This window comes from Glycine soja, chromosome 18 (assembly GCF_004193775.1).
Source record: "Glycine soja cultivar W05 chromosome 18, ASM419377v2, whole genome shotgun sequence".
NCBI lineage: Eukaryota > Viridiplantae > Streptophyta > Magnoliopsida > Fabales > Fabaceae > Glycine > Glycine soja.
The window spans coordinates 49,499,808-49,571,896 of NC_041019.1; the positions used below are offsets into that span (position 1 = coordinate 49,499,808).

General features: G+C 30.8%; 7 protein-coding genes across 7 annotated transcripts in view; 3 read left to right on the top strand and 4 right to left on the bottom strand.

Moving 5' to 3' along the window:
- LOC114396700 (stress response protein nst1-like) overlaps positions 1-808 on the bottom strand; it is a 6,563-nt gene extending 5,755 nt beyond the window's left edge. The window contains exons 1-2 of the mRNA XM_028358809.1: positions 581-808; positions 1-353 (exon numbers count right to left, since the gene is read on the bottom strand). The exon at positions 1-353 is cut by the window's left edge and continues 1,275 nt beyond it. Coding sequence (XP_028214610.1) covers positions 1-201 — 201 coding nt within the window. The 5' untranslated portion in view covers positions 202-353; positions 581-808. The remainder of the gene's footprint in view (positions 354-580) is intronic.
- A 3,820-nt stretch (positions 809-4,628) lies between these two features.
- Positions 4,629-6,501, top strand: LOC114397370 (protein MAIN-LIKE 2-like). The gene is made up of 5 exons (XM_028359425.1): positions 4,629-4,778; positions 4,898-4,978; positions 5,425-5,556; positions 5,648-6,244; positions 6,334-6,501. The coding sequence occupies exons 1-5, from the start codon at positions 4,629-4,631 to the stop codon at positions 6,499-6,501; spliced, it is 1,128 nt and encodes a 375-aa protein (XP_028215226.1).
- Positions 6,502-24,095: 17,594 nt separating this feature from the next.
- On the top strand, positions 24,096-26,781 carry LOC114395708 (adenine/guanine permease AZG1-like). Its single transcript, XM_028357546.1, has 2 exons — positions 24,096-25,407; positions 25,720-26,781. Exons 1-2 carry the CDS (start codon positions 24,213-24,215, stop codon positions 26,277-26,279), a joined length of 1,755 nt encoding a protein of 584 aa, XP_028213347.1. The 5' UTR covers positions 24,096-24,212; the 3' UTR covers positions 26,280-26,781.
- Positions 26,782-28,717: 1,936 nt separating this feature from the next.
- Positions 28,718-29,523, bottom strand: LOC114395553. The gene has a single exon (XM_028357361.1). The coding sequence runs from the start codon at positions 29,191-29,193 to the stop codon at positions 28,792-28,794; it is 402 nt and encodes a 133-aa protein (XP_028213162.1). The 5' UTR covers positions 29,194-29,523; the 3' UTR covers positions 28,718-28,791.
- Positions 29,524-31,422: 1,899 nt separating this feature from the next.
- On the top strand, positions 31,423-37,533 carry LOC114394473. Its single transcript, XM_028356056.1, has 10 exons — positions 31,423-31,585; positions 32,348-32,566; positions 33,089-33,469; positions 33,578-33,718; positions 33,801-33,904; positions 33,986-34,210; positions 34,767-35,258; positions 35,859-36,286; positions 36,876-36,969; positions 37,100-37,533. The coding sequence occupies exons 2-10, from the start codon at positions 32,396-32,398 to the stop codon at positions 37,209-37,211; spliced, it is 2,148 nt and encodes a 715-aa protein (XP_028211857.1). The 5' UTR covers positions 31,423-31,585; positions 32,348-32,395; the 3' UTR covers positions 37,212-37,533.
- Positions 37,534-49,981: 12,448 nt separating this feature from the next.
- On the bottom strand, positions 49,982-51,806 carry LOC114396804 (CBL-interacting serine/threonine-protein kinase 14-like). The gene has a single exon (XM_028358974.1). The coding sequence runs from the start codon at positions 51,579-51,581 to the stop codon at positions 50,250-50,252; it is 1,332 nt and encodes a 443-aa protein (XP_028214775.1). The 5' UTR covers positions 51,582-51,806; the 3' UTR covers positions 49,982-50,249.
- A 16,834-nt stretch (positions 51,807-68,640) lies between these two features.
- The window catches only part of LOC114396336 (serine/threonine-protein kinase AtPK2/AtPK19-like), a 3,907-nt gene continuing 458 nt past the window's right edge, over positions 68,641-72,089 (bottom strand). Inside the window, exons 2-7 of the mRNA XM_028358250.1 lie at positions 71,023-71,965; positions 70,621-70,703; positions 70,411-70,531; positions 70,151-70,324; positions 69,698-69,805; positions 68,641-69,258 (exon numbers count right to left, since the gene is read on the bottom strand). Coding sequence (XP_028214051.1) covers positions 68,959-69,258; positions 69,698-69,805; positions 70,151-70,324; positions 70,411-70,531; positions 70,621-70,703; positions 71,023-71,676 — 1,440 coding nt within the window. The 5' untranslated portion in view covers positions 71,677-71,965 and the 3' untranslated portion in view covers positions 68,641-68,958. The remainder of the gene's footprint in view (positions 69,259-69,697; positions 69,806-70,150; positions 70,325-70,410; positions 70,532-70,620; positions 70,704-71,022; positions 71,966-72,089) is intronic.

The following is a 72,089-nucleotide window of genomic DNA, read 5'->3' on the forward strand; positions in this document are numbered from 1 at the left end:
CCAAGGCATCAAAATCTCATACCAAAAGAGAGTAACCAACAAGACAAAGACACAAGCAAGACGAGGCGAAGTAATCTCGAATCGAAAAGCGGGCGGCAGAAGCTGAGAGAGCGCCCAGAGACCAATTAACGGAATAACCAACCAAGGCAGCATTGTAGCAACCCGGCGAGACCACTTCTGAATCACACACAGTATACACATTATCCTCTAACCCTAACCCTCTTTCCAGTCCCAAATATATCCTATCTTTTTTCCCTCCCAGAAAACCCTAATCCTGTACCTTACCCCCCCTCCTCCAAATATATATCCACCAGAGTCAGACGCAGAAACTTCAGAACCCTAAAATCTCAAACCTAAAAAAACAAGCAAAAAAATATATATATTCAGAATCATTTTGAAATTGACATTGACATTGAAATAGAAATTGAAATTACCCTATTTGTAGCAACCAAGGTCACACAATATAGTTCAAAAAAATACAATTCGAAATTGAAGCGACAGAAAAAAAAAGAGAGAGAACGATTGGGAGCTTCGTCCAGGGCGATTGCGGCATCAATCGAAAGGGAAATGGAGGACTCACAGATTCGGCGTCAATGGCTAAAACGAGAAGAAGAAAAATCGGCGAAAATGGGAGCGAAATGCGATTGGCGCACAAGCACCTGAAAGTGTTCGGAGCTGGAGTCGACTCGTCCGATTCGGGTCGGAGCCTCCGTCGCGGGTTGTTCGGTCTGTTTAAGAGAGAGAAACAATGCGCGAGAAGAGAGAAAAACAAGATAAGAAGAAAAGAAGAGAGAGACAGAGAGAGAGAGCGGAATGAAGAAGGAAAAAAACAAAATCGGAATAAGTAATGTCACTGAACCGTGGTGATGTGGGATAGACGTTGAACCGGACCGGGTCTGACCATGGTATTTTTTTTGTGTGAATTTTTTTCTATCCATAATATTAGTACGAAATGTATGTGAAAAGTAAATGTTACTATTCATCAACATCGCAAGAGGATAAGATAGTATTTTTCTTTCAATTTAATTTATTTATGTATTAATATTTGAATTCTAATAGTGTATTTGGATGGAGCAATTAAGTAGCCAGATTTATTTTTTTAAAGACTTTAAAAGGATTCATGATTAAATAGTTTGTTTGAATAAAATATTTGAAAGGAGATTTAATTTTTGGTATTTTTATTAATCATTTTGATTGACTAAAACAGTGAGATTTCAAATTTTCTTAAAAAATATAGAATTTGAAATTCTTTTTTCGGAGATGCTCACTCTAACTCATGTTCTTGCTCGCAACTCTTTCTCGTTCAACACTCACAACTACGGGTGACCAAATTTTTTATGACCAACATCGACATAAGTTGTTGTTTTTCACTGACGTTGGCCAAGGTTTTTTCGGTCAAAATTTTTTTGTATGATGTCAACCAAAGCTATTTTTTGTCGATATCGACTAAGATTTTTTTTAGATAATGTTGGCTAGAATTATTTTCTTACTGATATCAGTCATAGGAGTTTTTTGTTGACGTCGGCCAAAGATTTTTTTAGTCGTTGTCATCCAAGTTTTTTAAGTTGATGTTGACCATTGATTTTTTTTGCCGACGTTGGCTAGATTTTTTCTACTGACATCAGTCATGACTAACTTTTAAGTAAACGTCTGCCAGGATTTTTCAGCTGAGTCAACTAGGATTTTTCAACCAACATCAGCCAAAGATATTTTTTAGTCAATATCTGCTAGGGTTATTTTTCAGCCGATGTTAGCTAGGGTGTTTTGGTTAATGTCAACTAGATTTTCATAGCCGACATCAGTTAGGATTTTTTTTACTAACATCGACTAAGGTTTTTTGGCTGACATCAGTTAGAGCTATTTCTTAACCACATTAGCTAGGTTTTTGGGTTGATGTTGGCTAGGTTTTTTTCTGCTAACACCACCTAGGTATTTTTGACCGACATCGGGCATGACTATTTTTAATTGACATCGACTAGGTTCTTACAGTCGACATCCACTAGAGTTTTTTCGGTCGACATCGGTTAGAGTTATTTTTTAGCCAACATCAACCAAGGCTATTTTATAGTCGATGTTGGGTAGAGTTTTTTGTCCGATATTGGTCAGGGTTATTTTTTAGCCAACTTCGACTAGGAATTTTTCGGTCGGCATCGGATAGGTTTTATTGGTTGGCATCAACCAAGCTATTTTTTAGTCGATATTGGGTAAAAAAATTTGTCAATGCCTACTAGGATTTTTTAGGTCGATGTTGGCTAAAAATAACCTTTGTCAATGTCGTTCGAAAAGACCCTAACCGGTGTCGGCCAAACATACCCTAGTCGACATTGGTAAAAGAACCTAGCCAACATCGACTAAAAAATAGACTCAACCAACGTTAGCCAAGAAATAGTCTTGGTTGACGTCAGCTAACAAATATTTCCGACATACTTTGACAAAAAAATCATATTCGATGTCGACCGAAAAATAGTCTTAATTGATGTCAGTTTAAAAACATCATTAGTTATAGTCAGACAAAACAACCCTAATTAAAATTATCAATATTTTGTATTTTTAAATTGTTAAAAATTAAAAAATATTTTTTAATTAATATTTCAAAATTAGATTGTGTTTGTTTTCTATAAAGTTTAATATTGAAATTGCATCTATTTAAAATATAAAATTAAAATTTTGCATATGCAGGAAATTAAATTGCCATATCCAAACGAATTCAAAATTGAAGAAATTTGAATTGATTTATCCAAACAAAGCATTTCAAAAAATAAAGAAAATTAAAATCAAAACAATTCAAATTCTAGTCATTTTAAATTCCCTGCAGTTTTGAAATTCCTGATCCAAACACTAGGTAAGTTACTTGTTTAAGGATTTGTTTAATTTTCTTACATTTACTTTTTTTTCTTTCATGTACAATTTTGTTATCAATCAATGGATTAATAAGAGTGGAGCTATTCCAATTTGATCGGGAGTTTTTAGTTTAAATTATATATATATATATATATATATATATATATATATATATATATATATATATATATATATATATATATTATCATATTAATTAAACAGAAGAAAATTTTGTAATTCATATTAGTGTTTTTCAATTCAAATAGAATTAATTCTAATGAAATACACGTGATCTTATAAAAATATTTTTTTTAGACTAACATGAAATATTTCTGCCAATGAAAATTCAATTTTTGTGTTAGGAAAGACTAACTCATTTTGCTAGACTTAACCATTGTTTGTTATTAGGTTGTTGCTAGGTGCACCCAGCAGTTTATGTGAAAATACGTAAATACTCCTGTGCTTTTTTAAAAAAAATTGTGCACCCAACGCCTATTCCTCTTCTTTTCCGCGTTCCTATTCTTCTCTTCTGCAAGCTCAGTTCGTCTTCCTCTTTTGCGTTTCTCTCGTCTTCTCTTGCGCTTTGCTGCTTCCGCGACCACTGGTGTTGTTGCTTCCGGCGAAGTGGTGGTGTTGTTGTTCACCATTGTTGACAGCGTCGTGGTGGTACTTTCGTTCTTTTTCTTCTTCGTTGGTGCTTCTCCGTCGAGGTAAGCGTTTCGTGCCTTTTGCTTTCGTGCTTCCATTGTTGTCTGTTTAGTGTAGTTGGTAGTTTGTAGGCATTATCCGCATCTTAGATGATGGTAGGCTTCCATTGTTGTTGGTTTCGTGCTTCCATTGCTTCGTCTTCTTCGTTGTGTATAGATGATCCACAACCGTAAAAAACATGATCTGCATTTGAGTTATGCGACGCACGAAACATGAGGATCAAGTTGATCTGCGCATGCTTTCACGAATCAACTCGATCCGCATGTATCCCGCGGATCAACTTGATCTACGTGAATTTTTTTAGTTTTTAATAATTGAAATTATAATGTTTAACAAATTTTTTTGGTTTGTATTAATGTATGAGATTTATATTTTGTTTAAGATGGGTTTGTTTAACTAAAGCATGAGGTATGATGCGGTAACATGGGTTTGTTTAAGATATTTTGTTTGGTGTGAATTTATATTTTGAAGGTTTCAATGGTTTATTACTTTATTTATGTCTTGTATGGTAGTGAATATGTAATTGAAAATAGGAACACAAACTAATAGTTGTAGCTTTACCTTGAACACAAACTATTAAGTTTTGCTCAAGTTTAGTGACTCATTAGAATCCCAAAAGGATGCTTAAAAAATTTGAACCCTATAATCCCTTTTAATGACTTTCTAGAGCATTCCTACATCCCTTGTTTGAACTTAAAAAAGTGTACATGTACATGGATTACTTTATTTTTCCTTCAAAACAACCTATAATCAAAATCCTAACTGAGAAATTAAAAACAAAAAAAAAAACACTCAAATACGTTTGTGGTAGAGATTTATAGATCATGGTTAAGACTAGAGGATTAGGTTGTGCGTTAGGTAGGGTTGTTGCCATAGGTCTGGGGAGAAGAAGGGATGGTGATGATTCTGACGGTGCTCCCCAGCATTGAAGGCCGACCGCATCGGCACACAGGCGACGGGTACCTGTCATTGTTGATGATCATGTGCCTACAATACCTACGGACTCACCTGCTGTACCTGCGGACTCGGCTACAGTACCAGAGGACTCGCCTACAGTACCAGAGGATACCAATGCGCCTATGGTAGATGCTGACGCACAGGACACCGGTCCAAAGACTGACGCACATGATATTGGTGCACAGGATGCTGCAAATGAGCCTGAGGGATTTCCTGGTGGACCTAGGGACCCATCAGTGATTACAAAGTATGCTGACCATGTTGCGGCCATCGTATGATCTGGACAGGTATTTATAATATTCAAGTCTGTTAAGTATTTTTTTAATTGAGTTTTTGGTTACTTATTGACGTTATTTGAACAAATTGTGTGTTCCTTTGTACTTTGATTCAGGAACGTCCTAAGTTGAAGTTATCCTCCCATGGGAAGAAGGTGCATAAATTGGGCAGGCCTGTTCCTGCAATTGAGGACATGGTTGTGGGGCAGGATTAAGTCCTTTGATCGCGTGTTCGATAGACATCGGCGATCGGGGACTTATATCCTCCTTTGTCGAGAGGTGGCACTGGGAGACTTCTAGTTTCCATCTTCTTGTAGGGGAGGTTTTGATCACGCTGGACGATGTTGTGTCTCTTCTCCATCTGCCGATCGTTGGCTCATTCCATGACTTCTAGTCTCTACGCACCGACGAGGCGGTGCTGTTGTTGGTTGAGTTACTGATGGTCTGAGTAGAGGTGGCCATGGCCGAGATAGGCCAATGTGATGGACCATACATACTCCTGCAGTGGTTGTGAGACGTATACCAGCGCAGATGTCAGACGCAGCACTAGAGAGCTACTGCTCGCGCTTATGTTTTGCATCTTTTGGGTTGCACTCTTTTTGCTAATAAGAGTACAACCCATGTTCATGTTGTACACTTATAGGCCCTGCGTGACCTCACTCTTACTAGGCGGTATGCATGGGGAGCTGCTGGCCTCGTCCATATGTACGATCAGCTTAATGATGCCAATCTCAGCACCAGTCGACAGCTTGCTAGTTACATCACCTTGTTACAAGTAATTAACATGTATTTCATAATTTAATTACAACAATGTTTTAATGAGTGTATATTTAATTAACATGTATGATTTCGTGTAAACCCTGTAGTGTTGGATATACGAGCACTTTCCGTCAGTTGCAGAGTGCAATGTTGATCCGGACTATGACGAGGTGTCACCACATGCGTGTCGATGGATTGTGACAAAGAAGACAGTGAAGAATGTATCTACAGTGATGTACAGGCAACGCCTGGATCGTCTGAGGATCCCAGATGTCTATTGGATGCCATATGCGGAGCACCGACCTGTGCAGGACTTTCATCCGATTTCGTGCTTCTCGGGACAGCTCCGTTGGGGGCCTGTTGTTGTCAGATACAGACTAGAGAGGGTTATGCGCCAGTTCGGCTATGTCCAGTGCATTCCTGGACACCTTGTCCATTCATGGGTGTCATATGATGACATGGACGATACATGGACGCACTACTCAGACCATCTGGCGGCAGCAGATGATCTATGTGTTGTGCCAGGTCAGTATGCGCCTGACTACATAGACTGGTTCTTTGCCATATCGCATTCATTCATGACTGTGCCACAAAATGATCCTCCTCGAGATGCATATGAGACGCAGCCCAGTCATATCCCTCATGAGGCAGCATCGACATCGACACATGCGGATCCTGACGCGAATGAGCCTAAACATGCAGTGGTAAGTGTTACTATTTGGTTAGATGTATGTCATTTACTTCAATTATTTTAATACTAATTTGTATAATTCGTTTGTTTTCTGTTTAACAGGAGGCTTGCCATGCAATCACAGAGGTGTTGGAGCAGCATCTAAATGCGCCAAGCACATCGACACATGAAGAGGTCATCCAAAAATGCCTCAGGATTGCTAGGGGTGTCACAGAAGATCGTAATATGTATGTGAGGTCTCGACTTATGCGGTGCACGGATCAACAATAGTTTATTCACACTTTAGATATCATTAGTTTTTGATGATGTATTTGACTTAACATTTTGTATATTTTAAGTTATTTTGATTAATAATATTAGTTTATAATATTAGTGTTATTTTGTCAATTATGTTTAAATTACTTGATTCGAAATTTATACCAAATTCATTTGAAATTCATCGACATATTATGAATGGAAGTAAGTAAATTAGAAATGTTAAACTAATATTATAAATGTCATTTAAAATTAAGTTTCAATAAAGTTAAACTTTTTAAAAAAATTCAGTCTCCTGCGGATCAAGTTGATCCGTGGAAAACTTGCGGATCAACTTGATCCGTGTAAGACTAGCGGATCAACTTGATCTGCGTTTGGTCTGCGAGTCTTACACGGATTAACTTGATCCGCATGAGACTTTCGCGGGTCAAGTTGATCCACGGGTCTTTTACGGATCAACTTGATTCGCACAATGAAACATTGGAGGGGCATTTCTGGCATTAAGTGGTGCACCAGCAATAACGCTGGGTGCACCTAGCAACACCTTAGTTATTAGTATGGTTTTAGAATCAAGGACAAAGTCAGACCATGATGACAGAGGCCATCGATTATTATAAAAATTAAATTCATCCAATAGATGTTACAACAAATTGCATACATTCTTTTTTTATAATTATATATATCCCAAAATAAATTCTGGTAGACCTATAATGCATCCTGGTCTAATTTGCTTCTCTAAAATTTAATGCAAAGTGCATTTTTAAATTATTTATTTTTTAGAGAATTTGAAATCTCATTGTTTTAATCAATCAAAATGATTTATAAAAATATCAAAAATTAAATCTCTTTTCAAATATTCTATCCAAACAAGTTATTTTATCATGAATCCTTTTAAATTTCTTAAAAAAAATGAATTCTCCAACTGAATTACTCCATCCAAATATACTGTAAAAGATATGGAAAGTAATGTTAAGGAGAATATAGATCGGTGTGTCTTAAAACTTTAATTAACAATATCTGATATGTGTTTATAAGATGTGTTCAACCACTCAGAATGATTCGTCTTTAGCTTTCAAACAAATTATAAGAAAAAAATTTAATGAATACTTTAAATCCCTATAAAATATCTAGAAAGAGAATAAAAAATATAGATTTAATAAAATTTATAATATGATACGAAAAAAGAAATAACATGTTGGTGGAATGTTTAAAATATTAGAATAATTATATATCATTAGTCAAATTATAATCAAAACATATAAAGGAAATATTAATAAAAGCATTTGATTACAAATGCAATTATTTATAGTATTTAATATAACAATAACAAATTATAAAAGGAAAAATATTTAAAAAGAAAATAAATTATACTAAAAAATTTATCTAAAAATTGCAATTATCTTTATAACAAAATTATAAAAAGGGAAATAGAATGATTATCTAAAAATATATAATCATTATATCCATAACTAGATCTCCAAACTAAAATATTTTACGCACATATATATTATTTTTTTTAAAAAAAAAACTATTAGGAGCCAAGGCCTCACCAATGATCCATGTAGTTCTTAACTCGTCTATGATAACGATAAATGTTCACTATGAAGTTATTGAGGTGGAAAAAAAATATTCAATACTTTTTTTATCCTTTTTCTGTCTCCTTGTTGTACTATTTTTTTTGGTTTTGCAAAGAAAATTCTCTTTTTTTCTGTCTAAAATAAAATATAAAATACTTATTTTATATTTATTTTTTAAAATGAGTTAAATCCAATTTTGTATTCAGAGCCTCCGTGCAAATATTACTCAAGATATATTTGGAATAGCTTGCAACCACGTTGAATGAAAAAATTACGCGTTCCAAAGCAAAGTTTTTAAAATAACTATGTTGTGACTTTTATTTAAAAGTCTTGACATTAGATTCAATTGTTTTCCAAAACACACACTCAGTCGTGTGAGCCTAGAGAATCCCAATGGTACAGATTTAACTGTCCAAGAATCACACGAATGCCCAATGGGCTCGAGAAAATATTCCATAAGGCCTCTTTCCATTTTCAGCTCCTCATTTGCTAAGTACACCTCTTTCTCTTCTCTTTATATTTTTCATTGCCAATTATGCCATTTTAACGTTATTTTTACACCCCTCATGTTAAACCTTAGTTTACACAATATCTTTATTACTTGCTTTGGTCCTTATTATGAGGTACTTTAGACATAATCACACAAACCAATAAAAAGAGTTACTGCAGTTGATTTTTTTTAAATGTTACTAATGTGTCAATTTTATCCTTATTAATAATCATTAACTTGTTATGAATGATGTAAAAATATTAAAGTTTAAGAGTATTATACACTACTATCAATGAAAAATACAAATACTTAGATTATTTAATAAGGACAACTAGTGGAAAAAAATTACATGTTGCATAGAAATTGTAAAATCCCTTATAAAAGGATCATCAATTCCTTTTAAATAGTGTCTTATAATAAAGACTAAAGGAAGTATTATTTAAATCCTAGTTTAGAACCCAGCATCTTCACCCCTAATCATTATTCTTTTAATCTTGTTTACATAATATCGTGTTTGTGCAAGCACCATTAACAAAATGATAGCAGCGTCAACAATGTTGCCAAACCCAAGACTTTTCCCCTTGTTTGTTGCCACTTGTGTATCCTAATGCAAATGGAAACAACAACTTTGGCTTCTGTTCCCAGGATCCTTAAACAACGTCGATATCAAGAGAAATGTGGTGATATGCAACATAGGGGAAAGGGGAAGAGGTATGTTAGGGTTAGACAAAGGGAAAGGGTATTTTTGTCCATTTCGCATGTTTTAAGTTTCCTATATAGAATGCATGAAGCAAAAAATGGATGTAGGAAGCAATTGTTCAGTTTGTAATGATGATTTGGGCATTTATATGCTAATTAGGCCTAGACCTTAAACTAAGTCCAAAATAGTATCAATTGAAAAATAAATTAAAAATAGACTTAAATATATTTTTAGTTATTATAATTTAGTATTTTTTTTATTTTTAATCTTTATAAATTATGTTTGTTTTCATCCCTATAGTATTTTAAATAATATTTTTTATATTCAAAGTATTATCCAAATTACTATAATCACGAAAATAAAATAAAATTAATTTATAAGGATTAAAAACAAAAAGCACTAAAATGTAAGGAGTAAAAATGTGTTTTAACTTTGAAAATATAATGGTATTTTAGTAAGTTTCACATGGTAAACTTCATAATTTATTTATTTATTGTCAAAAAAATTATGTTAATTTTTTAAATTATTAAAAATTTGAACTACACTAATTGGCACTATTGTTTTTAACTTTTTATTATTCCAAAAGATGGTTTTCAACATCCATGTTTTCTCCCTGTATATTTATTAAAGATAAATGGGAGGAAATTTCTCTTTTCGACGTTTCAAAGGTCAATTTTGACTTTGAGATCGAAAACATTTGTTTTGATAAACAATTATGAAATTATTTCATTAGATTTTTGTTTCATATATTTTTAATTTTGAATTTTTGTCTAAGCTATTTTTAGCATCTGTTATATAATTATTGAACAATAAATCATGTGAAAAATGTCATGCTTTTAAAATTATTTGTCCAAATATAGAAAACATACAAATAAAAATATTTTTTTCAAACTCCATAACTCAATAATGTTTGGTTACAATTGGAAATAAATTATAACTGTGGGCGAACTTTACTTAAGAGTTTTAAATCTTAAAGTTGTCATTTTAAAAAAGACTTTACTTAACCATCACTTCAGACATATGACTATTGGTCTCTTATGAAAATGCTCAATTGACAAGAAAAGAAAAAAAGCCTAAATAAGTCCTAACTTTCTTCTTTTTAATTTTATTTATTTAGGCTCAAATGATTAAATGTATAAATATCACAAGCTACAGCAGCAGCTATATAAAGTATAAACTTCAAATCAAAATATGTAAAAGAATAATAATCCATCAAATAAATTGATGAGCGGATAAAATTAAAATTTTCTCAGGAACGCCAAGCCTGTCATATTTGTATAATAACAAAACGATCAATTTTCGGTAATATTTTCAAGATACATTTATTTCATTTTAATATGCTTTTTTCATAAGGGTTTAAAAAAAATCAGCACTGAACATATATGAAACAAAGAGGACCCCTCTAGCCCCCCAATCCCCCAATAAAAGTTTGCAATAAAAGAAAAAAGTATAGAATATTACTTCACCAATTAAGGTAATAATAAAATAATTTCCTTTGTACTTTGGTCAAGTAATAAATATCAACTTACATGGTACATCTCAATATGCTTTTGCCTACTCCGTCCGCACTATAGAAATAGCCAATAGGTAACATTTCCATTTACTTTTGCACTTTTAAGCGAATAAGAAGACCAGAGAAAAAAACTTAGTCACTTTTTTCTCCAAAATAATTATGATAATTTATATTTACGTGTTTGAAATTATCCTCAACTTTTAGAACATTTCAGAGACAGCGTAAATCCCACTAAAAAATGTCTGGCATATTCAGAGTAAGTGAGAGGCAACCAAACAACCATATGCAAGAGATTGAGCTTTGACATAAATTGCTCGGATCTGTAATTAAAAGTCAAAGTTCATGCATGTATCATGCAATTTTCACTAGTCTTTGTGTATGTAGTAGTTGTGATAAGATAACTAGTACTACTAGTTAATTATCATGGTAGGTTTTGAATTTTAACCAGGCAAAATGATGATCATATCCAATGAATTGGCAAAAAAATCTGAGTTGCGTACTGCGTGAAGGAAATTTATAATATACTTAGAGGTGCATGATCATGTAGATATATTGTAGTATTGTGTTTTTGTTGGTGTTAATTTATAATTTTCTCTTTGAAATGAAATGTCATTTTGAGTTTAGTCAAATTTTAATTTCTTCAAAGATTATGTTTTGGAGTTGATTTGAATTATGTTAAAAGAAACATACAAGAATTAGAGAAAAATTTGATTTGAATTCTAAATGAGAACAAAAAACTTGAGAGATAAAAATGACCAAGTGCAAGAGAGACAATTATGAGTAGTTATCAGATGTTAAACGAATCAAAAGATATGTGAAGATCTTAAATAATCAATTTTAAGCATTTCAACAAGTGTTTGTATCTCCTTTAAAAAAACATGTGCTTGTATAAAATTTAATAACTATTAGACGAAGAAATCTATAAATAGAACTCTACCTAGATTATAGGACTTAACAACCGAAAATAAATTGTATGTATTGAATGGATAAGAGATGGCAGGATTTTTTTTACAAATCATTCGAGCAAAAATTAATTATTGTTGCTATATAGTTCAAACTATTTATGGGGTTTTAGGGATCAAAGTTTAGATATTTTTAAAATATTTTTTTTATTCTTTATCTTAAATGTCCTATATTTTTTTTAGAAAACAGAAAAATGAAAAACCATTCAATTTTTATAAGATTAAATCCACTAAAAAATTAAATTAATCCTTTCATGTTGATAGTATTTCTATGCTTAGTGTGTGACACGTTAGTTTTTTAGAAGGTTCAAATTTAACAAATTTATATACGAGTTCATAGTATAAATTAATTAAAAAAGAAGTAATAACCATCACATCGTTTCACATTATGTAAATTTTAAAAAAACTAGTCAAAACAAAAAAAAATCTAGAAAAAGATATATATATATATATATATATATATATATATATATATATATCAATTGAACTATTGTGAGGCATAAAAGAACAAAAAAATATTATTTAGTTGTAAAGTAATAAAAATATATAGATAAATGAAGAGGTGAAAGAATGAGAGAAAAATATATCAATTAACTTAGATAATATTATTAAATTATCAGACTTATAAAATTATTAAAATTGTAAATTTAAAAATAAAGAGAATAAAATTGTGAATTACAAATTATAAAAAAAATTAAAATTATAATTTACTCTGAATAAAACTAACAAAACATAAATTTTATTTTATGCAAAAAGTTAAGCATAAAGCTAATAAATTTTTTATTTTAGAAGCTCAGTTTGCATAATAAATTTTCATCATTAATTTAAAGAGTAATTTATCAACTATCCCTTGAAGAAATGATAGGTTGATAGTTTCATTTGTTATATTAGAAAAGGGAAAAATAATACAAATTAGTCAAGTTTATATAAAGGAAAGCTATCTTGAGCATTACGCTTCATATAAAACATAAGTTTTGGGTTTTAAAGATAAGTTAGACTTTGCAAAATATTATAACCTTAATTATTATATAAAGAAAAAATTTATTTATTTAAGTACATAATATATGAATTGTCTAACACACAGTAAGTGCTCACACCTATCAACACTTTGAAAGGATGTGGATCATCTACCCAGATAAATCGATTGAACATAACAAGCGTTCATGTTTTTTAGGCTTAACACTTCAGGGTTTATGAATCGTACGATCACATAGATCGACAAAATATATTAAGCACATGCACGCCTTTAGTCTCAACACTTTTGGGGTTGTGAATCGTTGGATCAGGTAGATTAATTAAAAATAATGCACTGATCATAATGAGATAATTAGGTTTTTAATATTCATAAATAAGGATGATCTCATCTCTTTTGTCACTCTAGGATCACCCAAACTTTAAAATTTTGTTAGACATGCTAGAATTTTGAGTGTATATAGAATTACCAAGATCTATACTGAACACATAACTTTTTGGATTAACAAAACAAATTTATTAGAAGGTACCAATAGTATCAATTGAGGATACAAAGTTAAGAATATTATATGATGACTCTATCAAATTTCCATGATCCGGTATATTAATAATCCCTGCATAATTAATAAATACTATGACCCAAATTACTCATCAAATTCAAAATCCTCTTTAATGGGACACATAGTAATAAATAAATCAAGCAAATATATGAAACACATATCTTATATTTAAAAAACAAGTGAGAACATGCCTTTGTTTAGCTTCTTCAATAATTTTTTTTATCTCAATGCATAGACGTAAATAAAAAAAATCAAATAATATGGAGAAACAATAGTAATTCATACCAAATACATTGACAACGAGAGAACACTAAAAAATTCTTAGAAACTCTTGCATTGTCTTATTGGAGAACACATTTAACAAAGTGTCGGCCATAACTTTTACAAGTTAAATGTCCCATCGTTTTCTCATTCTTTTTCGTAAAGGTATAAGTAACTAGCAGTCTTGCACTAATAATACATCAAACGCCGAGTATCAGCTCGGGGCCGAAAGAAATTAGTTTACACAAATTAAAGATACATCAAATGCAAACAAGTACAGAAAAAGCATAGCATGTTACTATAGAATAATATAATGTTGTCTTTTGTAATTTAATTTTGGTCACCAAGTAATATAAATCAACCATATTGCATATTCTAAATGCCAAAGTGCTTTCTGCCTACTCCACACTATAGGGATATATATATATATATATATGACAATTTTATACTCCACGGCACCCTAATTTTGCTTTTCTAAGATTAACTATTTACCCTTATCCGTGTATTTCACGTGTTGTTTGATTCAAATACTTAGAACTCAGCTTTCTTTTTTGTTTTTTTTTATGGAAAAACTGTATATTTTGAATTGATATATCTTTTAAGACAATATTATTGTCAAAATATTTTGAAGATAATATTTAGATAAAATATTCAACATATATACTTATATCATAATAGGCATTAATTAGCAGCAATTCAAAACTCATGTATTAATTTTCTTTGTGCGCGGATGAGCATTCTCTGTGCTTCATCTATTTGTATCTCTATTAATAAAGTTGTTTGCTTAACAAAAAAAATGAAATGAAACTTATATCTCATAATAAAATATAATAAAGAGACGGTTGTATTTACAATTTATAAGTATATACTATTCTTCAGTTGTGTTGCATTTGTTTACAATAATATTTAGATATATATTAACTTTGCATAAGTTTAGTGAACAAAGTCATTGTAGTTATTTTGACAAATTAAACAAATTCTTTTAAAAATGAAAAAATATGTATTTCGTTACTCTCTGTCTTCCTTTATGTTGTCGTGTCTCCCACACACACGTTTTAACGCCTCTTGTTTGTTTTTTTACGGCATTTAACGCCTCTTATGATAATAATAAATTAGCATTAAAAAATATCATCAATGAATTAAAATTATCATATTAATTGAATATTCGTTTTATTTGCTCAACAAATTCAGGATCTGACGTTGAAAAAAACCAATTGATGACCGAACACATAGCTACACAAGTGAATCTTGATCAAGCTCGTGGTCGTGTAATTGTGTGTTTGATCCTTAATTGCTGGAAAATCACGTACTCATTAATTATATATGTCTCACTATTTTATTAACAAAGAAGTAGTCTCATGCAAACTTATTAAAATATTTTTGCCATTATAATATGTATGTAATATTATTAAAATACCCATTTTTAAATTTTGTCTGATTAAGTTTTAAATCGAAGATAAGATTCCCAATAGTTCAAAGCACCAAAGTTTTATGGGTCTCATTGGAAAGAAAAAAATAATCCAATTACAGTCATTAAAAAAATACATGTTAACGAGGAAAGAACTAAAGTAAAATTAAAGGTAAAAAAGATTAAAAAAAAGTCAGTAAAAATATAATGGGAAAATAAAAGGATGTAAACTGAAAAATATTAAAGTAAAATTTTAAAAATTATCATAAGACAAAAGTAGTGAAAGAATTTTTTATATTATATATATATATATATATATATATATATATATATATATAATTTAATATTTACTAATAACAATAACTTGTTTGAAATGATCTTCACCTTTTTGAAGGTTGTAGAGACATATCCCACCAAAAAGTTGATAGTCATATTCATAGTGAGTGAAAACCAACCAAACAACCATAATAGGTTGAGGTTTGACAAAAATTGCTTAAATTGTTGTTACAAGTCAAAGTTCATGAGCAAATTTTGGACGGTCCATATAAAGAAGTTGTGATAATATAATTAATACTATAGTTAATTCTCATGCTCGGTTTTGAACTTTAAATAGATAATTCGATAAATAATTATTTTTATCTTTAAATATGTAATTCGTTGACTAATGTATCCTCTTTGAAAGATAAAAATACAAAATTTAGTCCCAAAAAGTATAAAAAGTGTGACAAATATATTCTGTCGTTAAATTCCGTCCGTTGTCGTTAATAAAATAACTTACGTGGCACATAAGGACGAATTTGTCAGTAAAATGATTGCCAACGTGGTCATATTGACTGTATTGGACAAAAATGTCAGCTATTTCCTATTAGATGAAAATGTTAATATTTTTTATTGAAGAAAGATGTCAATAATTTTTTTTGGACATAAATGTCAGTATGTTTCATTGGACAAAAAATGTTAATAAGTTATCATTATTGGACGAAAATGTCCATAATTTTTTATTATACCTAAATATTAGTATGCTTCTATTGAACTAATTTGTTAGACTTGAAAATTCGTTTCATTTAAGGGTAAAATATAATTTTAGGATAAATTTTTGCTATTTTTTTATCATTACAAGCATAACATTATAATAATCACTTAAAAAAATATATTGACAAACATAATAATAACAATAATATTGATTATCAACCATAATTTGTCTATCACAATAGAAATTATTCAAAATAAATATTGTACCAATTTACCAAAATAAAATATTGTAACAATGTACTAATCATTATAAATTTTTCCAAATTACCCTAAAAGATAAATATATCTCATATTTCACTTCTTCGAATTTTAGTTATTTTATTAATAGTGACAAACGGAAGTTAACGGCCAGATATATTTGTTGTACTTTTTACAATTTTGGGGACTAAATTTTGTATTTTCATCTTTTAGGGACATATTTATCAGGGAGTTACACATCCAGAGACAAAAGTAACTATTTGCCCATGCATATTCCTAAAGAGTGAAAAGACGAAAAGTTAAGAAAATATTATATGAAAAATATGTTCATATATTGATAATTAACGATCATTTTAGTGACAAATTTGTCTCTTTGTACCACGTAGACTATTTTATTAACGATGACTAGAGAAAGTTAACAACTAAATATATTTGTCACACTTTTTATACTTTCAGAGGACTAAAATTTGTATTTTCATTTTTCAGGGACGCATTTATCAGCGAATTACACGTTTAGGAACAAAATTGACTATTTAACCTAGATAATATGTGGATCATTCAATTGAAAGACAAATCCTAACTATGTTGCATTCACGTGTAATCCATTATTAACAATGTTGAACAAACCAACAAGTAACTAGATGCAACTGTTCAAGCAATGAAAGTTAATACATTTATTTATCTCATGTATCTTGGGCGTAATTAAGGGAATATAAATATATTTTTGTAATATTTAAAGTTTAATAAATAAAATTTAATGCTCATGCATCTATAGTGTAAAACATTTTTATATTGTTGAATGATTAAATTATTGTTAATATGATTTTTAAAATAATCATCATAAAAGTTAACAAACTTATCATATATGATAAGTTATGATTGTATGACAATGCAAAACTTTTTACATTATCAATCAATTAAAAATTATATTTATTATAATTTTTTAATGATTATCATGAAACACGCAATCCATTTGATTCAACAAAGGAAAATAAAGGGGGGAATTTTAATGAAGGCGAGGGAAATGGAAGAACATGGAGGGAGGAAAAAAATCATTAGATATTATGTTTAATTGATGGGAGGAGAGGAGAGAATCATTTTCTTATTTGGTTCATAAAGAGAGATAAGAGATTTTAAAAATAAATTTATTTTTGTAATTTTAATTGAAATATTTTAAATCACATTATCCTCTCCTTCCCTCCAAATCTCAAAATTGGAGGGGAGCAAAAATTAGATGAGGAAGAATTTCATACACATACATTTTATAACTCATAGGATTGGTAGAGTGGTGTGAGGTTGCATTGCATTCACATGTGAAAACAACATGAGAATCCAAGTCCAATTCTCTTTGTGTACAAATTTTTTTGGAATAGTGACAATCAGGTAGGTACCGCAAGTGAGATTAATAACTGATCTAGTAGATTGAGAGATACATGTGATCTCTAAATGAAGATAAAAAAAATACATATATTTTTTTATATAATATTTAAAGTTTTATCAATATACATTTTCAGTGTAAGTTTTTACATTATCTATCGATTAGAAATCATATTTATTATAACCTTTAAAATAATTATTATCAAAGTGACAAAAGTATCATATATAATAATTTTTAATTGAATAAAATGGTAAAGCTTTATATTACCAATGCATATACTATTTTTTTCAAATATTTATTATATAATAAATATAAAGGTTATTGAATATTTAATTTTTTAAATAATTGAAAATATTTTATAGGATATATTAAACATTTTTGTCAGTAATTAGTCTAAAGGGTTGAGTTAAAGAGATGAAAATATGTATTATTTAAAAAAAAGTCATTTTTTATTTCCTAATAAAAAATATATATGGTATTGTCAATATCAGTCTCTTAAGAGTCGAGATTAAAGTGATAATTGATAAAAAATAGAGTAAAGTTTTCAATAGAAAATAAAAAATGAATTTATATTTTAAAATAATACACATTTTTATCACAAATAAATAAAACAAGAAAAAAATCCAAATTCACAAGTCAACAATTTTATCTTAGTACAAAAATTTAGTTGTATAACTTTGTGATTTGATGATAGTATAAAATTCTTTACATTGTAAGCTTATAAATAAATATTTTTGAATATTTAAATTATATTTTAAATTTGTGATAAATAATTTATAATATGATATACTGTTATTTTCAACTATTGATAATTTAAAAAAAAAATATTGAAATTCAGTTTATAAGTAAAGATGAAAATGATAGCTCTTAATAACTCTTGAAAACACTCTCATTGAATAATAGCTCAAAAAAACGTTTATATTTAAGATAATTTATAAAAATTTTACAATCATCTAATCATAAACAATCAAATATATGATAAGTTAATTAAATTTTTTAATAATTACCTCCCAAGTCATATCAACAATGTATTTTGACGGGTGATAGTGTATTTCTTTTTTGCATTAACAGTGTGTAGAGATTAAATTCTTTATTTATTATAATATAATTTTTTTATATTTAACAATATTTATTTATTAAAAATTTTAGAAGTATTTCTTAAGCATGTATTTAGAAATTTGATCTCAAAATTGTGCATATGGAAAAAATTTGTTGGAAGAAGTCATCTCTTTTAATAGATATAGAGTAAATTACACTAATCTCTCTTGAGGTTTAAGAAAATGACACATGTTTCCCATAAGTTTTTATAACCTATAGAAATTCTCTAATGTCGCATTTGATAATAACAAGTCATATGCATTGTATGTGACATTTAATGAGTATTTTTTTCTTCTGAATTTTGATTAAAAAAAAATAGGTTGTAGAAAATTCAATCAAGCTACCATACTAGTAAACCAATAAGTCAAATGAATACCATGGTGAGCAACATAACCATTTTAAACCAATCCCATTCCAACAAACTTATAAGTCAAATGAATAGTTATAAGTTTTAGAAATCAAATGAAATTATCTTAACCAACTCATCAATGATTTAACGCACAAAATCAGCTGAACCAACTCTATACCAACAATAATAACATTAAATCTAGATATATTTTAAAAATGAAAGGAAGGTGTGTTTAATTTTCTCAAACCTTAGGGGAAGTTTGTGTAGGTTAAAAATAAGGGGAGAAATGTGTAATTTCTTTAAAACTCGAGAAATTTGTGTAAGTTTTTAAAAAAGAGGAAAGACATGCACAATTTTTTAAAATCTCATTGGAAGGTTTGCATAATTTACTCATAGATATAAGTATTTTGAACAATTAGTGATCAGCTTTCTACTAAAGGACCCCTCTTATTCACCTAAAATTTTAATTTTTTAATCAGTTGAAGTCGAAGACAAATACTAGAGAATTTACAATATATTCATACACTTTTTTCAATTAAGTGAGTTATTCCCTCTAAGTACCTAAAATTTCAATATAATATAATAGAGTATTTATTATTAATAATTAATGAAAGATTGAAAGTATCTATTATTATTCTTTTTAATCTATAAAATTGACCTAAATTGAATTATATTTGTGAGCTTGTTAATAAGCTTGAAAAACAACAGTACTTTTTGGTGAAAATATTTGAAAAGGATAAATTTTAGTCAATGCAAGGGGAAAAAAAGGGTGTGCGCCCACCATACCTAAAAGTTGCACTTCTGACCTAACAGAGAAAAAAGGAAAAGGAAGGAGAAAGGAAGAGGGAGGGAGGTGGGGAGGTGGAATTGAGTGGCATACAGAGAGCTTAATTAATTAATTACCACTACTTATTGGTTGGGATCATAGATCCTGGAAACCAACATATGAGTGAGTTCAGCATCAACAAGTGCAGAGAGACAAGGGTCTACAAATTCCATAAACATACTAACCTTTTTCTCGTGTTCGTGTTCTCAATCAATTAGTTCCTATTTTTTCCACTTAAGTAAAAATATTGCTTCAAGAATTTTATGTGGTTATCAATGCAGAAGAAGATTCTGTAATTAATGGAATCTGCGTTGCTTGTGTCTGTGTTTGTAAAAGTATTAGATATAAATTTATGTCGTCGTCATATGTTCCAACTTGTATAAGTTAATTTTTCCAAATCCAATATAATATGATATAATTTTTTTTTCTTTTTGTACAAAGGGCTAGTAAGATTTTTTTCACTATGATATTAAGTGTTTATTATTTATAAAAAAATTAATAATTAATTTTTACCAAAAAATTTGATTGATCATTTTTAATAAAATATTCTCTTTTAATTACATTTATTTCATGCACAATTTTGAACCCAAATCTTATATAATAAGACCGACTCGTGTACTATTCATGTTAACAACTTATTCCTAAGTAGTAGTAAGATTTGAATATAAGATCTTGGGCCAAATTATCCAAATCTCCTCACTGCTGGGTAGGTCAACCAGGGTACCCCAATAATTAATAAGTAAGATCTGGACCAATTTTTTTAGATAGACGACTTGTTTGCTTTAAAGGAAGGAAATGTATAATGATTTTTTTTATTAATATATGTGACTATTAGTTTATAAAAACTAATAATAAATATATTTCTTTTTTATAAAACTTGAGTTTTAGCGCTCTTATACTTAGGATGGCCCTACACTAGGCCAATTCGAGTTGGTTAAATCCAATAATTCTAAAAAATTATATTTAGATAACTTTTGAAAAAAAAATGTTTCTTATATAATGACCAATTTCAGATTTTTTTTATAACAACACTAAAATATATATTTTTAATTTTTCTTTTTTGAAAATGTCATTATTATAAATTTTGAAAGAACTTTTTTTTAATTTAAAAAATATTTTTTCTAAATATGACAAAGTATATAAATGAATGGATCTTAATTAAACATTGTTTTTTATATAAATAATTTTAAAAATTTGTATTCTAGAGTTTAATATAATAACTTCTTTTATAGATGCATTTTGAGGTAATGGAATGATATTCTTCTTTGGGTAGGAAATTCTTTGGGATAAAAGAAGAATACTCATATAAGACTTTCATTTATATGTCAATATAAGGAGAATATGTAATACTTGAGGAGAAGATACATATAAGGTCTCAAAAATGATTTTTACTTTTTAAAAATATTTTAAAAGTTAATAGGTATTTGATATTAATCTATACTAGCTAGCATATTAAGAGTAATATATATATATATATATATATATATATATAGAGAGAGAGAGAGAGAGAGAGAGAGAGAGAGAGGGGGGGGGGGGGGGGGGGGTTCAGCGTCCTACTTATTGTAACTTTCTTTCTTCCCACAAAAGGGTTTCATCATTCCTTCATACTTTCCCCTTATTAACATCATTATTTCTTCCCTTTATATTGTCTATGGTTGTAGTTTCTTCTTTTATTTATTGGATAAAAAGCTAGCTTGCACTTTGATATTTAGGATTAGAAGAATGCATGTTAAACAAAATTGATTACGATAATTTGATAGGAAATTTGGTGTCTAAAAAAGTTTGAAAAATAAAATTTAATATTTTTGTTAATTTAAAAAACTCATCTTAAAAGTTACTTTAAATCTTAATATATAAATATCAACATGTCATTAATCTGTATGGCATTGAACTTGGATCTTTTGTGTAGGATCTCAACTTCAAGTTTGATTGATAAAAAAAATGAATTATACAAAAGATCATTAAAAACAATCAATCAGTTATTTTAAAAGTAATTAATTATTAAATACTTTACACTAATATCATAATAACAAAAACAAAATATAAGTATATAAATGTTTGACTAATCCTGATTTAAATAATAGCATATTTGAAAAGAAAAAGTATGAAAAAGAACCTTACCTATGAAAATGGGACTCTTTGCAAAAAGCATTCTCAATTTTTGGAGGGAATACGGTTGTCAATAGACAACATGATGTTACTAGATTGTGGTCACTCATGGGAAGGAACCCTGGCTGCTATTGTAGTTTGTAATGCCATCCACGTACAAATATTTTCCCTTCACACGTTCAACCTCACGCAGACGCAGTTATATATTCTTCCAATTAATTCCAACCTTCAAAAGTGCACTGATTACTCGTCCTCGTCCTTATCCTTCTTTGATTTCATATTTCTAGCAAACCCTTTCATTACAGGCAGCAATCAGCTACTTTCATCAATTATCGTATATGTTTTTCTTCTTTTGATGAATTATATGCGAAGCATGACGTGAATTCTTAGTACCCACGAACAATAACTAGTCCAAACTTTAATTATTAACATGAAAAAAAATACTATTGTGGAAAGATGCTACCCATCCAAAATTCAATGACTTTTGGTTTTCTAATTTCATAGAAAAATAAATTTGGATTTCCTATATTTATTTTTCCACGCATTTATTAATTAACTCAGATATGTTTGATGAAAATTGAACGGTTTCATATTTTTCTAAATGTTTGATTTTTTTTTTCAAAATTACTAGAAGAAATAATAAAGTAAGTTTGTCTCATAAGCTGAAATTAGCTTATCTTAAATAAGCTTTTGTAGAAATTAACATGGGAGAGCTGAACTTATGTATAAACTATTTTTTTTTTATGAAAGTATGGATTCCTATGATCAAAGTCCTGTTGTTGATCTTCAAAATGTAGAGATCATTAAAATATATTTTATCTCTTAATATTTTTTTTTCATTTGCATGATTAGAGAGAATCAAAACTCTACCAATATACTTAAGCTAGGAATTCATCCATCTATCAACTATTTTGGTTGTATAAACTAATTTTAACTCATGCAAGAAGCCTACATCTTATTTTTCACTCATATAAATGGTTGTTGAAAAATTTATCCAAACATAACTTAAATTATAACTAAAACATATGCCTCAACAATTATAAATATGTAGATTATCCTCTTTTTATACTTGATTATATATTATTTTGGATCACTATATTATTGATGTAAAGTATCCAATAATTTTATTAATGATTAAATCTTTATTAAAAAATTCGACTGATCATCCTTAATAAAAAATTTCATTTTAATTATGTTATTTTTCATTTTCTATTCTTGAACTTTATTATCCCTTTTATTACCGTCCCTCCTTTAGATATTGATGGTACAATTGTGAGCCTGTGTCCCTGGATCTCTACTTTAGTGTCATTATTCCTTCTTCTGCGACTATATAGGTTTGCTGCTTTATCCTATATGGGAAACGACATTCATTCATGAATGGTTATACAACGAAAATCCATATGAAGCGCTTATTCTACACTTCTCACTTGGTGTAATTTGCTACATGGGTTGAGTGAGAACCTAGTTTTCGTCTAGTATATATGCGTGCATTTCTAAAGAATCCAACATACCTTATTATATGTGTTGGTGGAATTACTTAAAAAGAGGTTGATTGACCACACTGAAACACCTTTTGAAATTAAATGGAATTGTTTTTAATTATTAATTAAATTATGTTATTAGCATGTGACCGTTTTGACTGTTAATTGAGTAAGTTTGTTAATGATAAAAAAACCTCATATTAATAATATTTAAAACAATCCAATTTTGATATTTAATTTTTAAAAGCGCTTTAATTTGAAAAAGAAAAAAGCTCTTAATAAGACAGAGAAAGAAAAAATAAAATAGATCCAACATTAAGGAACCCAATAGCGGCGAGGAATATAATTAAATAAGATAGCCACATAATAAGATGAAAATAGATGCTCATAAAATGGAATATATACACATTTTTTTTCAATATCCCAAAAATAGAGATAAACCAAAACACTTATATTTTTGTTTCTATCTCCATAAAAACAAGCGGCCAATTTTAGCCATATATAAAATCGTAACATAACACAATATATCTTGCTTTTATTTAATTTTCTCATAACTTCATATATGTTTTTCCTTTTTAGTAGGAGTATATGATAATCCGAAAAAACAAGAATTAAAAAAAGAAAAAGAAAAAATGGACCCAACGGAGACGAGGTCCAATAGTACTAACAAGGAATATAAATATGATAGCTACATAATAGGATGAAAATGGATCCCCATAAGTAACCTTCAACCTTCCTTCCTTATTCTTAATGAATTTTTTTTTCCCACTTTAGTCCACGTTCCTTATCCACACTCACATACACATTCTTTCATGGCTCAACTACAGCCACCACCACTCTCGAGTCGCAGTTCTTCAACTGTGACTCGAATTAATTTGGTGGTGGCTCAAAGTTGCATCGGCAAATATTTTAAGCTTGTCGAGCGCAACACCACCTTCACCACTGAGCTCCGTGCTGGTACCGCCACGTTTCTCACAATGGCCTACATTCTTGCTGTCAACGCCACCATTATTGCTGACTCGGGTGGCACATGCAGCGTCTCCGATTGCACCCCTCTCTGCTCTGACCCGAAAACCTCACCCTCCCATTGCCCAACCCATCTTTTAACCCGACCCGACTCCTCATGCAAGTACCCGCCTGTCAACCCGGGCTACGCGGCGTGCGTGGAACGCACGCGCCGTGACCTCATCGTGGCCACCGTGGCCTCCTCCCTCATGGGCTCCGCCGTAATGGGCCTCTTAGCGAACCTCCCCTTAGCCCTAGCGCCCGGCATGGGCGCCAACGCGTACTTCGCCTACTCCGTGGTCGGGTTCCACGGGTCGGGTTCCGTACCCTACAAAACCGCATTAACCGCCATCTTCTTGGAAGGCCTAATCTTCCTCGTAATCTCAGCCGTCGGCTTCCGCGCCAAACTGGCCAAACTCGTTCCCAAACCCGTCCGAGTCTCCTCCGCCGCCGGAATCGGTCTCTTCTTAGCCTTCATTGGGCTTCAAAGCAACGAAGGCATTGGGCTCATCGGATTCAGCCCATCAACACTAGTCACTCTCGGAGGCTGCCCGAGGAACAAACTAACGGCGTTAGCTCCGGTCATCACAATTAACGGCACCGTTAGTTTAATCCCCGGCGCCACCGTCTCCGACAAGATACTATGTTCTGGGAACCGCATGGAGAGCCCAACCCTATGGCTTGGTTTGGTCGGGTTTTTCATTATTGCTTACTGTTTAATGAAGAACATAAAGGGGGCTATGATATACGGCATCGTTTTCGTAACCGTGATCTCGTGGTTCAGGAACACGCCGGTTACGGTGTTCCCGAATACCGAACTCGGTGACGCGGGGTATGAGTATTTTAAAAAGGTGGTTGACGTGCACGTGATAAAAACCACCGCAGGAGCGTTGAGTTTTGATAGCATGTGGAAAGGTGCATTCTGGGAAGCTTTGTTCACGTTTCTGTACGTTGATATATTGGACACCACGGGGACGCTGTATTCCATGGCCAGATTTGCAGGTACGGTGCTCGTGGTTTGATTATTTAAATAATCAAATCATAACAATAATTTATTATCAGGATCCAAACATACAAATTATAAATGCTTTTCTTGTATAAAGGAAAAGAACTTACTTGAACCATTCATGATATATATAATAATTCAGCATAATTTTCAAAATTACTCACAATCGTTAAGACACAGGACATGTAGTACCTGTTTTTCAACTGGTTAATAAATAATTGGATTACAAATTCACAAGCGGTTATAATAATTGTTAGGTATTGTTATTTTTTTTCAAAATTAGTTTTTTTGAGCAGTCTTATTTGCAGGGTTTGTTGACACCAACGGTGATTTCGAGGGGCAATATTTCGCGTTCATGGCGGACGCGTCGTCGATCGTGGTGGGGTCGCTGCTGGGGACATCGCCGGTGACGGCGTTTATCGAGTCGTCGACGGGGATACGGGAGGGGGGGAGGACGGGGCTGACGGCGGTGACGGTGGCGGGGTATTTCTTGATGGCGTTTTTTTTCACGCCGTTGCTGGCGTCGATTCCGGCGTGGGCGGTGGGGCCGCCGCTGATAGTGGTGGGGGTGATGATGGTGAGGTGTGTGGTGGAGATTGATTGGGAGGATATGAGAGAAGCGATACCGGCGTTTGTGACGATTGTGTTGATGCCGCTGACGTATTCTATTGCTTATGGGTTGATAGGGGGCATTGGGACGTACCTTGTGTTGCATGCGTGGGACTGGGGAAAGGAGGTGGTGAAGAATTTTTTTACTAAGGAGAACTTTAAGGATAATAATAATAATATACCTAATGCAAATATAAATGTAAATGCAAATAGTCGTGTTGTTGATCATGAAGAAGGATATGATGATAACAAGGTGTAGAAGTATTATAGTTTCTTTTTTAAGGTGAATATTGGCAAGGAAAATTAAGAGACGTAGTATGGACTGATCGGGGTTTAGCAAAAACTAATAAGGAATTGATCAGATTTGTGTAAATTTTAAAATATTAGTGTATGTACAAGGTGTTTTTCATACAAAGGGTGTTCGTTTGTTGAACGAAAAGGACATCTAATTATTGGGTCTTGATCCGGAATTAACATGAATTTTTTCTGGGTATTTGTGATAAATTTTGTGTAAGAGGGGATGTAATAATTCAGGTAAAAGAATGGCACTTGCTCTATTCTTGTTAGCTTGCTTGTAAAGGGGGTCGTGAACGGAGCGTTCCAATTGGTAGAAAAAAACCCGGGGTGCGGGGATCCAAAGATTTCATGAGTTTGCATATGAGAAATACTTTACATAGGGTTAAGAATAAACACATATTCTTATACTAAATAGATTATTCTTTTTTACCTATGAATGCAATTGAACCTTATCTCTGTGTTAATCTTATGGGTTAAACAATGACAATGTGACCATACAAGTTATGTTTTTTTTATAATTATTTTATAATATATTTTAAAAGGCTTGTATGTAATTTTTTTAAAAAAAAATAGATGGAGAGACAATTTAATATAATATTAAAAATCTTGAGGTTTATGTTCTCTGGTAAGCAACAAGCAATGTAGAATCAGATCAAGTAGGAAAGCAAAGTTTGTTTAACTAAAATTATCTGAGAAAATTAAAATGGCATTGCATATTTAAGGAAGTAAAATGTGAATGTGATATACTTAAATCTAACTCTTTTTTTTTTTTGTCGCGTCAAAATTGATTTACCTTATTTCTGTTAGTATAGGACTTACACAAGCTCAATGCAGCATCAGACTTTGCCTTATTTCTTTCAACAACAGGGGTCTCTCTTCACATCCATCAATTGTTGCACCTTGCACGGTATCAAATCAAAGCTTTAAATAAGATTACCAAAACGCAGATAATTAAATGGTTTTTCTTTAGAGAACCATATATGTAAGCAAATCAGATTCCATTTTATACGAGGAGATAGATAGCAAGCACAGCCTAATTGAATTGAAGCAAAAAGAAAATTTTAAAGAAATATGCAAACGTATGAAGAATTTTGTGAAAGCATACACCATATATTTTTTCTTAAGCTGCACTGCAAAAATAATTTTTGATACATCACAAATAAATAATATTTACCCAGTCAAAATCACATGCTAATAGCTAATTCCTTGTTATATTACTAGTATACGTCACTCAATAAAAATTGTTTAAGTTTAACTTATGAAAGGAGGTGTCAGATGCGTATACCCAAAGAGTAAACCTTTTTGGGTATAAAGGCACCCAAGTTCATAAATGTTCCCACAAAATTTGTAATTTATGAATTTAACATTAAGAATTAGGAATTAATTTTAGCATTGCATATTCTGTTTCTTGATCAGAAACAAAATCTAGTCTATAATCTATTTCGGCTAAGGGAATTAATCAACAATACTTTACATCCATCCCCAAAAAGATATGAGAATCATAAAGGAAAGAGGGAAGCTACGTCTATAAATTATTCCAAAAGTCCAAAATGAACTGAATCATGGATGTGAACTACTGAATTAAGTCAAACTAAGGTTTGACCTTGTTCCCACAATATATATAGCTGGAAATGGCATCCATATGCTCAGAGTCATTTCCCATTGCCTCCAAAATCTCACAAGGAAGGTACACCTCAATGTCAATTGAGCCTTCTTCAGCGCCAGTAAACATAGTAATACCATTACCTTTTTTTTGCACCACCACTATTCTTAGTTCTTACTACAACAGGCTAACCTGAAGTTTAAAGGGTAGTATTATTTTTCCTCATGATTTTTATGAGTAAGAAACTTTTCCTTCTCCATTTTTGCGGGTTTGAAGCAATGACACTAACTTTATTATTTATAAAGTATGCATTAATTTTCTTTCCTTTTTCTATTCTCAACCCGTCATAATTGATCAAGAAGTAGAGAAGTCTTCTCTAACCAACATATATATAAAGAGCAATTAATATGTTAGAAAAATATTATTAAATGGTGTAGAAGTATCATAATTTATATTAACTTTCACATGATATGTAATCATGTATCATTAATTATTTCTAGTAACTTAAAAAATTTAAATATGTGGCTCATACAAATTGGTCAGGACCATATAGATACATGATAGTGTCTCCCTAATTATCTAATAATTTTTTCTTTTCGGTGGAGCTGAAATGAGTAAAACGATCCTGATTATGTAATTGATTAATAACATTGCCCAAGTTTTTATATAAGAAAGTCCAAGTATATAGCTCATTTGATACAAACTTTTTTTTTTCGGGATCCATTCTAATAATAATGAGAAAAATTTCGGCATATCCCCTTTTTCACTTAAAGTCTGGTGGGAACTGCTGTGAAGAAGTCCGAACATACAACGTAAGTAAGGCCACAACGTGAATTGCATGAATTTTTTTTTTTTAATTTATGCAAGGGTTTCAATCCCTACATTTATCTAAATCTTCCTTGAGCATTTCAATCATGTTGTCCTTCTCATATAATACTCCTAAGAGCCTCATATTTTCTTCTTTGAGTGCCTCAAATTGGCAAATTATCCTTGCAATTTGAGCTTCAATGGCCTCATCACTCAACTCAAAGACACACTCCACAACTCTAATGACACGCCACAAACTCACCACAACCAACAAACCACCCCCTTTCCTCACCAAAAAGGCTTCCAAAAATATAGCCCCTATGGCCACAACTCCATCAATAACATACCCCACATGCTTGAAAAATGAAGAGCCTATCCCTACTAGCAAAGCCATTGTCTTTGCTAAAAGAAAACTCAGAATGCCAATTCCAATCCTATGGAAACATTGTTCTGCTATGCTATTCATCGCGTTTTGCCCACACGAAACTAGAGAGGAAGATAGCTCAAGGATTGTGATGATGAGGTCTACAATGAGCAATGAGATTGTAAACACACAAACCCATGTTGAATCAAGGAAATTGGCCAAATGGGTACGCCATAATGCTCTATTATTCAAATCGATCTTCTTGGCTGGATGTGGTGAATAGCTGCAACCATCTTTGCCTTCTCTGCCATGATTTCACTAAACTTTGGACAGATGAATCTAATATTTGCATGGAAAAAGAATTGGTGCGGGCTTGTGTTTGATTGGTTTCTGAGGAAACACATGGACAGATATTTCAAGGTGTTCATTGATGACAAATATTGCGAGGTGCAGATTATTTGGTGATAATTTCATGATTTTAATACAAGAGAGTTATGATGATGATTAACTTTGACGTATTACTCTATCTGACATTTTAATACAAGATTATTAGTAGATAAGTAAGCTTTGAAGGTTTTGCTAACTTTAGCTTTGGGGTCTCGTAATTAGACGGCCACATTATTTGCAGTTAGGTTGTCGTCATGAGAATTAATGTCTTACGAGAGACTCAATATATCTTCCTTTTATTGGATTTTACTCACGTATAGCATTATTAATTATATATAGTACGTAATTTATTTAATATTTTCTTTTAAATTTAATCATATTTTTTCTTGCATCCTCTATCAAAGGTCATTGACCAGTAGGTGAAAATTAAAAGTAATCACAAAACTGAAGGTTCGTCTCCCTTAAGGCCTAAACCAAAAGTAGAATCAGACATGTTGAATCTATGCAAGAAAAATAAGTCTTTTGAAGTCATGGTTCGACTTCTCTATGCTTTTGTTTTGATTTTCACTCTTTCTCTTTTTATGTAACATGGGAAGAACGTGTATATCAGTAAATGAGTTTTTTTTAGATAAATAAATGTTAATTTTTATTAGTAGAAAAATTCGAATCCATGACTTTTTTTTTTCCTTTGGTATTAGACCAATCTTATATTTCCATTGAAATACTTATCTAACATATTGGTAGAAACACTATTATAATTCAGATGTTGACTCTCCATGCTTTACCCATGTCATGGAATGTTCATATTAGGAAAATGCTGCATTGCTCAAGTTTGATTTCGGGCGAGTTTAAACCAATTGATGATTGAGTTCACTCGTATGATAATTGTGGGTACTATTAGCTGATATTTACTTACAAGTTTAAATAAATACATTTATTAAAATTCAGCTGTATATTTAGATAAATATATTTATTTGAATGATAACCTTATGTAATTATCTAGATGTTAGGATTATAAACACATTTAAGAATCACAAGTGTTCTCATTATTATAGGTACTAACTTTTGAATATGCATGATTTGTTTTTACCCAAACTTATGCTCTTGATTTATCTTTTGGCAGTAAGTTTGTTAATAAATTTATTGTACCTAGTAAGAAAGGAGAATGTCAAACACACACATCTCACATCATAATTGTACTACCCATGCATATATATATATATATATACAAAGAGATGAAAATCAAGCAAATAATAATCAATCATTTTCTAGTGGGAAATGAATTTTGTTGATGTTGTATTGCCTCCGATCCCTTGCAAGTTGTAACCAATATTTTTCATTGTTTTTGTTGATTCTTGGTTTGAGGCACATTATAATTATATTTGTAGCATAAGATACAAGGGAAATTAATTGTGCACTATAATCAACTCTCCTAGGATCGCTTTGGAACCTTGAATTATTTCAAGGCCATTGATTGTCACATTCACATGCACCATGACATTGACCACCTTCAGGACTTACAATTTTATTTAGTCCTAACAATAATGATTAAAGTACCTGTTAATATAGTATATTTTGAATTATTAAAGCTTACCATTTGTTGCAATCTGCATTAGTATATCTTTATCATACATAAATGAGCAAATTAATGCAATCTTTCGTTAGATTTATTCTAATTACTAGTGTATTCTAATTACAAGCCTCCCCTTATCCCAAACGGTATATTTTACTAACAGAATTTTGCATGTGATCGATTAGCAGGTGATGTTTCAAAGATTTTTTCTTCTCAGCGCCGTTGCCCTCCACTAGCCAGCAGCTCCATAGCAGATGAAAATTGGGATTAGGGTTAGGTCTGTGTTTGGAACAGAGGAGAGGGACATTTTTGGGTTTTCAGTAAAAGATCATGACGTTAAATAATTTGCTCAATAAAATAAAACAAGGGCAAGTTCAATTTTATTTTATTTTGGTTTTCTTGTCTTTAGCGTTTTCGTTCTCTATCAGACTCTCACAGAAACAGGCCTCGCAGTTTCCGCTCCAGCCAAATTCTCACTTCCGCTTCTCCGCCCCATTTCGCCGCCCTCTACGGCGGTGCATCATCGAAGCTCAGGTATCTATCTCTCTCTTTGCAGTTGCATGTACAGAGATCGTGCCAGTTTAAATTACTTCATTCTCTCTTTGTTTTTCCTTGCAATGCTTTTAGCCTTGCTAGTTGCAACCACCGTTTTAGAGCAATCTAAGATCCTTAGTGGAGTGTTACCTCACGCAGCTTCAGTAATTGCCCTAGTGCCGATCTATTATTCCGGTTTTCTTGATTAATTGTTTGCGTAATGTTGTCGTCAAAATGAAGAATTCTGGAGTACACACTATGTAAGAACATAATTGGGAGATTCTACTATATTATGGACAGATTTTTTACCTATTTTTTACTTTATCTGCCGATGACCCGTACCTCTTCCTAAGATGATAAGAATTCTGTTGTATTTGTCAAGTGTATTATCTTGTTTTATGTACTAAATTTTCTTATTAGGAAGTATTGCACTGTAAATTTGGGATCTTCAGTGTTACATTTGTGTGAAAAAAAGTTACCGAGAAACTTACTGTGTCCAGTCCAATAGATTTCAGAGATAGTTTCTGTGTTGATTGACATTATTTCTTGATATCATGAGGTGTAATTCTTGATGTAATGTTCCTTTATAAAGTTAAAAAAAGGGAAGTACAGCATACACTATGACCTATACTTTCATCTAAATCTTCTTCAAGTTTTTATTTATTACATAAATTGTTTTTTAATTTGCATATTGTTTTCTTTTTTTGTGTCTAACGATTTTTAATGAAGTAAATACATGCTTGCCTCTGTCTAATATTGCAGGGACTTCATGAATAGTAGCTTAGTTTATGTGAAGATCATAAGAGGAAGATGAGAAGACATTGTAGGCTTTGGTGGCCAATGCAACTTTTATCAAATGAAGAATCGTCATCCAGTATTTTGTTGGGGTGGTTTGTCACCTGCTCACCATCATCCCTTGACATTATTGTAGCCTTTACTTGCAGTGAAGTTTTGCTTTCTAGTTATAGTCCTGGCATTGAGGTATAAAACTAAATTTGAGTTCACAATCCCTTTTCCTTGCATGCAGTTTAGAGTAAAGCAAATGAAATAACCATAGTAGCAATGAATTTATTGGTTGTATGTTTGTTACAGCTATTAATTGCAGAGGAAATTTTGAGTTTCCTTTTTTGTGATATTAAAAAAAGTTCCTGCAAGAGTTGTCAAGTTTAAATAAAAATGAACTTTTTCCTCTTAGAATATTCAGTAATATATGTATAAAATTTATTGCTAGATATTCACAAATTTGTGGAAAAAACATATAAAGTTTAATGGGAAAATAAATTGATTTGGATTGGCATCAATTCACACTTGAAATGATGCATAACTACTTTGAGTTAGTTATGAAAATCTTGGTTCTATGACAATATGTGGTGATAGTGGTTGGGAAAAATCCCACTGATAAGTTCTTTTAATGATTTTTTCATACAACTTGTCTTGGGTGGTTTCTGGAACGATCCAGTGTAATGAGGATCACTGACATGATTAACTTCTACTCTCTATCAGGGAATCATTCATGGCACATGTGGGAGCATGCCTTCAGTTCTTGAGGATAAGTCCAAGTTCTCTGTGCTTGGTCTGTGTGTCACTGACCCTACTACTAGTAATGGCTTGATGAATGGGGCGGAAGATGACAAAAAGAAGTTCTCTGAGTTTGGCAATGCTTTGCAAGAGGGAGATACAGATAGAAAGAATAACTCTAGGAGTTGTTGTTGCTTCCAGTTAGATGGTTCATTGAGGAAAAGTAGCCAATATGTTCTTGGAAGAAGTAATTGGGTTCTGCTCATGTTTGATTCTCCTGAACAGACTGATGTAGGAATACACAGGCTTCCAAAATTGCATCACATTCATTGGAATGGACTAACTGTGTCACAATATGATGTCCACGTATGTAAGTCATTATTTCTTATACTTGCCTTTCTGCAAGTACTTGTGATTTCTCAAGACTTTTATCCCTCTCTCAAACAGATATATATGATATTTAACCACTTGTAGGTTATAATTTATGAAACACCCTCTTATGGTGCCCATCATTTCTCATTATGTCATCCGGGTTCAAATGAGAAAGCTAAAACTTCCATTAAAAATCCTAAATGGGTCGATGAGCTTCATAAAAAGCAGCAATTCATTGAATTGGTAATGCAATTTTTCTTAGTCATATTTGTGTATGCAGATTTTGTCCTCATTGCTAATCCTCCTTTTCAAAATTTCACCTCAGGATACAATTACTCTGGCAATTAATTGCACAGCTGCTGCTAAAAGAATTTTTGAGACACACCTGGTCCCAAGAAGATCATTGAGCCAGCTCTCCATATTTCCCATGTACACACTTTAACTATTGATGCACCATCTCTTGCTCAGTTGACTTTCATGCTCTGATGGATCTATATTGTGACTTTTCAGGCTTTATGTTGTCACAGGGCACCTGTTTTCCAAATTTTGGGCATCGATCTCCACCATGCTCTATATTGTTCTTCAGTTTTTCCAAACACATTTTAATTACGAATCAGAATCATGGGTGTATGGGACATCAACAAATGTATTCATTAAGACTGCTTGGATAAATATGCGAATCCGTTGTTGTCAGATATTATATTGGCCAATCTTTCTTTGGGAGAATGACCTCAGGTAATACGAACTTTTAGGTAAAATATATTACTCTGTCTGATATGTGGCAGGTTTCCAATTTTGTAAGCTTTAATATTTAATAAAGTCCATGTAATTTATTTTCTTTCAAAGGACAAGTTTTGGTGGGGCTGTTAAAGAAACTAAACCAAACCCAACTAAACTTGTTAAACTGAATTAAACTGTGGTTCAGTTAAGTTTCTTTGCCTTGAACAAGTTTTGGAGATTTATTGACTTGAATTTGAGATTGAATTGAGCATCATTCTGTTTCCTCCCTCCATGTCTATTCCTTCCCTTCTACTTTGCTTTTCCCTTCCTCTACCTTTATATCTCAACATCAATGTAATCATATACAGGATTTTATTTACATTACAATTACACATATATTACTGATGGTGATAGTTTCTGATAAATGTAACTTCAACTTATCTTCTAAAATTAAATGTTTACTTTTTTTTTCTTTTTTGAGGCAATTGTTTACTATTTTTAACCTTGTGTAATTTATTTTATATTGATTTTATGTTTTCTCCATGTTTAACACCATTCTTTTGTGTGCAAGGTCACAATCATGTGTTGAATATGTAGAGAAAGCTGCAATGCATAGGCATTCTATGTGGTCTACTTTGGTTGTTGATGTTCTCCTGGGAAACTTGGTTGGTTGGGCATTATTATATCACGCAGAATCAGTTTGCCTTTCAGTTTTGAACTTTATGCATGGGTTTTCCACATTTTTGCGCTCTGGGTGTGTGTGGTTAATGGGAAACCCTGCAGGCTTCAAATTGAATGCTGAGTTGGCTGGAGTACTTGGCATGGCTTCTTTGAATGCAGTCCAGATATGGTCAACACTCTGGATCTTTGTGGGTTACATCTTCAATTATATTATTCAAGGGCTTTCTGTCTTAGGAATCCTTTGTGGATTCACTGTTCCTGCTGCTTTGGTCATAGACATGATTGCACTGGCAACTTTACACATTTCAGCTCTTCATTGGTTTATTTCACTTGTATATTCATCACAGATACAGGCATTAGCTGCCTTGTGGCGGCTTTTCAGGTAATGAATTCTGGTTCAGTTTTAGATGATCGCCATGAGTAAGGAAGTGATTTGAATGAGAATTGAATGCCCTAATTTGGTATTTTGTTTCATAAATGGAACTTTCTAATTTAAATAGTTTTAGACAATTCAATAAGTTATTCACATTAGAGGTCCTTGTCTGCTGATAAAATTGACAATTTTTTTAAATAATTACATTGAGAGACCTATACTCACCAAATAGATGCTAGTGAGGTGATCTCATCTGTCAAAATTTTCCCTTTTTCTTGTGGATAACTATACTTTTTATGTAGATAATCCTTCATACGTAAGCTATAATGTACCTCTGAAAACATTGGCAATGAGTTTAAGGAACAAGAGCCAATTACAGCTAGCTATTTAGAAGTTGAAGGTTTAGTAATTTTGAAGATAACTTATGATATCGTAAAAGTGGAGATCATAAGAGTCCCTTGTATTTTCTGAAAACCATCATATTTGCTGCACATATTTATTTTTGATTCAGTATCCTTTAGAAGAATAATTATTATAGATACACAAATATTTTGCACACATGCTCTTCTTTCTCGCATATTTTCATGATGTTGCTGTTTATTTTGGCAGGGGTCGGAAATGGAATCCTCTGAGGCAGCGGTTGGATAGCTTTGACTATACTGTGAAGCAACACATTGTTGGATCACTTTTATTTACACCACTTCTACTTCTTTTACCAACTACTTCTGTTTTCTATATATTCTTTAGTATCATGGACACAACCATTAACCTTGTCTGTCTACTGATTGAAGTCACTATTTCGGTAATTCATGTTACCCCTTATACCAAGATATTTCTTTGGTTGGTAAGACCAAGAAGATTCCCTTCTGGAATATGGCTTGAAATTATTGGTTGTCAGAGTAATAGTACTGCTTCTCCAAGTACTGACATTACTGATGAAATGACCTCATACAAGGAGTCATTGCATGTAAAGGATTTCAATAGAGAAAAATCTAGTAATCTAGTTTCAGCTCTCCACAGCAACTACTTGAGCTTAGGTGAGGCCTGAAGCTTTTACTTGTGGGTTCAGACTGATGCTTGTATTCGGTTGTCAAGATATGTCTCTATGTTAATTAATAGGGAAACTGAATGTGATATCATGTGGTAAATGTACAACTTTGTTTTATGAAAATGTGTAGACTTGCTCTATTAATTTCTATGGCTTTTACTTGAAGAATTTGGATATATATTGTCAATGTGCAGCTTTGTTTTATGAAAATGTGTAGACTTGCTCTATTTATTTATGTGGCTTTTACTTGAAGAACTTAGATATATATTGTGAATTATCTTTGATGTGTATTATAGTAAATCCAACAGTGATGATGATCTGTCTATTTTGTTTTGTTTGGTAATTTTCTTTCTGCCTGATTGCATGTCAAGATAAAAGCAGTATATCATAGATCCAGACAATATTGAACATTCTTTAAGAAATGTAATTGAAAACTTGATTGAAATTTTGATTGGTGATATCAGATTCTTCCTCTTGATATTTTGATAGCTGTGACCTGGGAGTGGTGGCAATTTGCATTATATGCCACTGTTGTATTTTTGCATGGACAAACATTACTGAGGTGGATTAAATTTCAGGAAAAATTATCTCACCTCACTACAAACATGTTTTTTTGGGAGTTTCTGGGTCAACCATCTCCACAGTGGCTCATGGAATACTCATTGGGCAAAGGTGTGATATCCTGGTGCCAAGTGCTCTTATGGTTTTTATGATTTGATAATCCTGTTTCTCTGATTTTTTGTTTGGTTTTTATGTAATAACACTTTTTATATTTTTCTCCTTTTACTCCCTCATTTACCAGAATGCCATCTATGCGCGGCACCCTTCTACCTTCACCAATGCCATGGACGTCTATGCACTACAAAGAGTATTGGCGTGTTTGCCATGATTCACTTATTGCATGCTTCAGATGACAATGGGCTTTGGCTCAGGTTTTATTATTTTTATTATAACTCGGGATTGAATTACACACTCAGTTTCATCCAACTTGCTCTACTCTCGTGTTAGTGGTTTTTTCTCTTTTCAATGGGTAGAATGCTTTAAATTGTTCTTCCATAGTTTAGTAAGTTCCTACTCGAGTATGGTACAGTAGGCATTTTTTTTTTTGCTTTTCCCATGCTGAGAATGGTGTGTGCTAAAAGTAACATTTTTTTTTTACTGATTTTGTAAATATATTGTTTAACTCTTATGCTTGGGCGCATATATATGTTTCATTGTTTATTCTTTCTTTTTTAATTGTGGGTGAAAAATTGAAAATCAGTGTTTTATACTGCTACCCTATTGGGAACCAGAGAAAGTTTGCTGGTCTGGAATCTGGATCCTGCATCCAAGTGATGTCCAATTTATTTAGTACCCGAATACATATAGGAAGGGATTTACTTCTTTCAAGAATAAGCTTTGTCTAACTTGATAACTTTTAATAAATATTGAATTTTATTAATTCAGCTGTTAGTTTGAAAATTCTTTTTAAGTAGCTTAAGTTTATATATTTTTTTATAATTTAAAGGTTTTTTTACACTTTATCAATTAATTTTATTTTTATGTATGTTTCTCAATCAAAAGTTTAGGCCCCTTTGCACTTTGCAGCAATAGATTAGGTGACATCCAACGACACAATAGGTTTCAATATTCTGGCTGTTAGATATTTTCTTGGTGTAGATTCTGCCTGTTAGATTTGTGAAAGAAAAGAGTCTATCTGCCACCCAATATTAGCACAAATTATTGTATGATTTGCACCACCATATGTTTACCATTAATCTGTAACTATTTTACATAAATTATGAAACTGAAGTATATTTGCATAAAGATTAAAAAGTGGGGGAGAGGATTAGGGTTTGGAAGGGTTTAAATACGAGGGATTGTTTGATTTTAGTACTTATGAGATGCTTATTTCATGAAATTTTTTAGGACTTTTGAGAATGTGAAGATGAAAATGTGTATTCTAACGTTTATTTGAAGGTATTCAAAAAATATTTTTAGGTATCTTTTATTTCCTAAAAAATAAGATGTTCATGCTTATGTTGATTTTGTATTGAGATGATTTCCATGAAAAGAAAGTGGAAATATGAATTCCTATAGGGTGAGAATCATATTAATTATGTAAATTTTTTATTATAGCTCAATATCAATACCTATATTAATAACAAAGACAAAAGACAAATATGTTGTAATTGATTTTGAAATTTAATTGTTGATATGAAGGTTGATGTGATTTGCTTTCTTGTTTACTTGGGGTGTGGTTAAAGTTTTCTTATGTGTCTTTTTGTGTTACTTGTTCTTTACAAGACTAAAAGATATTTTGGTATTGCGTTTCTTTAATAATAAGATATAGTTTAGGAATTTATGGAAAAATTTGTAAACTGCATTGTCTAATCTTGTGTCTTATTGTGTTGGTGTATATAATAATTTCCTTAATATAAAAATGATTTTTAGTAATATAACATACATTCCTAGAAAAAATTATAATGAACTAAACACATTTTTAAATATTTCTAAGAATATAAAAAAGATTCTCAACCAATTTTAATAGCTAAACAAATATTTCTTTTTTGAAATACCCATGCATATCATATCCATCTAATATTCTTGAGAATAATATTCGCCAGAATGAAACAAGATTTCGTGAAACAAATATCTCCTTCCAATTTTGATTAGTGGATTTAGTGGTTTGTGATTTTTTTTTATTCTTGCTAATTTTGTATACTGAGGGAGGATGGTTTTGCTTATTGTATCTCTTTCTCGGAATTTTGTTTTTCAAATTTTCAAAGCCTACTTTGGCAGTTTTACACAAATAGGAAATTTGTAGTGTCTTAAAACTGCTAAAACAGGAGGTATAAAAACAATGAGAAATATAGTTATGGAATAAGATCGGTAAAAAAATTGTTTAGAACTAAAAGTAAATTTCGAGAAAAAAATAATGGACCAAGATGGGTCAAAAAATGTTAAAATACTAAAAGTGAATTTTGTGAAAAGTAAGAAGTTAAAAACATAATTTACTAAAAAATTTAAACATTAATATCATAACAAACTAGTTTATGAAATAACAACTCGCGTAACTATTAGCTACCAATGGTAATAGTGTAATATTTGACGTCAAAAGACTAAAATTATTAACGGAGGAGGAACAATTCAGAAGATCGATCAAAAAATTTGATTAGAGATGTAAAAAAAAAAAAAGTTAAGGTCGAAGAGATAGAATTAAATCCTTATTTTTATTATAATTTCTTTTGAAATAAAATACATTAAAATAAAAATTTAAAGCATAGGCGTGCTAATATGACTGCTGATAATAATTACGGTTGAAATTGCACGATCTTAATGTTTCCTTTGTAGTCACATATTTATATTCACGCTTAAACAACAAGTGGCGTCTAATCATTGTTTCTCTTTGGGATTGCATGTGGAGGATCCTTACGTCTAATCTAAATCTAATGATTGATTCCTACGAGATCTGTTATGAAGAGATTGCGACCCATTATTGATATATGTATCAATTACATATTTTATAAAAGTATATTTAATATATATATTATGTATTCAAATTTATTTTGATATTAATGAGTTTCTTATTATTTATCACTTTAATTCAATCTATTATCAATTGTACAAATTCACAATAATATATTAACAAAAAATATAAATTCTTAAAACTAATAATAAGTGAATTAGACTAAACATTGTGAAAGTTTCATGAAATTACATAAATTCTCTTGCAACTTTTGACATTGACAACAATATTCTTTATAAAAAAAGCACAATATAAACAATTAAGGACAAAAGCGGATGGAAAGGGGTGGGCAGAGATCCGATCTCTCCTCCCTTAACATTTCTTTTATATATATAAAAGTTAATTAATGTAAAATAGTATAAAATTAGTTACTTATGTTATTATTATAATAATGATTAAGATTTTTTTAAGGTAATGATTAAAGTTACTTAGTGTAAAATTAGTAGTATTTGTTATTATTATTGTAATGGTTAATTAAGGTGATAATTAAAATAAAATTGTGTAAAATTAATTGGTGTTTATTTTTTTATGATAATGATTAAAATTATTATTATTTAAAATAAAAATTAGTTTCCTTTTTTTAAAAAAAACAGTAAATATTTATTAAAAAAGTATTACTTATTAAAAGTTGGATATTTAAATAATTATAAAGAAAGAAAAAAATTTAGTCCCCTCCTTAATAGGTTTCTGGATTTTTCCCAGGGTAAGGAGAGATAATATAATGTATTAAAGGTCCTCTACATAATGTTTTTAACAATTAAGAGAGGTTGGGATAGAAAAAGCAATAGGGTTTGTGTATTTTAATAAAACTCGATGAATGTGAGCGTAATTTATTTTAAAATAATTAAGTTTATGTTTCATCTTCTAAACTTTAAAGGAAATAACAAAAAAAAATTATTATTAGTTACAGGAAAATTTTGGATTCATAAAATGAAGAAAATATCACTTAATAAATATATTTATAATTACTCACCTAAAAATTTACATGCAAATAGAGTGAATCACTAATTTAATCATTAAAATCTTAATAGTTAGTTAAATTGGTTTTTAAAATCAACAAAATGATAAAACAGTTCCTAAATTTATAAATTACTAACCAATGGTCCCTAAAATTGCAATGGTCTATTAAATTAGGCTCCAAAATAATAATAAAAAATAGTTCTTAAAATTATAAATATTGAATTAGTTTAGTTCCTTTATTATTATTTGATATCATCTAGCATTGTTAAAAAGGTTGAATTGATGTGTTAAGTCCTTGAGTAATTGAGTTATAGCCAACTAGACACGTCGATATGTGATTGTCATATTCGACGAATGAAAATGTCTCAAACGCTGGTGGAATGATAATCTAATCTTCTCTTCCCAACGTTTAGTTTTTGCCTTAGTCTTCTGATTTGTTCATTGAGAAAATATAATAGTTAGTTTATTTTTATTTACCCATTGAGAAAATGTCATTACATTAACCCTTAAAATCATAACGTGAAACATGCATAATAAAATGAATGGACTCAACATTTCTAATCTCATTAAAAATAACTAAAAATATAATGCGATTTTAGCCGCCATTATCTGTAAATGAAATTGTTGGAATTGGTATCCTAACAAGGTCAACATCAATTTGATCAAAATGACCTAATTGGGATATTTTAAAAAATTAGAGAAACTAATTGGAATGCTTAAAAATTTAGGAATCAAATTAATGTATTTTAAATAATTTAGAGACTAAATTAATTATTAAACCTTAAAAAATAAACCAGTCATTTAGTCATCATTAAGTTTAGAATCACAAGTCTAAGATGTATATGAGTTGGCCTAAAACTTAAAGAGTATACTGTCATTCAGCTTAAAAGATCGTATAAAAAAAAACATGGCCGATATATGATTCAACCTAAAAGCGGAAAGGTACAATATCAAAATAAATTAGAACTTTTATTTAACATGAAATATATTAAAGGTAATAATTTTTTAGTCTGTATTTGCGTATCCATTCCATCCATCTGAATGTCAATCTAACTCTCCCTTCTTTCCAAGTTCTTTCATTGAAATGTGGGAGCATTTCAAACACTAATCAAAATCATCCGTCTCAAATGTTGTCACGTCATTTAATGATTACAGTTCATTAATAATAAATAATTAATAGTGTAATTAAGTCTCAACCATGATCTTTCATTTTAGGGTTAGTACTCAATTGTTCCATTTTGTTGAGTTCCATTTTTATAGCAAGCTATTAGGTAGCATAACTGGGTTATGTTTTGTTAGTTGTTAGTTTTCTGTTTTTGTACAACTAGCTTAGTAGTTTGTTAGTTTTTTGTTTTTTTTTTTTCTGTTACTTGTACAGCTGGCTTAGTAGTTTGTTAGCTTAGCTAGTTAGCTTTATATATCTAGTCCCTTTGTATTTTTGTGAGAGTGGAATAACGAGAATTTATGAGCACAATGCTCTTTCTCTTCCAAACTTATTTTCTTCACATGGTATCAGTTGAAATCTTCCCTTTCGTTGTGATCTTTGATTGATCCTTCTTGCAATCATTGTTGTTGTTGCACTTTCTTGGTCTTGAATCACAATTCTTCAAGCTTCTTCCTCGGTTAATCATAGCTGAAAATGCTGACCCAATTGCAAACAATGTTGTTGTTAATAATGCAGCTCTTAGAAACTTGATGAATCCCTATTATATTCATCCAAATGAGAATCCCGGTGTGGCGATTGTTGCTTATGTTCTCAATGGTGAAAATTACCACTCATGGTTGCGTGCTATGCTCCTTGCTTTGAAGACCAAGAAAAAGCTCAAATTTGTGGATGGTTCTTTGCCTCGTCTTGCTCTTAATGATCCCAATTTCACTCTATGGGATCATTGTAATACCTTGGTGGTTTCATGGGTTCATCATTCTCTTCATCCATAAATCTTGCAAACTATCATGTGGATGGAGAATGCATCGGATATCTGGAATACTTTCAAGAAATGTTATTATCAAGGAGATGTATTTCGAATCAGTGACTTACAAGAAGAAATTTATCTGCTTAAACAAAGTGATGCTAATATCACTACTTAGTTTACAAAATTGAAAGGTTTAATCCAATAATTGGACAACTTTTTCCCTATTCCTTCATGCACTTGTGTTGTTGTTTGTTCCTATGAACTTATTCCTATTGTTAAGAGTTACAGATAAGGTGATTATGTGATTAGATTGTTAAGGGGCCTCAATGAATAATACTCTACATTTAGGTCCAATATAATGATGATGGACCCCCTCCCTGATTTAGACAAAGTTTTTTCTATCCTTATTCAACAAGAGAGGCAATTGGTTATTCAATTTGATGATTCTAGAGTTTTTGCTCAATTGGATATCAACAACGGTACTTATGACAGAGGCAGAGGTCGTGGAGGCCATACATCTGGTGGAAAAGGTAGAGGCAGAAGCACAAAAATATGCACTTATTGTAACAAATCAAGTCATATGGTAGACACTTGCTACAAGAAACATGGTTACCCTCCTCACTTGCATAGAGGAGGTGCTATCAACCAGTATTCTATGGATGATCAAGAAATTAAAGATGATCTACAATCTCTAGGACAAAAAGAGGTATCTGCAGATGCTTCATCTGTAGCTTTCGCACCAGAGCAACATAAGGCTCTTCTTTCCTTGTTGCAGCAAACCTCTCAAGCCTCTCCCTCTCATGCCACTAATCAATTAGTTAGTTCTCATAAGAATGGTAATTCAGGTATAATTTGTGCTACTCTTCATGCTTATAGTTCCAATTTAAACTCTTAGGTTCTTGATAGTGGAGCTACTGATCATGTGTGTTTTTCCAAAACTAATTTTCAATGTCTCAAACAAATCGACCTATACTTGTTAAACTACCTGATGGATCTCAAATTCAAACCAACTTGGCAGGAACCATACATTTTAGTGATCAATTTTACCTTACTAATGTTTTGTATATTCCCTCTTTCACATTTAATTTGATTTCAGTTTCAAAACTAATTGCCAACCTTCATTGTTGTCTAAACTTTCACCCTACTGGTTGTTCCATTTAGGACAACTCCTCCTCGAGGATAATTGGAGCAACTGAATTGAGAGCTGGCTTATACATCCTATCTTCACCAATAACTCAGTTCTCCTATAATTGTAACATCTATACCATTCCTTCTAATAAATGCAATGTTTGGCATAATAGGTTAGGACATCTCTTTCATGATAAACTTGTCCAAATGAATAAATTGTACTCTTCCATTGATTGTACAATCTCTTGTAACCCTTGTGACACTTGTCATTTTGCAAAACAAAAAAGGTTGCCTTTTCTTGACAGCATCACTATTTCCTCACAATGTTTTGATTTGTTGCACATGGATATATGGGGTCTTTATGCTCACCCTTCATTGCTTGGTCATAAATATTTTCTTACCATTGTTGATGACAAAAGCAGATACACATGGATTATGTTGGACAAGTGGCCTCAAATATCTTAAAAAGGGGGGGGGGGGTTGAATTAAGATATCACAACTTATTTTCCCAATTAAAAATTCTATTTATCTTTCTATTTCAGTTATAAATTACCTTAATAATGAGTTTCTTAAATATTGATTCAAAAAGAACAGATTGAATATGAATATAAAACAATAATAAATAAAAGAGTTTAAGGGAAGAAAAAATGCAAACTCAGATTTATACTGGTTCGGCCACACCCTTGTGCCTACGTCCAGTCCCCAAGCAACCCGCTTAAGAGTTCGACTATCTTGTAAATTCCTTTTACAAGTTCTAAACACATAAGGACAACCCTTCCTTTGTGTTTAGAATTCTTTCACAACAAGAGACCCTCGGTCTCTTAATCCCTTTTCAGAATGAAGAAGAAGAAAAGAAGAAATCTCTCTTGAAAGAGATAGATCGAACAATTTGAGTACTCAAATAATTCCTTATTGAATCACAAGTAATTTGGCCAAGGAATTTGTAAGAGGATAAAACGATTTGCTTTTTAAGAGGATAAGACCTTTTTGTTCTGAAAAACTCTTGGCAAATTCGTGTCTCAAGCTACATATATATAGGCCTATGATAGCCATTCAAGAACCACACAAAAAGATGTGACTGTTGAGAATGTTTTCTGAAAAACTCCTCTGGTAATCGATTACAGTATATGTGTAATCGATTACAGGCTTTAAAATTTGAATTAAAACGTTCAGAAACTGCTGGTAATCGATTACCATATATGTGTAATCGATTACACAGTGCAAATTTTGAATTCAAATTTTAATAGCTGTTGTAAATCGTTTTTGGCCACTGGTAATCGATTACATCCTCTGGTAATCGATTACCAGAGAGTAAATCTGTTGAAAAACCTTTTTAACTTAGATTTCTTGGCCAAACCTTTTGCGACTTCAATTGGAATTCCCTTCCTATTTAATATACCCTTCCTAAGACTCTAGAGACTGTCTTGATCATTCATCTTGAATATCTTTGTCTTGAATAAATCTTTGAGAAGCATGTGATTCATGTAATCCTTTGGCATCATCAAAACATTTAGCTTGATCCTTTGTCTACAGATTATTTTTCTGAAATTAAAATCAGAAGTTTCAAACCATATTAAACAGTTTATATCTATGGTTGAAACTCAGTTTTCTGTTAAAGTTAAAGGCATTAGATCCGACAATGGCCCTGAATTTGCCTTGCAAAATTTCTATGGTTCTCAAGGTATTCTCCATCAAACTTCTTATGTGGAGACACCCCAACAAAATGAGGTTGTAGAGAGAAAACACCAACATCTTCTTGCTGTGGCTAGAGCATTACTTTTTCATGCCAATTTGCCTAAATTTTTTTGGACACAAGCTATCTCATTGGGTGTTCATATAATAAACAAATTGCCAACTAAATTTCTGAATCAAAAATCTCCACATGAGGTTCTGTTCAATTGCACACCATCCATCAACAATTTAAGAGTATTTGGATGTTTATGTTATGCCTCAACACTAAAGGCTAACAGAAAGAAGTTTGATGCCAGAGCAAGAAAATGTGTCTCTCTAGGTGTAAGATCAGGTGTCAAAGGTCATTTACTTTTTGATCTCAAAACAAGAGAACTTATTGTCTCCAGGGATGTTATTTTTTATGAAAATATATTTTCTTACTTGAATAGTCACTCACCACCATCTGTTGACTCCACACAACCTGTTAAGCCTGCTCCTTCATCATCTTATATGATTTTCTGCTTGATATGCCTCATCCACCAGACCCTTCCCCACCTGAGATACCAATATCAAACCCTCCACTTGATTCACACCATCAATCAGCCTTACCTCAACCATCTCCCAGCAGATCACAAAGACAGAAATAACTTCCTTCATACCTTAAAGACTACCACTGTTCTCTAACTTTTGCAACAACTCACAATTCAGTCTCTCCAGTTTCCTCTATCATCAGGTATTCTATTTCCAACTACATTTCTTACCACAAACTTTCACACCATCACAAATATTTCACACTTAATGTATCTTCACAATCTAAACCTACTAGTTTTAAGGAAGTTATATGTCATGAAAGTTGGAAACAAGCTATCCAATCTAAATTATCTTCTCCTATTAAGACTAACACTTGACAACTTACTCCTTTACCTCCCAATAAAAAGCCAATTGGCTAGCTATTAGCTGGCATAGCTATGTTTTGTTTTCTATTAGTTTTCTGTTTTTGTACAGCTAGCTTAGTAATTTGTTAGTTTTGTGTTTTTTTTTGTTACTTGTACAATTGACTTAGTAGTTTGTTAGTTTATCTAGTTAGCTTTATATATCTAGTCCCTTTGTATTTTTGTGAGAGTGGAATATTGAGAATTTATGAGCAGAATGCTCTTTCTCTTCCAAACTTATTCTCTTCACACATTTTGTCTTCTACACATTCATCGCAATTCACGTGAGATTCAATGCATGAGACGATTAGGATATTAAATGTCGGGACATTGATTATTTCTTAATATTAGGGAAACATGCTAGCATTTTTTTTTTACGTCGGTATGTTTCGTGTGCACTGTTCAATGTTCGAACACATTGCGGACAAAAATGTATTGCTTCATCCACTTCCTTCTCAAGTTGTTACAAGTTAGCCTAGCCTCTTGGTATAAATTTGTTTTCCACTTCATCAAAGAAATTGAAGTTATGACGTCCACTCAAGTACTATAAATAATTGATTTGAATCCCATCATGATTCATGAAAGCTAATTAAGGGTATTATATAAGGCATGAAATATGGTGCGAGGGACCCTTTCCTTTACCCCCAAACCATGCAACCATCGTTTTGTCAATAAGAATGATTGATGTCTGAAGATAGAACGCATCCACGTTTGTCTTCATTCTCTCTAATGTAAAGGCTCGGCCGTCCGATCTCTAACACTACAAAAAAAATCGTTATTTTTGCCGAAATATTTTCCACCAAAATATAATCTTGATTTTACATTTTTCCTGTTTAACGTGCACCATTGCCTAACCTCGAATGATTTCATTCATTTTGCCAACTTAGGAAAGTGGAATGACCAGTACCTTCTGTCTGCCTAAGCATTTTTATTTTATCTTAAAATAATTATTACTTTAAAAAAGTCTTGAAAAATATTTTTAATAGTATTTTTATTTATTAATATTTTACTTAAATATTTAGTTGTGGTTTAAACATAAAGTTTTAAAAGCTAAATTACACTTTTAGTCATTTATATGTTTTTTTATTTAGATTCAATTTGGTTATTTATCTTTTAATTTTGATTTAATTTGGTTCTTTCACTAGTTTAGAATTACCATTGTAAATAACTTTTGCATGATGATGATTAAAAATCACCACAAAATAATACTTCCAGGCTTAGACGAGTTTACCTAGCATAATTGAAAAAGTGATGACTTTTAGTTGTCACAATAATATTAAAAATTATAGAAATTAAAAGTCCCTTTGCAATGAATGTTAAAAAAATGTGCTCAATTTTTCAATTTTTCTCATAGGATCCATGAATCTTAAAATTGATTGAAGTTTATTTTAGATGAATGTGTTGCAATCAAAACACCTTAAATTACAACAAAAGAGATAAAAGACTAAAAGTGTAATAATTTAGCCAATTTTAAATAAGAAATTTATTTTTTAAGCAAATTTAATGTATCATATACCGAAATAATTTGTTTAAATAATAGAAAATTTATAGGAGTTTTTTTCCATGTAAAATAAAAGGATTTTAAATAATACTTAAAATGAAAGAATTTAAAAATATCTTCCTTCTTTTCATGATAAGGGGGAAAATAGATTAGATTTTCTGACTAGGGTTTATATGCCCAGTCTACATCAAGCCAAGTCAAACTAGACATTTTTAGAAAATAAACTAGGTCATGACTCCTATAAAAGTTTGCTAAATTAAAAGCTTAAATCCATTCAAAATATATTTTAGACCTAACATATTGACCTACTTAAGTAAATATAAATATTTATTTTTTGTTAATATTATTGTTATATTTTTTTATAATGTATTAAAACCATAAATTTATATGTCTTTTAAAATATTAAGCATATTAACATACATAAAAAGAAAACCAAGCCTATAAACTTATGCTCTATTTGGAGGCCTTATTGCAAAATAGTCTTTTAATTAAGTTATTGTGGAGGTCATGTTAGATCTGAAAAATAAGTTTGTATCATATGTTTAAGTTATACTCGATTCTTATAAAGTCTAACTACCTATTCTTGTCTCTATCTCGTGCCTTTAGTAGTAGTGATTTTAATTTTGAAAGTTTAGAATGTGTTTTACATAAAACTTTTTTCCTATTAGTGGATTAATTAGTCTATTTAGGGATATGTCCTATCTATTTAGTAGATTTAATATGAAATAGACTTTTAAATAAACTAACAAGTAAACTTTAAAAATGGACAGGGCAAATCTAAAAAACAATAGGCTATGCCCGATAATTGGTTAGATTTAATCATTGAACTTCTTTAAACAAATTAGTTGTACAAACTGTTCTTTTCATTTCCTAATCTTTCTACTTTTCAAACTAACTTTTTAATTTTTTTTCTTATTTAAAAATTGTCTAATGTTCACTTTTTGCAAAATTCTAATTCTAATCCTCAGACTTTTAAATAAATATTTAAAAATTACATATGATAAAAACTAAATTAATGTATTAATACAAAGAAATATATATATATATAAATTTGAATTATTTTATTAGAACAAGTATTTTAAGAATGAAAAATAATAATTGAAAAATTAAATTCAAACATATTTAAAATATTTTAGAATATCAAAACTCAGGAGCAACAAAATAAAATTTTAGCCATAATTACTAAAAAAAAGCAAAGAGTTTGAAGCATCAACAACTTTGGATTCCTGTTTCTTATATCTAGAAATTCAAGTGGATTATCAAACTTTATTCTTATCTTTTTTCATGGTGAATATAACTCAAGTGATCATGACTGTTAACTCATAGATACTGTACTTAAAAGTAAGATTTACAAAATTGTGATTTTTTTTGTAAATTTTTGTCAATAAGATATATTATAATAGAAAAGAGTGTTAAGAGAATATCTCAGTCACATTGTATAATAAGTTGAAATGTTTCACAAAATTTTAAAATCAATTTTAATGCTATTGGTTATGTACAGTAAGGAATTAAACTAAATAAAGTTTAAATAAAATAATATAATATCCATGTTCACTCTCTCGTTAGAGGGAAAAAACTTATACCGAACCCAAACCAGGAACGATTCAAGGAATTAAATATTATTTTATTTTATTTTTTTACTATGTTTTGTTCACCTATTTGTGACTATAATTAGTAAAACAGATATTTTATCTTATAAATAAGACTATTTTCCCTAATAATTACTAGTATTAAAATTTTAAATTAAATTATTATTGTTTTTTTAAAAGCAAATTAAATTATTATTATTCAACCGAAAGATTGAAAAAAAAAATATTTGATTCTATTAATGAATCTTAAACTGAGTAGTCACTATCTTCTTTTGCTGAATTCTTAAACTGAGTTGTCTTTTTTTGCTGAATTCTTAAACTGAGGTGTCTTTTTTTGCTGAATTCTTAAACTGAGTTGTCACTACTTTTTCTTAAGGAAATAGTTCTAACTTACATATTAAACAGCCAACTTAACTATGTTTTTACCTTCCGTAAAAAAAAAAAACCATGTTTTCACCTGACAAGAATTCATTACATGAGAGTACAGTACATAAGTATTAATTCTGCTTTATTCACATAAATTCACAGTAGTAAAATTTATTGCAAAGATTATCTAATAAATTAAACTTATGAAAAAGAGTCCAAAAGTATCTTTAAATTTTAGTAGTATTAAACATGTTCATTTCTTCACTATATACTTATATAAGTTCCTTAAAACATTACCTAAACCTTCACCAATCCATAAAAACAATGGTTTACGGTTGTTACCCAAAACAAAAAACATAGATACCAAATTATATTCTATAGAAATCACCGAGAGACCGGCTCTTCCAATTCACTTGCCAATTCAAGAAGCAGTGGCCGCAGTTTATCTTTCCAAAACTGCCCCCCAAACCCCCCTCCCTTTTCACTTCTTTTCATTTCAACCACCACCAGCTCATCGGTTAATTGGTAAACCACAACAATACCAATCAAATTACCATCCTGCCCTTCTAGCTTTGCTCCACCACCATTCTTCTCCCTTCTCACCACCACCCTTCCCTCCTCCGTCATTGCCTCCACTCTCTCCATAATTTTCTCTGGCACCACTGTCGAAACAACCCGTTCGACCAAATTCGATCCGGTCGGGTCCTCAAAAAGACCCGACATATCCAACCCGGTTGAGAAAGAAATTAAGTCGAAAGCATTCAAAGACTTGAATCCGGTTCGACCTAATTGCTTTTCACACTCACTCTCCTTGACCAAAACCCGGTTGAACCGATACTCGCCATCTGCATTGAACCACGTGTCCTTATAGATCTCATCGACGGTTATCCTTGTCTTGGGATTTGTGTCCAAAAGTCGTGATAAGAGGAATCTCAGATCATGTGATATCCACCTCGGGAACCGGAATTGACCGCGGTAAATCTTCCTATACAGAACGGAGGGATTGTAGTCATTGAAGGGTAAATAGCCAGCAATGAGCGCGAACAAAACGACGCCGCACGACCAAAGATCCACCTTGGCGCCATCGTAGCCTCTCTTCGCAAGAATCTCGGGCGCCACGTAGGTAGGGGTTCCACAAACCGTGTGCAACAGCCCGTCGGGTCGGATCTGACCCGTGACCGCACTCAACCCGAAATCGGAGACCTTAAGGTTCCCATCCTCGTCGAGTAAGAGGTTGTCGAGCTTGAGGTCGCGGTGGAAGACGCCGCGGGAGTGGCAGTGCTTCACGGCGGAGATCAGCTGCCGGAAGTAAAATCTGGCGGTTTCCTCCGTGAGCCGTCCCTTCCCGGCGACCTCGTGGAAGAGCTCCCCGCCGGCGGCGAACTCCATGACGAAGTAGATTTTTGTTTTGGTCGCGAGTACTTCGAAGAGGTTAATGATGTTGGGGTGGTGGAGGCGGCGCATGATGGAGATCTCGCGCTCCACGTTGGCGGCGAAGCCTCCGTTCAGGACCTTGTTCTTGCTCACGGCCTTCAACGCCACGCTCTGGTGCGTGTCGTCCACGCTCGTCGCGTGGTACACCTTCGCGAATGCGCCAACTCCCAGCAACCTTCGCAACTCGTACTTCCCGAACAAAACGACGCCGGACGGAACCTCCTCGTCGTTTGTTGTCGTTGCGAATTCTGTTGCAACGGTGTCGTTCTGCGCCTCTCGCATGGTTCGGTTCAGGTGACGAGTTGTTGAAGGAATATGAAGTGAAATGGATTTGGGTTTGGCGCAATTATTGGATATTGGAGATTTTCTGAAGGGATTTGCATAAATCTTATCTAATAAGGAACTTCAAGACTCAAGAGCCACTAAAAGGAAATGAGTGGAGTTGAAGTGTGTTTGGGACAAAGAAAAAGAGGAGCAATCGATGTGGTCTTGTCGAGTCTCTAAAGAGTATGGCTATTTAAAGATGCTGGCCACCATTTCCGTGAAGGAGACAATTGCCTTATTTTTTTTATAGCAATATATTTCTTCCTACTCATTATAATTGTTGATTAAGAAAAAAATATTTATTCTAAAATAATTATTATTTTAATTTTTTAATGTAATATTAATTACTTTATTTCAATTATATCTCTTGTGTACTAGGACATTGATTAAGAAAATATTTATTAAGAAGAACATAAGAGAGCCTAAAACAATCATGAAGAACATAATTTTATATATTCTAATAAAAATCTCTCTTTTTTCTCTTTAACCAATGTCCACTAATTAGCATTTGCCTTAATGACATGGGCTATACTAAAAAATATATATAATTAATGATGGTAAGATTAATTCTGTTTACTGGTTTTTCTTAATATGCATAAAACAACCTAGTGCAATCATTACAATGAGACGAAAATAATATTTCCTAATATATTCTTTTTTATTGCATGAAATTTTTTAAAAATTATAGAATTATATAATTATGTTGGTCTCAATCTTTATTTAAATAATGATATTTTTTTATATGCTCCATCAATATCATTATGGAAGGCAACAAAACTTTTACTATTTAAATATTTAACACAGTTATGTAACACAACACAAATTTAAGAATATTGATTAAGGTAGACCACTCTTATATCAATTGATCTATAATAAAGGTTATTTATAACTTTTGGTTTTTCACTAGATTTAACTAATAAGAAAAGTGTATTAAAAGAACTATATTAGAGAGTGGATTCATTGTTAATTAGTACTCCAATTTTATATATTTTTTAATGAAAACAGAGTTAGTGGTGTTGGTATAATTAATAATCACTATCATATACAGTAGGGGGTTAAGGAACTGCGTTATGAACAAGAATGATAGTACGTTTTGAATCTAAAGTTTGGTGTTTATGGTAGCCAAACAAACTTTAATGATGTGAAGCGAGTGCGAGACAAGGCGTGATTACTAGAGAAAATTATCAAAGGTGAATGGACACAAAAACGATTAGTATAGGTATGGTAGGATGGTACGGCGCTATCTCTTGTCTGTACATGAACCTGAAGTATATCAACCGTAGTAATTACAGTATTCTACGTGCTCATTATTGTAACAAATTGATAAAAAAAAACAATTTATATATATATATATATATATATATATATATATATATATATATATATATATATATATATATATATATAATGCGTGATGAAGCTTACTGCTATCTAGATATTTCTTTAAAGTAGCGAATTTTTGTATATGTAAGTAATTCATTATAGAGGAAGTGGTACAATAGGAAAAAACATAGATGATGAATTGGTGCGGTTTTTTTGTGTGTTTAATTATCGTAAAATTTCAATGTTGGGAATGGAGAATTCACGATAGTAGCACTGTCTTATCTGATTGCTGATTTATAAATTGACATGGTGTGATTTCAGACGAATTTTACATGCATGTGATTTCAACATCAAGTTCTCTGTTTATCTCGGATTTGGTTTTCACAATCTCTAGTGACATTCTGAAACGAGTAATTTTACAAGAGTTTCTTACCTCAGCTTCTTAGAATTAGTATCAGTTACTTGTAGATACGGTAATTGGATTCGCATTATACTTTTTACTTCTATTTGAAGAGAAAGTTGGTGAGTGAGAAAAGCAACCGTTGAATAGTTTTTTTTTTTTTCCCTATTGTTTGAAATCGACTGTTGCATCATGCATGGTTAAAATTGCTGGTTTTAATCTTGGAGCTTTCATTTAATAAAAATTGAATGTTGTCTCGTTGAATTTATTATCTATACAAAAATAAAGATCAACGTTAAAAGCATTTGTTCATTCAATGTGGACTAAGTTAAAAATTACAGCATAAGATGATGATTTTTGCACCAAGAATACTAATGACTAGTATACAGCGCGATAAATTATAGACGAAAAACGTAGGGGGGGCATTTGTTTGAATGTATTTCTCAAGGGAAAATTTTCTTTAATTTTTTTTAAAAAAAGTATGGAAATTACGTAAATTAAAAGAAACAAAAGATGTTAAAAGAAATTATTTTAGTGCTTTATCATACATTAAAAAAAGCAGTTTAAAAAAATATCTCAAAACAGTATCTTAAAAGTAATTTTTTTAATACTCAAACAAACGGGGAAACAATAAGTTATTTTCTTTTTTTTTAATCTCATTTAATTAGCAATATGTGCTCAATATGTTTGGATGAAGTAGCATTGCACCGACTAATATAAATGCCTCAAAAACTTCATGGTTGGTTACGTAAAGTCGTAAACTATACTATATAATGTATCAGAGAGAAGAAAATGTTCACGTAATTAACATTTTGTTGAAGCATCCAATGATTCTTGCTAATCTCTCCAGTTAAAATACATAAATTTGTAAATACAGTTATCGAGTTTCAGACTTTCAGTTAAAATACAAAAAATTGTAATTAAAAAATATCTAAAGATATGATACATCGACATCAATATTTTCAAAACAGAAAGAAAATATATATTTCGAGATATGAAAACTCTGGACATTCAAACTTGAGTGGTCCTTGGCCTTTAGCTTTAGGAGCCCTCATTACCGTACTACAATTGTTCTACATATGTTACTCAACGTAGTTTCCTGGAAGATAGTATACGGGAAAAAAACAAGTGGAGGGTTCACAAGTCATCAAAAGGCAAGTCATTATCATGCATAAATCCAAACAGAGTCCATACGTTAAACTTTTTCTGAACCACAAATTAATTACACCAATTGAAGTGGTTCTTCATTAAATATGAAAAAGGAAACTAAAAAATAAACAAACTACAATAAGGAAAGAATATCCTTTTTTCCCTGTATATCTTGTGTGTTTACATATTTTTTGTTTTATCCATCAAAATTATTCATTAATGTTGCTTGGCATATGGAAGTAATTAATATGAAAACTACACAGATAATTTTCCACAAGTATCCCCCCCCCCCCCCCTAAAGTTTAAAACAAAGGAATGCTCCAAAAATTATTTATTTTGAAGAAACAACCTACATACATACATGGATGAATCATCAATTTGGCTAGTAAAGGAAAATAGAAGGTAAGTTGAATGATGAAGGAAAAAAGAAATAAAGAAAAGATTGCGGGTTCGATATCCTCAATTAACAAAACTAACGCTAATACAAAAAATTAATTGACACATAGATTGATCGGATAAAAATGTAAAACGTGCTCAAAACTAGAAAAGTCACATCAGACAAATGTAATTAAGTTTGATGAGTTAAAATTTGAGAAAATAAATTTTAACATAAAAAATGAAAATAATTAAGAGAAATGCTAACAACATACTTTCTAACATGTTGAGAATGAAACTACTTACACACTTAATAAGGAAGAAGATAGATGAAAGAAGAAGTAGTTTTTTTATTGATTACTTAATTGCACATACATTCACTTTCTATCTTGCAACACTCATACACAAGTGCCCTTTTATACATCACACATATAGACGCATATATCTAACTAACATTAATTGATTGGACGACACTCAGTGTATAATTCCAAGCCTTGGACTGGACAACACTCCTCTTGTGTCCATCAAATTAACTACTACTACTCCTTATCTTGAATGACTCAAAGAGATAACTCCTAACATATCTTTTAGATTTATGAATTTTTCTCCCTTTAAGGTCTTAGTAAAAATGTCTGCAACTTGTAGTTTTGTCTTGCAGTACTCCAAGATTAGTTTCCCTTTATTCACTTGATCTCTTAGAAAATGAAATTGTGTTTCTATGTGTTTGCTCCTTCCATGTGCAACAGGATGTTTAGCTAAGTTTATTGTTGATTTGTTATCCATAAATAACTTGACTTCTCCTGATTTCTTCACCTTGATTTCTTGCATCAATGTATCAAGCCATATAGCTTGACAAGCACTCACTCAAGCTGTGATATGCTCAACTTCACATAAGGATAAAACCACTACAAATTCCTTCTTCAAACACCAAGAGATTGGTGTTCCTCCGCACATAAAAACATAACTTGCAGTACTCTTTTGATCGGATTTGTCACCACACCAATCTGAATAAGAGTACCCAAGCAAATAAACTTTTGAGTTGTCACTCCCTATAGGAAATAGAATTCCATAGTCTAAAGTCCCTTTCACATAGTGAATTATTCTCTTGGCTATTAGTAAGTGAGGCATTCTTGGTGTCTCCATAAATATGCTTATTAATCCAACACTAAATTCTAAATTAGGTCTGGTGTTACATCGATATCTAAGTGATCCAACGATCTTCTTGAAGTAGGTAGGATTTATAAGTTCCTCATCCCCTTCCTTCTCAAGTGCCATTCTAGTTTCAACTGCTATAACAATTGAGTTACACTTGAACATGTTGAATTTTTTCAACAAATCAATTGCTTACTTGGTTTGGTGCATCATAGTACCATTATCTATTGTTTTGAATTCAATCCCAAGAAAGTAGGACAAGAGCCTTAGATCACTTATCTCAAACTCCTTTTTCATTTTCTTCTTGAACTCTTCAATCTCCCCTTCATTACTTCCAGTCACTTGTAAGTCATCTACATAGAGATAGACTATAAGCAAATTTGTACCGGTGACCACTTTCAAGACCTTTAGATACACTCCATGCTTAAATGCGCATTTAACAAAGCCTATTTGGTTTAGAAAATTGTCAATTCTTTTGTTCCAAGCACGTAGAGCTTGCTTGTCATAAGGTAGGTTGACAAGTTCCTATGTTTAATTCTTCTCAATAGAATTTAGCTCTTCTTCGTATTCACCCATTTGGGCTTGTGCATTGCTTCATCAAAGCTAATTGAGTCTGATGTAGAAAATAATGCATAATGCACCAATTCTCTTTTTGAGTTTAGTATAGAATTTGACACTACATCAAAGTCATGTAGGGTTGATGAAATTTGTTTGGTTCTGGTTGATCTCCTAAAACCAGTAACAACACTTGTGCTGGTTTTAACTTCATAAGCTTTATTAAGATCTATCAACTTTTTGGTTGAACCCTTCTTACTTTTTGTGTTCCAATCCCAACTCTTTGATTCATCAATCACGTATCTACTGATTACAATTTGTTTATGTCTTGGGTCATACAACTTGTAACCACCTGTAGAATGATATGCTACAAGAACCATCTGCTTACCCTTGTCGTCCAGCTTTCTCCTTAATTGATTTGGCACACATCTGAAGCATATAGAGCCAAACACTCTAAAGTGAGTCACATTTGATTTGGTGCATGCCCATGCTTGTTCTTGTGTCTTTCCACTTAACCTCTTAGTTGGACTTCTATTTGTAATATGAGTAGTAGTGGATGATGTTTCTCCCCATAAATAATTAGGAACTTTCTTACTCTTGAGTATGCTCCTTACCATATTCGTAATGGTTCTGCTCTTTCTCTCATCAGTGCCATTATGTTGCGGAGTGTACGATGGTGTTACTTCATGCATTATCCCTTCTGCCTCACAAAATTTTTGTAACACATCTGACACATACTCACCACCTCCATTTGTTCTTAACACTTTTATATGTTTGCCACTTTGTTTCTCAACCATCCTTTTAAACTTTTTGAACACATCAAATACATCACTCTTCCTTTTAATCAAGTAGATCCACACTTTTCTAGTTAAATCATCGATGAAGGAAACAAAATACCTATTTCCACCAAGAGATTTAGTTTGAATAGGGCCACAGACATCTGAATAGATCACCTCGAACTTATCCATTGATCTGGTTGAAACATTTTGCTTGAAGGTATTTCTAGTATGCTTGCACTCCAAAAATTCCTCACATACTTCACTTGATACTTGAATGTGTGACAACCCGTGCACTATATTATCCCATGTTCCAAAACATCAATTCCCACCTTAAAGGTTATGTTCCTTGAGTGAGGAGTCTTTAGAACCAGTCTTTTCTTCCTATCATACACCTTTATCACATTATCCCTCATTTTCATCACAAATCTTTTCTCCAACAATTGGCTAAGGCTTTGAAGATTACTCTTCATTCTTGACACAAATAGTACATTAGAAATGAAAGATTATTTTTCAATGAAACATTAATTACTTTTTTCACTTATATTATTTATAATATTAATGATAGATAACAAAATCTATAAATGAATTAATGATGTTACTACTCATTTTCATCTACCTATTGCTTTTTCTTGATATGTGTAAAACAACCTAGGACAACTATTATTTTGAGATGGGGGAGTAATAGATAAGAAGTTTATTATTTTACTATTTTTTTATTTTTATTCTTCTATAAATGAATATTAATTATTTATATTAATTAAAATTAGATATTATTTTACTAAACTTAAATGTCTTCACACATGTGAAATTTGAGTTGTTAAACGTGAGAGAATGAGAGACACCCCTAATAATACGGAGTAGGACATTAACAATATATTAAGACTGTCAGTAAATGACTATGGATCTAGAAAATTATCATATAATTCTTAAAGATAAATAGTTTCATCTAGTTATAATTACTCAACTAAACATTAGGCTTTTGGTGATCTTTCTCGTGAAGATTGTCTACTTAATGGAATTTGAATCTAACACCTATAAAAAAGATGATACTTCATACCAGATCTTTAACTACTTGTTAATTTGTATCTGTTGTAGCACACATATGTTGTGAAAGTAATTCAATGACTCTCATGATTAATAGAGACCCCTTAACAATCATCTTTATAAATATTTAAACTTCATTTTTCTGAGCTTAATTAGGTTACTACCATAACCAACCTTAATTAATTTGTAGTGGTGAGAACTTTATGCCCCCGTTTCATTAGCATTGCTGTTATAGTGCATGTTTTTAATTACGTAAGCCACCTAATGTATGAAACATAAATTTTTATATGCAATATTTATACTTTGGACTCCAGCGTTTGTCATGCAGTAAGACAGACAACATCGATATTGGCTAATAAGATAAACAACAGAGTAAAATAGAAGGTTAGACGAACTTTCAATTTTGACTTCGAAAATTGTCCCAATCTACTCATCAAGAGCCTCTTTATTCTCAAGGGCCACATACTGTTTAAGCCTACGATTAAATCGTTAGATTCCAAATGCTTGCTACTAATATTAACATATTTTTTTAACCGAATGAAATATATAAAATACTAATTAAATGCATTAAGCATCACTACCCCTTAATTAGTACAGTACAAGTTTTGCTACGTTCAAGTAAAGCCTAAAAGGACATGTTCCGGAATGGCATCTATAGAAAATTTATGGTGTTTGTTTTCTATTTTTGAAAATTATATTTTCCTACAAACAAAAGAAAATATTTGAAAATAATAGTTTAAAAAATCTATTTTTAAAACCAATATCTCTTTTTGAGTTTTTTAAATAAAAATAGAACATCTTTATATTTTTGTTTATTAATTACGTTCTTTCCTTACACGGTCTCCTCTTCTGTTTTCTTTTTTTTTTTTTTGCTAAATCTCCTCTTCTTCTCCTACTCTTACTCTTCAAGAGTTAATTTTTGAAAATTATTTTCTATTTTTTTTTAAAAAAACTAACAATTAAAAAATACAATTAAGCGCACCCTCAATCTTGATGGTTTGTCTCTTTAATTAATTTAAAACTAGAAGTAACCATTCTGACGTACAAGTGCTTGACATGGCAAGTATAAAAATAGTAAAAACAATAAATAATTACTTTTTATTACTAAAATAAAATGATTATTTATTAAATAAAAAATACTAAAAATGAAAAACTAAATGCACTTCTAGTTCTTTCTGTAATCGGCCAATTTTAATACACTAATATCATTTTTATCTGACAGTATGCATTGTTATATATTATTTTGTTTTTCTTTTGTCATTATGTATATAGAGACTAGAGTTATGTTTTTATATTCATACTTAGAGTGACATAATATTTTTAAAAGAGTTTAATAGTGATGTAATCTTAAACAGTTGTTCAATCATAATTAATTATAAATATAGTTTTTAAAATAATTATTATAAAAATTAATAAATTTATCATACATAAAGTATAAATAATAAATGATGATTAGATGATGATTTGTATAATCTTTTTTCTCTTTTTAAAATTCCTAAGTACTTGTCTTCGAGGATCTTCGAAGACTAGGGAGTGCAATAACTAAGAGGGATTGATTCCTTTAATAATCAGTATCTTAATTCTTCAAAGATGGAATAACAAATCACAAAAAGGAAACAACTACACGAAAATGACGAAACCTTCTCCCTAGATTCCATTCCACATTAGTGGAATCCCTCCCATTCCTTTAAGGTCAATATAGAAGGGATGCTACAAACCGTTAAAGCTAGCCAAGTATTTTGATTATTAATTAATTCCACAAGAATCCAAAAATGTCTACTAAAAATGTGCAATGTGGGATCAAAAACTTTAAAATACAATAGTGACGATTGATTTTGTCTTGTGCAACGTGCATATGTTAGATTGGAGACCATTTATTAAGAAAAAAAAAAGTATTGATGATATTAAAAGTACAAGAATTATTTAATATTTATTTATTTTTAAGTAATTAAAAGTTTTTAAAAGAATGGATTTATAATATCCCTTAGTTCATCTATGTCGTGCATATGGTTGAAAAAAAATTATTGTTCTGGATAGGTCTTATAGTCTTATACCCAAATAATCTTGTTAATGGCCAAACGCCTATCAAATATAATAATAATATTAATAATAATAATAATAATAATAATAATAATAATAATAATAATAATTATTATTATTATTATTATTATTATTATTATTATTATTATTATTATTATTATTATTATCTCTTACTTTCTTAATTCTTTTTAATAAATATGCATATTAAAATTTAAAAATAAACTTCAATTTTTTTTAAAAAAATGTTATTTTATTTTGATGTTCATAAATTTATTTTTTACTTAAAAAGAACGTGGGGCTGCGTACATTATATAAAATCAATTCTACTTGCAGCGATATTTTATGCTTGAAGATTTTTTATTTTTTTTTTTTGAGGAAATTTTATGCTTGAAGATGTTACCCCTATTTTGTGCTTTTATAATTTCTCTAAACTTTAATGTAGTTTATTGAAATTAATTTTGTCATAAGTTAACTAAACGTGAAGGACTTAGTATAGATTTAAAATACAATGTGACAATGACAATAAATGAATAAAAATAATGATGATGTCAATGAGTATGACACTGCCCTCTTTTCAAATTTGGAACGTTAATTAGGAGTCACAAATTTATTATTTTAAATTCAAAACATCATTTGAAATTCGGGCCCTACACTATGATTACAACAGCTATTCATTGTTTTATGGTGAAGCATTTGTGAAAATAACATTACTAATTTATTCCTTGTTTTATGAATATTATAACATCACCAACTCATGCCAGCACACCAACAATCGTTGATATGAAAGAAATAGATTCTTCTTTCATTTCGTTGAGAATTTAGATTTGGGGCCCCAATAAATTTGGGCCATTCAGTATATGAAATGGATTTAATGCTAGACAGTGATAGATTTGCAAGCCTCTTTACTATCAAAGTGAGTGGGTGGTTGTTGGCCCCTCACTTTGTAATACTAATATAGTGAAAGATGAGCATACACTTAAATTTTAGATGGAGGGATGATAGGGAACACTCTCTAATTGTTTTTATAGAGATAAAATCTTATATTACTTACAGAGTTTGAGATTTAGAATAATTTATATATATTTTTCTCTCCTAACCTACTACTGAGGTATCTTTTAATCGGACCAAAATTATGACAATTTTTTTATCCATGTCAAAACACTAACACAATTTTATTGATATAAACTTAGGATAAAGATTTATTAAGAAGTGAAATTTATTAAAATTTGACAATGAACAAGAGTGTATTAGAGGAAAATTACTAGGTAATCTGAGATTACCAAGTGTTTTAATTAAAAAATAAAATCAACAATTGACTGCACCTCATGTATCGATTAATTAGAGACGGAGTGATCTAAGATTACATATAATTTTTTGTGTTTAGAAAATATTTTTCTAGTATTTCTTTTTTAGATGTATTAATTGTTAATTTTTTATATCTTTAATTTATTTGAAATTCTACTAATTAATAAGATATCCGCTTATTTTTCATGCAAGTGGATATATATATATATATATATATATATATATATATATATATATTGGTCTATATATTAACAATATTATAAGTCACATTTATTGATGAGAAAAAGTATCCATTAAATTATGAGTAGTGTTATGAAATATAAACATCACTTAATCACTTAATTTGGAATATTTCTAGAAAAAAAATGAATTTGTGACTTTATTAATTAAAATTAACTGATTTAACAATTTTTGTTGATGTTGATAAACTAATTATTATTTTTTATATAGGATAAGAGGTAATAATATTAATGACACCTCCATCAACCGAAATGGAGACAGCATGTAACCCGAATCACTTTTTCTTAGCCAAATTAAGTTCTATAAGATATTTCAGCTGAATATATCTCCTATAAGATAAGATTTTATTAAATTTTCAAAACTTCGAGATCAATGGACCACCTTCTATAAGATAAGATTTTATTAAATATGTGCAACACTTAGGGATCAATGGACCACCTATATTGCCTTGCTCGATGTAATTTTTGTGCCAAATTGGAACACTTCAAACATTAATATATTAAGTCTTAAAAAATTAATATATTTAGAGAACTACTCCATGAGAAATAAAAATAGAAATAGATTAGGTTAAGTCAATTTTTATTTTAAGGATGTATTTGGATAAAAAATTAATTAAGAACTTATTTAATAAACTCTTATTTATGTTATAAATTTAATAATAAAATTTATTGAAATATTTTTTTAAAAAAAAAAGAAGCAAAACAAGCAATTCTTTCATAGCGATAGGAGAACATCCATCACAACTAGGAAGCACATAATTAAAGAGCAAACAATCAAGTAATCAACAAATGTTTTGTTCTCTCACAAATTAACAACTAGACATTTCACATCCTCACATAACATATCAATTATATTCAAGACATTTAAGAATCTCATAGGCCGAATTTTCTCATTATTAACTCAACCCACAACCAGAAAGAATCACTTTCAATTATGTTCTAGGTCACTACTAAACTCACATCGTCTCATAAATCAAATAAAACAAAGCAAAGCAAAATATGTTAGCCTAAAAACAACAAGACCCAACAGATAACTCCCCAATGTCAGCCTAACATCCTTTCCTACTTGAGAACCTTTTTTACATTTTAAGGGTTTATATAGGTGTGAAGCACCAAAATACAACAAAAAGTCATTACCAACAAGTACTCCCGAATCAAGGGATTTGATGTGAAGGTGTCTTTCACACACAATCACACAGGAAACACTATGCTCAAACAGAGCCATATATGAGTAAGTCTAGCAAACATAAGATACACACACTCTCAATTCCTCACCTACTTCCTCATTTCCTACAAACATTGACTAAGGCATTGGAGTTCATGGAAATGAGCACGCCGAGCTTGGCTTATAGAGATTCTAATTTTCTTTTTATTGTATATTCTTCTTTTTAGGCTAATACAAAACAAATTATAATAAGAAAAATATGTTTTTTTCCTTTAAAATAATAAATTTAATTTTCGTCTCTCCAAAAACTTTCATTTGATTAGTGGATTGTTGACATCCCTTACGAAATGTCACATCAGCATTGCACCTTTGAACATTTTGGTGACATGGCTGCCAAGTGTGATTCGCACGTCACACTTGGGGGTTGTGGAGTGCTAATGTCATGGAGGAATAAGAGGGTGAAGTGGTTGTGGTACTTATATCTTTGGTGGGTGTGAACCTGATTGGAATGTATTCTTAGGGGTTTTATTCACTTAGCATAAGGCATGCTCTTTTGTACTTGTTTTTTCCGTTTGAATCTCAGTCCATGCTCTTCCTTTAGGAGTATATGCTATGATTCATGCTTGTATCCTATCTTCTTTGCACTTCTTGTGCTTATCTATAATTAATTATTTGGTCGATTAAAAAAAATGATTGCTCCATGACAAATGAATTCATTTTTTTCCTAAGAAAAAATAAAAATTCGACTTTAGTTCATATAAAACTTAAAATTTTCATTTTAATCCTTATAAAATTTATAAGTTTGATTTCAGTCCTCGTAAAATTAAAAAAATAATATTATAGTCCTCATAAAATTAAAAGTTTAATTTTTAGTCCTTATAAAATATTATCTTTTCATTTTAATATAACATATTAAACAATATTAAATAAAAATAACATAATATTCATAACTTAATAATACTATTGGTTCTGTAAAAAAAAACTTAAAAATATTATTGGTAGAGTGAGGGGTGTCAATCAATTTATTTTTATTCTTACACAACCTATAATTTTGTTAAAGTGAGTTATGTGAACTCAAAACTATTGTGATCAAGACCCAAAAATACATAAGATAATATTGGCCCAACTCAATTTATTAACATAATATATAACATTTACATTACGTATAATCTTGTTAAAAATATTATGTATCTAATATACTTTTGACCAAATTTGAGAGTTAAATATCATCATGGCAATTGCTAAATACAATTCCCTTATTTGCCAAAAATGTACCTTTTTTTTCCTTCTCAAAATTAACCCTTTTCCATAAACTAAATTCTGGAAAGTGAAATTTTAGCACTTTTGGAAACTACTTTTTTGAAGTATTATAACACTTTTTGGAAACTATTTTTCGAAAGTCTACCAACGAATCCTTTCTCACAGTACACCACCGTCGAGTATCATGGTCGTCAATACCGCCACGGTGTCCCAATGTTTCTCTTTGTTGTTGATATGTGCATAACTAAAGAAGAGCAAGTTTCATCTACGTTGTTGAGGTAAGTGAAATCTCATATCAAGTAGAAGTGGGAAAGTTAAGCACCATATATAAGTGAAAAGAAAATTCATAAACTTGAATCTTGAGGTTTTGGGTTAAAGTGTAGTGTCAAATTCTCTAGTTGATTTAATTCAATTAAGACCTTTATTTTAACATTTTTTTAATTAATTATCATATTGAAATTTTAACTTCACATATATGATTTAATGAGATTTGTCATTAATGGAAGATTATTAATTTTTAAAACTTAATATTTTTATATTTTTTAATAAAAGATAATTATAATTAAACTTGAACCTTAAGGTTTTGGGTTAAAGTATGGTGTCAAATTCTCTAGTTGATCTAATCCAATTATGACCTTTATTTTAACATTTTTTTAATTAATTATCATGTTGAAATTTTAACTTCAAATATATGATTCAATGAGAATGGAAGATTATTAATTTTTAAAACTTAATATTTTTATATTTTTATAAAAGATAATTATAATTAAATATCATTTGATTTACTATTTTTATTAAATAGGCATAAAGAAAACTAATAAAATAAGAGATAATATAATATAATTATTCCAAAATAGTAATTGTTCTCAGTTATTTATTGATATTGCTCTAGTGTTCTTGTTCTCTAGACAACAACAACAATGATAATAATAATTATGATATACAATTTTAATTATACTAGATGAGAGTGTTCAATATAATGCCATTAAGTTAATCAATTGAAATCTTCAATAATATCACCAAATTAAAATTAATATTTTTAAATCATTAAAAATATTATCTTAAAATAATTAACAACTATATCTATTTAATAAAAATTACAACATTTCAACAAATTTAAAATAAATTTTAATTTTGATAATAAATACAATTAAAAATTACTACATATTAACATTATATCAACAATGAATAAAATAAACAATAAATTCTTATAATTATATATTGTTATATATTCATATTTATTATTTTTATATTCTTTTTGAATTTATATTTTTCATATAAGAAAAATAGACTTGAAAAGAAAAAATAAATGCTTAATCATTTTTTCTCTTATTTCATATTAATTATGTTAGTGAGAAATTATATAAGTGTGAAATTACTTGCACCATTATTGAAAAAAATTCATAACGATTGTTACGATTATGTTGTATAAAATTAGACTTATATCTTTAATAATTTTAGAGTTAAGTTAATAATTTAATATTATTATTTTTTTCTCTTATTTAAATGTTAAAAAATATGAAATATATAGTTTATAAGAAAATATTTGATAAATTACTTTAATAATCTATAATGTTTGATATATTTTATTTTATAATGATAATCCCGTGACAAAATTGAGAATTAATATGCTTAATTTAAAAAAAATCCTACAATACTTCAAAATTTCATTTACAATTTACAAATAAGATTGTTATCAGTTTATAATTTATTTTATAAACATCTTATGACACACAAGTGCAATAAATTTTAATTTAAATAAGTATAAATTTATATTTACTATTTTTCTTTTGAATTTATACATTTCATATATGTATTACATCACTATTATTACTTACTTAGAGTCTTGGAGAAAGAATAAATCATGACAAATTTTATCTGACTTAATATTTTTAAAGATAATTTATGTTCAATTAAAAGTACTGTTAATTTTTTTTGTTCAATTTAATGATATTGAGTATTTAAAAATGATAAATCTATTTATTTACATTTTTTTAAAATAATACTAGATACAACTAACATTAAGTACAAACTCATGTATCACCCGGTATAATAGTTAGTGTGAATATACATTAATCTGAAATGGTCAAACTAATTGACCTAAAAAAAATAAAAATGGATGACTTTGAATAAACGAGTGTTTTAATTCAATTTCTCTTCTTGATTTCTAATTTTGGCGGATTTGTCATTGGACATGTTGCTGACGGGGAAGATTAGCATGGTTAAGAAGCAAGAGAGCGATGAGATTGGACAAAGCAGGGACGGATTAAGGACTTAAGAGGCCTAAAGTAAATTTAAGATTGAGACCTTTTATTTACTCATAAAATAGTTTATTAAAATTATCATTATTTTATTTAAAATTAATTTTTTGAGCTTTTTGTGATGCAAAATTATTAATTAAATTATCGTAATTAATTTCATTTAACATTTCAACTCACGTTATTACTCATTAATTGTTACGTACGGTACCAATAAAAAAATAACAGTAACTTATAATATTTTAATTAAAATTTATTTTTAAATATAATTTTACAATAATTTTTTTTTAGGTATATTAGTACTTAAAAAAAATTGAGGCCTTTTTTTTAGGGTCTAAAACCCTTGCTTGGGCCTTAAGCCGGCCCTAGAACAAGGAAAAAAATGAAGAAAATGATGAATGAAAAACAAGATATTGTACGATATGGATAAGATATTATACACATACGCGCAAATAAAATAAGACATTGTAGACGATTAAGATACACATGTCCAAAATAATCCTAATTTCTAACAAATTAAAGGAGAGATACTAGTTTACTACACTTCCCCTCCAAAGTTGTTTTAAGTAGAATTTGATGTTTAAAATCCAAGATGTGTTTTAAGTCGTGCTCGCATTGCTCTTTGTTTGAGATATCTGTTTGGCATTTGAAGACTCCACGTTGCTCTCAAAACACGAAGCCTAAGTAAGGTGTGAAGCTCTGCCTGATTTCCATGGTCGTGTGCGCATTGTTATTCCAATTCACGAATGCGATGCTCGATGGGATGAAGCTTGCTTTTCCATTCGGCAATGAACTTGTGAATGTGGAGTTCAAGGATGCGCTGCAGGAGACGTTGCTGGCAGAACTCAACGCGATCAAGAAAAAATCGGAGAGTGAGAATTGAGAAATTAATTGGCCTAGGTTATGACCCAAATGAGGGTAATTTCATTTGGAATTTAACAAATGGGGTGACTTTTGAATTAATTTCAAAGTGGGGGTAAGTCTTAAGAATCCCCACGACTTTGGAGTAAGTAGAAATTTTATTATATTTTTAAATTTTTTTTTGTATAGTCTCACAACTTCAAAGTTATGCAACATTTTTTTTATTTATTTATAACTAAATTTTCAACAACTCTAAAGTCATTTTTAATTATGTGACTTCTCTATTTTTAATTTTTTTAATGTTTTTATATTTTTGTTACTCATATTAACAAATAATATTAACACATTCATCAAATAATATTAAAGTCATTTTTAATGTTTGTTACATTTATCAATTAAGTAAACTAATAATTTGTGTGATTTGATAGTATTATTAATTAATTTTATTTAATAAAATTACTTTAATATTAACAACATAAAATAATTTAATAATAAAAATATTGTTCAAATGAAAACAACATAATATATTAATATAAATTAATATAAATTGAGCAATACAAATTAAACAAACATAACATTGAAAATTAGACATCAATTTATTTGTTTGGATAATTATTATGTCATTTAGTTTTACATAATAAGTATTTTTAGGCCTATTTGAAATTGTTTTGTACCTCTACCTATTTGAAATTAGGAAATTCGTTTGTAAAAAAATATTAAAGTCATTTTTCTTAGCTCTCAAGAAAATGGAATGAAAATAATGATGATAAACTTTGTAAATCCAAACTCTCGTTATTAATATTTTTTTCTTAAACAAATCTATTTGTAATACTGTTTTATTTAAATTTAAGTAAATTTAAGTCTTTTATTTCCATCATTCTTTTCTAATTTGCACTCATCTTCTTCATTCTTTAACGACATGTGTGTCTTTATTTGTTTGTTATATTTCTTTAATTCTTATTCGATCCAAAAACCTTAAATCTGATCTCCGAAGTAAATTTAAAAATTTAATCAGTCATTAAAGAAACAAAAAGCATGGGAAGAGTATTAATTGTTCCTTTCATTGATGCCCAAGACAGCAGAGCTTGCCAAAACAGTTGTAAGAGGAGAAATTACTTAAAATTTAAAGTAATTGCAATTATCTTTTCAATCTTCATTTCCAAATCATAAAGCTGGTTATTTGCAAAAAAATTCTTAATTCCTATGGCAAATAATGCTATGCAAATCATTTTATGTCCCTAATAGAAGATACCACTTATAAATAAAGTAATTTATTTTCTGCATACATGACAGCTCAATACATTTGCAGAGAGCCGCAGCAAGGCGCACATAATAAGTGAATGAACCCACAACCTGCAAAGTTCACACAAGTCAAGGGCACATGAAAATGTTTCATGTTGGCATCTTAAGCCAACGCCATTTCAAGCTGGCTAGTAAGCAGGGTTATTCCTTTGAAGAAAAGAGGCTGCAGGCCTCACATAAGAGAAATCCTTAAAGGGGTTTCCACCATTTGGGCTGGCAGCTGGTGAGTCCACAACAGGCATATCAGTCCAGCGCTTCTCAAAGTTGGCAACACAGTGCACACCAGCTACTTCTGGCCTAAAGCTTGGTTGGATTTCTCTTGCTTCCAACTTTCTCCAATTGATTGGTTTAAACCACTTGTGGCTTTTAATTTCCTCAACACCCCGAGGTCCACAACCTAAGCGCCTAGCTTGTTCCTTCTGTAGCAGCTGTAACAGGGATAATCGTCTTAGATTAACTTCTGTTAACTACTAAAGTAGCAATAGTAGAAAAGCTCAAAATAGAATGCAAATCAAGGAATTGACATCTCTTGTAAAGAAAAAAAATTATGAATTTTTCGACAGCATTTCAAGAAAAGATAAATTCATCTTTGGATATGATAAAAAAAAAAAAATCAATCCTTTTAAAGTCAATGAAGAAAAAGCTCATAACATGTGCATTAGTGATCATGCTCCAAAGAAACACTAATTATTCTAAGACCCTTCAAGGTAGGGCAATTAAACATCTCATAGGCATGCCTCTATTGACAATAGTATTTTAAAACGGAAAAGTTATCTAGAGCTTATTATGTGCCAAATAATCATGAGATTTAGATGAACTGTTCCAGAACAATCAATGGAAATATCTTCTTTGTGGACTACTGATTACCCCTTTCAACAGTGAATGTGCTTCACTTGACAAAAATGCTGGCAGCTTAATCTTGTCTTTAACTATCTTCTGCTGAATTTTGTCACGGTTTCCACCACAGAAAGGCGGCTGCAAAGGAGGTGAAACAACATAAACAACTATTTTAGCAACTCCAAAAGGACCTAGCAGTTATTCAGTTCCCAAGCCATTACAACTTACAAGCATAACAAACTCTTAAATTACAACTTCTAAGCTTGAAAGCAATTAGTTAAATTCAATAAATTGAATATTTATACAGTTAAACTTTAAAGATATGAGCATTGTATTAATGAATAAAAAAATGCATTAGCATTTACAATCAACCAAGAAGGTACACTATTATCCTATAGCCAATTAAACATTTAAAAAACCTTGCGATCATAACTCTATCAGAAAAACCAGTCTTACAAATTAACAAGGAACAAAGAAGCAAACCTTTCCAGTAAGCATCTCAAACAGTAGAACACCTACACTCCACCAATCAGCAGCCTTATCATGGCCTTTGCCAAGAATAATTTCAGGTGCCATGTACTCTAATGTACCACACATCGAATTTGATCTTGTACTCTCTTCAAATTGTTTAGCTAAGCCAAAATCAGTCAACATAACCTAGTAGATCAACAAAGAAATAACTGTTCAGTTACTACAGGTTTCTCAGTCACAATGAAAAACATGAGGGAGGGAGGACAGAGTACATGGCCATCAGCATCCAGTAGGATATTTTCAGGCTTTAGATCCCTATGCATTATTCCATTTGCATGGAGATGGGAAACTGCAGAAACAATCTCAGCTGTATATATGCGTGCTAGATCCTCTCTGAACATTCAACAAAAGAGAACCAGAGATTAATCCTGCAGATTAAAAACAAAAACAGAAGAAACAAAAAACCTTAAAGTTAAACTCACCTGAAAAGGCCTTGGTGATAAAGCTGGAAAAAGAGATGGCCCCCATTTACAAAATCCAGCACAAGATACAGTCTGTATTTTGTCTGAAAGAGCATAAAGAAGAAACACATCACTTTTAATTTCTATGAATGCGGACTATTTTGTTTTATATGCCAATTAACAAGAGAAAGCACTTTACTTACAAAGAAAACAATTCTGGATATAGAAGTAATTAAAAAATATATCCATTACTTAAACTAACACTGTTCATTTGGATTTTGGGTAACATACAATTATAGATACTATAGCCGGAAGAAATGAAATGAAAATGGCATTGCATATGGAAAGCTACATCACAAAAGACAGATCACCGTACAAAGACAAGCAGTTAAAAACCGTTATTACACATTCGAAATTAAGTACCTGAAAAGAGTATCTGAGTTGAACAACAAATGGGTGTTCTATCTTTGTCCAAATATCCCTCTCAGCTTTCATGTATTCAGCATGGTTCTTCTCCATAATCTTGTCCTTCCGCATAACCTTCATAGCATATATTTCAGAAGTACCCTTTTTCCTCACCTGATAAACTTTTGCAAATGCACCCTGCCCAACAACCTTCAAAATCTCGAAATCGTCAATGCTAACTCTGTGGATCTTCATGAGATTCCCATCTTCATCTTTCAAAGATTCCTCAACAAAGGAAGATTCTTTGATGTCTTTAGTGGCCTCTCCATTGACATGCTCCACTAGTTCCAATGAATCCTCAGTCTCATGTATGGTGAGTTTGCCAAGCTTAAGTGATTGACTAACACAAGTTGAAGGGCCAACCAGAGAATGTGAGCGAGTGTAAATCACTGGTGGGTCATCATACACCAGCTCGTTCACTTCTTCTATAGGCTCACTGGTAGTGGAATCAATGTTATTCAAATCTAACGTAACAGGACCAAAGACATCAGAGAAATCCAGCTCAATATGCTCTGTGTTCACAGTATCAACAAGCTTTGCAGGAAAGAGTAACTGAGTCTGAGACGGTTTGTAGCCAGCCACAGTAAAAGCAGAAAACTGAGAGGACACCATTTCTCACACCACTCAACAATAAGGGATCTAAATATGCTGCTGCTGACGACCAAACTAATAAAGACTATAGGTTAACCACCCCGAAGTTTCCCAAAACCTCCACCCCCGATGGATTCCTGTCAATGGCCTGAATCAAGAGAAAGTTGATGTAGGCAAATGGAGTTCCCAAAAATTTTGGCAGCAAGCAGAGCAAAACCCAGCAGAAGAGGTCGTTGTTCTTGTTTCCCGCAACACAGGAAACGAAGTATGCTCCAGTGGTTGTTGAACTCATGAAGATCCAATTGACAAGCTGCTTGTCAGCTCACCCGGAAACAGAACAAAATTGAAAAAACCAAGTCACAACCACAAAAAGCTTTGTTACCATAAGCTAACCTAATCACAATATATAGCAGAAACAGCACTTCCATAAATTA

Coding starts and splice junctions, on each gene's coding strand:
- LOC114397370 (XM_028359425.1), top strand. CDS start 4,629: ATGGTAGATGCTGACGCACAGGACACCGGTCCAAAGACTGACGCACAT. Junction 4,779..4,897: donor CTGACCATGTTGCGGCCATC/GTATGATCTGGA, acceptor ACTTTGATTCAG/GAACGTCCTAAGTTGAAGTT. Junction 6,245..6,333: donor ATGAGCCTAAACATGCAGTG/GTAAGTGTTACT, acceptor TCTGTTTAACAG/GAGGCTTGCCATGCAATCAC.
- LOC114396804 (XM_028358974.1), bottom strand. CDS start 51,581: ATGCGAGAGGCGCAGAACGACACCGTTGCAACAGAATTCGCAACGACA.
- LOC114394473 (XM_028356056.1), top strand. CDS start 32,396: ATGAGAAGACATTGTAGGCTTTGGTGGCCAATGCAACTTTTATCAAAT. Junction 33,905..33,985: donor CAGCTCTCCATATTTCCCAT/GTACACACTTTA, acceptor GTGACTTTTCAG/GCTTTATGTTGTCACAGGGC. Junction 36,287..36,875: donor CAGCAACTACTTGAGCTTAG/GTGAGGCCTGAA, acceptor ATTAAATTTCAG/GAAAAATTATCTCACCTCAC.
- LOC114395708 (XM_028357546.1), top strand. CDS start 24,213: ATGGCTCAACTACAGCCACCACCACTCTCGAGTCGCAGTTCTTCAACT. Junction 25,408..25,719: donor TTCCATGGCCAGATTTGCAG/GTACGGTGCTCG, acceptor TCTTATTTGCAG/GGTTTGTTGACACCAACGGT.
- LOC114395553 (XM_028357361.1), bottom strand. CDS start 29,193: ATGAATAGCATAGCAGAACAATGTTTCCATAGGATTGGAATTGGCATT.